Raw genomic sequence first — 70,519 nt, forward strand, 5'->3', positions numbered from 1 at the left:
TGCTACGGACTGATAGAAATTTCACAGATGACTTCCACATGCATGCAAACATCTTGACCAACCCACAATGAATCACACATTAGGCTTTTCACACTACTCCAGACTGGTGGAAGAAGTTTAAATGGGAAGGTGGAATATTCAGCGTGATCTGAGGCCAGAGCCAGGGTGTGCAGACAAAGAGAGAACACAGCGCTTTCTGTTTGCAATGCTGTTTATTTTAGAAAAGCCCCTTTGATCATCTGAATGAAAAATGTGGGCAGAAAAGTCACAAATGTTATAAAACAAAGTTTATTCTGCAATATTTTGTCATAATGAATTGCATCTCTTTGGTAAAAATAAAATTTATAAACATTTTAATTAACAGAGATTAGCATACAAAAAACTAAATTTTTGTAAATCGTCTTTAAAACGGGTAAAGGACTAAACCAGAGGAAAAAGGGTTAGAATTGGTCACCTACTGGCAAAATTATTCTAAACAAACCCAAGGACACTGCTTATGCTACATTAGAAACAAGCTAACGGGAATGGTTTAATAACAACTCTGGTTCATTTGATCAGAAAGCATTCTTACAATTCACTTTTAAATAAATAATAGTTACAATGAATTGGCAATTATAAAATGTTTTATATCACTATATGGCAGTAACATAATACTTTTAATTATGCACTTTTTAGTTTGAAGAAATGTACATTTATAAAACAGACTTGATAATGGCACTGGCAGTTAGGTGTGAAGAATGTGCTTTAAGATAAAATAGCAGGTGCAACATTTAAAATATTTTACCTTTTCTTTTCAATAAATATTTTGACCACACCATTATTAACGTGTATGAGTATACTTTGCTTTAATTAAAGCTTGTACTTTTCAGGCTGATGAAAAGTTGCAAACCACACAACTTCCATTTTACAGCTGGATTTTAAAATGTTTGATGTGACGACTGCAGATCAGTAATTTAGGACCGGAATCTGAAAAGCCAGTGTAGTAATCACATCAGATTTACCCTGAACAGAGCAACCTCCCACGAACACAGGTCTCATACACGTCTTCACTGCATTTAAAGAACTGAATGTGGCTCATTAATACTTCTCTTGCCAAAATGTATCCAAGTCAACCATTGGCGTCAACATTTTACATATGTCACTAAAAAAACCCAAAGCCCAGCAATCAAAATAACTTTTAATTATACTCCATTTATACTATATACACCGGGGTCTCTAACTGAGGTGGCAAACAAACCCGAACCTGACAGATATGTAAGAGAAAGGAAGGGCAGCTCTTCTCCCCCTGCCAAGAGAGGTGTTCCACAACTGAGCCGTCGGCCTTTGCTGCCAAACGTGCGGGCAGAGGTCTGGGACAACACCTGGGACGGGGCAGGGGCACAGCTCATCTGCCTTCCCCTTTGGCAGCAGAGAGGGAAGACAGCAAAGCAGGAGGAGCAGAGGAGCACGGCCCTGCTGCACTGCTCTGTGTCCCAGGGAGAGGCTGCGACTGCTCCCCCCTCCCACAACTCCAGTTCTCCCATCTGTAAGGGTGGATGGGATGCAGCTTTCGCTGCTAATTGCTGATCAGTAACTGGTTCTCACTGGTCACTGCATACGGTGATCAAACGCATTGTTAGCATCCCAATCCTTCAGATATGCTGAAGTCATTAACACCAGCTTCAGGGTTAACAGCAGCACAGCCACACTCCCAGTAAGTATCAACCTCCTCAGATTTTATCTGAGGCAAAAAATATTTCAGAACCAAATCAAATACGGAGCTGACTATGAACACAGCCTCCAGAATACCTGGACCTCGATCCAGCTTTCACTGGAAGCTAGAGAAAGCTGCAACCACGTCAGCAGGAGCCAGGCAGCACCCCTCTTCAACAGTGTGAAACTGAAATCATGGCACCGAGCAAAACCTCAGGCTGCTCACTGTATTTCTGCGCATCCTCCTTTCTGTGAATCCTCCTTTTCACACTGACACAAGCTCTGCCCTGCGCAGTTTCCCATGAGAGTTCAAAAGCAACCCATGAGCAAGAAGAAGCAGTTCCACCAAGCATTCACACCTTCAGCTCGTGAAATCCTAAGAACCACTGCGTTGGTACTTACTTTTCCTTTGAATGGCGAGTTTTACCCCTACTACTCATCGGTAACACATCCAGTATCAGATCTAATTGGCAAATGCAGCACTTGTGGCAGCCAGAAAACACACGCTCACACACGGCTGCACACACGTTGCCCTGTTACAGGTGTAGGCTAACAGGTGCTCACACAAAGCAGGAATGAAGCAAGGTATTTTCCTTCCCTTTCAAGAAACAAATCATTCTTAAAACTGAATTGGAAAAAGAGAAAAAAATACAACTCAAGAAAAACCAAAAAGCCATCTTTTTTTTTTCTCTCCGAGTGTTTGTGCTTTAAATTCAAAAACACAAAGAACCTCAAATACTTCAGGCTTGATCCACCAGCCATTGAGTCAGCAGGAGCACCACCGTTGTCTTCAAGAGGCACTGGAATGGGCCCTCAGAGCAACAGACCTTCAGCAGCATGGCTGTGTTTGCATTGTAAGCAGACAGTTTAGGACAGGATTCATGAAGAGACTGACAAATAAGAAAAAAAAAAAAGAAAGGAAAAAAGGGGCAAAAAAACCCACTCTAGTCTAAGAAAGGCATTCAAATAGCCAGGAAAATACTCCCTTAGGGAAAGGTTAAGGAATTCTTTTGGCTGAATCCACTGTTTTCAACAGTAGACATTGGTTTCCTAAGTGGCTCTGCTCCTTATTTTCACACAGCTTGCCCAACACCTGGTGGAAGCAGTAGCTTCACATTGGTGAGAACGTTTATGGCACATCATGCTACCTTTCAGCAAGAGGAAAGATGACCTTGGATAGCTGTATACAATTCTGCAACATACTTAAGGCATCCTTGTATGTACAGTAACTGTTAAAACCCACTCCAACAGAACTGCTTACCCATTTTTGAACAGAAAATTAAAAAAAAAAAGAAAAAACAAAACAAAACGCATCATCTACAGGAAGAATGTAAGTAACCACCACTGCATTTTAAAAAGAAAAATAGGGATAATGTTCAACATACCACAAAAAAAAAACCCATTTTTGGCTGAAGGATGTCTAGGAATTATAGAGGATCTCCTTATTGCAAAATGAATTTGAATCCTTTACATTGAAGTCAGAGCCCTTAGACACAACAAAATTCACCTCTGCAGATGGGGCCAGCAGAGATGTAAATATGATCCACAGTGTGCATCTGAGCAAACATATCTCTGAAAAAAAAAATAAAGTCAACTGTTGAAAAGAAAAAAAAAAAATTAAAAAGTGATCATTAAGAAGGATGCTTTTGGGTTTTCACAAGTCATTGCATATCTTCTAATTTGAGAAGATTAAATATTTTCTTTTTTAGGTGATGATTTAAAAATAAATGACTAAATTATAGTTTGAGCCAAAAATAATAATAAAAAAAAAGCAGTGAGTCCTTTTATGGCTTTGATCTCCCTTGTGAAGGGCAAAAGTAGAAGAGTATTGCCACAATTAAAAAAAATATATGTATATATTCAACACTGACAAACACATTATTTTTTCCTTTGCTTGTGACAGTGGGTCTTTGCAGTACTTATTAAGGAACTCAAGCACGTTTGGATGCCAGCAAGGTGGAAGCAGAGGACCCTGCTGCTTCCTTCAGCTCCTCATCGATCTCCTGACACAGCTCCTCGAGTACTTTCTTGCTGGGCTGACTTTCCTTAGAGGTATCTACACAAGGTTGGGACGCATAGCCACTGTCCCCGAGAGGATCGTCCTCATAGTCCCCGTCCGTGTCCACCTCGCTGTGGAAGCCCTCGCTGCCGTCGCTGCCCTCGTGGCTGCTCTTGGAAATGAACTCGTACACCTCGTCCAGGGAGGACAGCGAGGACACGCTGGACCTGGAGGCGCAGCGCTGGGAGCCCATGCTGCTGGCGCTGTAGTTGTGATCCTCGCTCGGATCGATGTTGGCGGCCGCGCAGTCGTTCGCCTGCAGGCTCACGGAGCCGGGAGGATTGAACGCGCTGCCGTAGCTCCTCTTCTTGGGCGTCTTCAGAGGCTGAGGTTTCTCACCTGTGGAGAACGAGACGTGTCAGTAGGCAAAGGGAGATGGCCCGCAGCATGAGCGCCCTGTGCCTGGCTGGCTGCCAGGGAAACTGAACTCCAGCACTTCAAGTCACGAAGCGCCCGTTTACTGTCACCCGCAGAGGACAACAGTCACCGCCTAACCTCAGCTAAGAGCTAGAGCAATAGAGAAGTAGCCAAGAAAACTCTTCTTACTATCTAGCACAGAGAGGGCAGGGATAGAACTTTGCAGAAAAAAGTCAGAATTAACTGGGAAAATAAAAAAAAAAATGCTGCTTCTAAAAAAACTCTCGCAATGCTAGATGAAAGAATAATTAAACCAGAAATACTTCTTGACTACTCTTACTGTTTGGAAACTAGACCATACTTGTTTCCTGAAATTTTATCAAGTATTTAGTTACTGAGTAGAGAAGAAAAACAAGAGTGAAATGGCTTATGCTTACAGTCCAGCATTCCTTGTTGAATGGAAGTATTTAACAGCATCATTGCAGTAGCAGCATCAATATCAGATTCTGTGAAGCAGAAGCAGCAAAATGTTAGAACTCAGGTAAGCCTGACAAGATGAGGTCTCTAAAACATACAAAGAATACACAGATATATATTTGCCTGTACTGGCTTACAACAAAGAGCAGGGCTGGGGGGGAATGTACAAACTCAGACAAAGCACGACCCTTGTACAGCTCAACACTGTTCCAGATCAGTCTCATACCTTAACTATGACATTCAAAGGCTGAGTTCTCACGTTGCACTCACTGAAGCCAAGAATCGGTGACACAATTAGACGTTCATGTGACAATGCTGTTGCTATACTTAACAAGTGCCTTTTGTTTGTACCAGTTGGGAGAGAAAGATTAGACACACGGCACAGCAAAGCACCTCAGCAGCTCCATACCCTGGCTGTGTGAATGTGCAAGGCTGAGAGCGGCCGTGCCCATTAACGCAGCACTAATTCCGCACACCTCCCTCCTCCAGCAGAATTTTCCACACTAGTAAGTCAAATGGAAGAAACTGAGACTACGAGGGGGGAGAGGGCACTGAACTGCTCAATCTAGAAAGCAGGGGGATCTAAATAATAAATAGGCACGTAGAAAAGGTTGAGGTGAATTGTGGCACTGTCAGCTGCAGTGAGAAGCACTGCAGCAAAATGCCATCGTTTGCAGAGGAGATTGCTTACATTTCTGAAAGGCACCTTGAGGATAACAGGGAAGAGAGTGACATTTCTAACCAGAACAAGGTGAAAGGGAAAAGAAACAAGCACGCCTTTCCCGCTCATTTCAGGACACGCTCGTGCCCTTTAAAGAGGAGGAAATCCAATCCATTCTTTGCAATCAACTCCACTTCTGGAATGGATGACGAATGCTCGTTATACCAGAGAGAAATACAGATGGTGGACTAACCAGGCAAAACAGGAGCAGAGAGACAGTGAGCTCTCACAACAGCCTGGGTGTCTGAGAGCAGATCACATCTGAGGAGTAGGTAGGTATGAGCATATGTAGTAGTGAGTGGAGAACAGGGCTGGAAGGGACCAGCAGCAAGCAGAACAGGCTTTCAGTGCTCCTGAACTGGAACTGCGGGGGGGAAATGTTATGAGCAAAACATCATGCCACGTTTTTGATAGCATTTGTTTTCTTCCCCACATTACAGGCATTAACTGTATTACTGAATTTAAGGGGAGGGTAATATTAGGAGAGGGACTGCAGAGTTGTCAGCGTGGCTTCCTCATCTTGATAAACCTCCCTAACTTCACCGTCAGTCAAGGAGAAATTTGAAGAACATGACACCTTGGGAATGTTGTACCAACATGGGAAGGAAGGGGACTGAGCTGCTGTTTCCAACACAGGTTACAAAACATAAACATTTCCCCCGCCTTGTTTTCCATGCCTTTCTTTTTAAATCCAGCATGCTTTAGGTTCTACGCCATTGCACTCATGGGACTATTATTTTCTTTCCTTCTGCTTTGACTTTCTTTGGCAGAAACAGAGCCCCTGAACTCATAGGTTATATGCACCCAACTGACAAAAATAAGTAGAAAAATAAAGCGTGAAGAATTACTTTGCTCCACCAGTGTAATCAAGAAGTGAAATATTCCCATTCCTTACTTGCTATCCCAGACATTTAATTTTATCATCTGATGTTGGTACATAAGCACCACCTTGTTAAAATGACAAGCAATCGGAGGCATTAATGCAATGCAGGATCACTACCTACAAAGAGTATTTCTGTACCTTAATACTCCCAAAGAATGAGGAGAGGCATTTCTGCAGTGGCTTCTTAGCAGTGCTCTGTGTCACTGTGTCACACTGCTCTGTGCTTTGGCTTATTTTGTGATTGCTCTTCTCAACAGTGCAGTTATTTCTCAAATTTATGCTTCTCCAACAGAATGGCTGAGGAAGCACCTTATCACAAGGAATTCTGTTCATCTGCACAAGAGCTTCCCTGTGGGATCCCAGGAACATGAATGTTTTGCCTCTAATGTCAGAGAAATGCTGAACAGGCTCCCCCACATGCAGAAATTTAAATGATACCAGATACCCGTCATTATTTTGGCACCTCTGGTGTAGCTAAATGGAAGAGGCAACATCAGACTGGCAACCTCCAAACCTGTCACAGGACACACCAGCAAAATCCTTGGGAGGAGAGGGATTTCTTGTGTTCTCCAACAAGCCCTGAGAATCCCACATCCAGCAGCAGCCAGCCAGCCAAGGGAGGTTTCCTCGCCACCCAGGTGCCACCACATCTGGGTGCATGGCGATCCTCACCTGTGGGCCAGGCAGCTGCTTGGTCTCCAAAAAGCCTCGGCTGTGCTGCTTAACCAAGGCTGCTGGCTTGTGGCCAAAAACTAAAAGCAACCTTCTCACCTCTAAGCCTACTGAGCCAACAAAATCAGGGAGCTGGGTGTCTGCTCAGCTCCCACTCGGGCAGTGCTTTCCCTATCCCGCTGAAAGAGCTGTAACAACGCTCCTCTGCAACACACTTTGTTAGAGTCAACCCTTTAAAAATTGAGTACTGTTCGCTTTTCGGCGCTTAAAAACCAAAATTATTATTACTTTTCTCTAGGACAAGCCGAATTAAGCTTTATTAGCGAGGTGCAAGAGCTGTGCTCAACTGGCTCCTTCAAAAGAAATGCTACAACCCCCAGCACACTTTCTATCTCCCCCTTGGTACCGTAAGTTTTATACACTAACATTTGCTACCTTTGGTTCTCAGTTCCTGGTCTCCAATAAAACCGATAAAGAGATCTGAATTCCAGATTCATTTTCCACTGAACTATTCTTTAAGTAGGTCATACTTGGTGACGCATGTGCTGAATGTTTTGTTGTCAGAACAAGACGGCCCCATTTACACCTCGAAATTCACCTCATGGATTTAAAATGAATACACGAGTAGCTGCTACAACACACGTACGCATTGTAGTACATCTGAGTTTTCGTCATCCGGCAGACCCTTCAGAGCAGGGACACAGACAACATCAGCGGAGCTGCAGTCCATGCTTGTGACCAAAACCAGGGGAGGAGAGTGAAGGGAGATTCAAAGTTTACCTTTGAGAGATCGGCCATGATTCTGCTGAAGGACTGAAGGCAGGTAGTGAGGGGATGACGACCTACTGAAAAAGAAATGCAACAGCTCACAGCCAAACCCTGATTAGGCAAAGGATTTGTACCAAGTACAGCAGACACAATATTATGATCATAGAAGGCTAAAAACAAAACAAACCCTATTTACCACAGGCAGGCAGGCAATTTCTGCTGCCCTCGGTAGATGGCTCAGCACTGGTTCATAGCTTGTGTAGCACTATTTGAGCCATCATTTAAGCGTTTGGAAAACACCTCCAAACGCACACACGAAGCAAAAATCTTGTCGGCAAGAGTCACTGACTTCTACAGATTTTCTACACCTGCCTAAAGGCTGGATTTTGAACAAGGATATGTATTTTTTAGTACATAAAACCTACACACGAACAAAACATTAACCCATATAGGGATGCTCAGAGGACAGGTAGGGACCAGATGTGATCATTTAATTTTCCAACCAGTGGTGGGAAATTAACAAAAAGTCATAGGCAAAGACCTGTGAAAGAGCAGGAAAACAAAAACAACAAATCAAGACAACTGCTGATTTTAAAGCTGATGCTGTCCAGGATGGTTTTTCATAATCAGACCAGCTTTGCACCAGACAAATAACCCTTAAATCCCCCACAAAATAAAGAGCAAATTAAAGCTTTCACGTGAGTTTTTTTCTGCAACACACCCAGCCCTAATTATTCAGTTTATTATAAACATATTAGTGAGCAGTTTGAAGCAACTACAACAAAAATAGCACACACTATTAAGATTGCATGAAATGTAGCAATGTGCATCTTTTATAGTGCCACTGGAACAATCTGAAGGGTGATGACAGAATTTTCAAGCCCAACCTGCACGAGAAACCTCACTGAATGGGAAAAATGTGCAAAACTAGGGTTCACTGTCTGGTATCTTTTCTTGTAGCAGCCACGGAGTGCAAAGGGAACAGATCCAAAAATAGGTGGGGAAAAAAAAAATTAAAGGAAAGCAATGGTCTAACCCAAAATGGCTGGCTTTACAGCCCTTAGATCCACTGTACAAAGAGATGCTAAACATCATCATCCTTTTGTCTAAGCTCAGATCCTTCAAAAATCATGTCCACATAGAGCTCCCCCAAAGTAAATTAATGCCTGGTATTAAGACAAGCCATGCATAAGGTATGAGCAAGATGAGGACTGTGGCTGTCCCCAGGGCTGCAACTCATGTAGCACTAGAACCAGAAAGCAGCCAGGGGCTTCACTGTGACTTGTTGAACAAGCTGTGCAGAAATAAAATGCATCAGGGATGCCAATCATCTATGATAATACAAATTTCAGTGTCACTAGACACAGATTACAGTTTTGGAAAGCTTCTGCTCAAAGCAACGGCCTAAATTTTATTTTAAAATCGTGCTGAATGATAGGCATACTCCCCACAAACACACTGTAAAATAATCATGAACACCAGTCTTCCCACAGGAAAATTCAGACTTGTCGCAGCTGAATTTTAGGATCACTCTGAAGATAAATTTGGACAGTATTTCAGCCTCTCTCCAGCTGAACCTCTGGGCTTCCTCTCTCTCTACAACAAGGCAGATCCTTGGGGGCCCTTCCCCAAAATTAGGCCAGAATTTAAATCAAATCAAAGCACGGAAAGGGAAAAAATGTAATTCTGTTTTTCTTTGTGTAATGGAAAGTCACATAAGTTGTTTTTTATTACTGAAGGAAAATAAACCAGCTTTCATTAGGGAGCAGTTTGATATCTTAATATGTTGTATCTTATTTTCTTGTACTCGTAACTACAAGCACTGCAATCCCCTTCCCGTGTTGAAGTCAGTGGGAATTTTGCCATGTGGCTTCACTAGATCCAGGATTTCCTTGTAATTCTTGGCAAGTATGACTAGTCCTTCAGTAAAAGAAAAAAAAAAAAAGTTACCAAAAACAACAGCTTCAAATTAATGTCCTGATCTTCCAAGTACTTAAGCATGCAGATGAAATGCCTCCTTCCTCACACCTAATTTTGGTATGCTGCATTTATCCAAGCTAAGTAAACCACACTTAACACAACTTCAGCTGCACTGATCTTGGAGACCCTGGAGACTGTAAAAGCTTAACTGGTCAAGGCTCTGAACACCGTGCCGTAGGCTGACTCTGTCAATCCTCTGCACCTCTGGCAGGACAGACAATGCCCAGAGGTCCCTTCCCACCTATTGTCCTCTACATTTTGAAGTCTGGCTATGCTAACACAGAGCATTAAAGCTTTCAAGGAGCAAATCGTCACTTGAGTTGTACCCAAAACCAGAAGTCCATACCCTCACACAGAGACATTAAAGCCTGTAAAACCATTATCTTCTAGAGCCCAATTACAGTCATTTCAATAATCTTTATTCTCATCAACCCCAAGCAACACCATCAGTCATCTCATAGCTTCTGACCTGACAATTCCCTAATACTTAAATGTTTCAGGGTTATTTTAGAAATGTTCCCAATTCCAACAGAAAACTGGAAAACAGGATACTTCTGCCTGGCTTGTTCCAGCCCAGGATGGCCCTGGGCTAGAGAGAGACCAGAGACAACTGGTTATATCTTGTGAGTTACGAACCCCGCTGGCCAAGCCCACGCCACACCACACAAAAATCTCGAGCCCCGAAGGGCTGGGCCACAGGGGTGCCAGCTCCCAGGGTCAGCGTCCTGTTGGACCCTGAGAAATGTCTGCTCAGTGTTATCGGTCTTACATCCTGCTCTAGGAATCCCAGTTCCTCTGGTTTGTTAAGGAAACTCCTTGCAGTAAGGTTAAGGCATAGGACAATGTACAGACACCTTAATTACCTCTTATCTCACCCAAATTCTTTCCTGAACTAGACAAACCAGCCGCATGCCTTCCTCAGAACTGAGCTCACCCAAAGTGCTCCTCTGCGTTCTGTCTTCCTGCCTCCACAGGCTGACCCAGCTGCTGCTCCTCTTCCTCTACTCAGGACACATGAGTTTGACTTCAGATTCTCCAAAATTTATCGCCTAATCTTAAAATGTGTTGGTAAGAAAGCCCTGGTGTCAGAAGCCTTGCATGCCCCACCTCAGACTACATTTATGGCTGTCTTTTCCATCTCTGCTGCAAAATGCTTTTAAACAGTCAGAGAAAAACAACCCTCTGAGAGCAGCACCTCAGCACTTCAGACTGTGGAAAATTCATTGTTTTCGACAAAAGAATAGAATGGATACATTTTATATCCAGACAAGTGACTTGCAGGAGAAGATACCCACCTCCTCCACAGAGCAGCACCAGGCACCACCTGGAACAGTTCTGACGGACTGTGCTTGAAAGAAGATTTTGCTCCAGTTCCCAGGACTGCCTGCCCTCTTGGAGAAATTGGGCTCTCCAGAAAGCAGCCAGCACACCCCTCACCTTCTCCTTTTAAACTCTCCCACACTTAATAAGAGCCTTGGACATACCCCAGCTTTGCTATCTGGGAAGCCTGAGCTCACTGCATCTCCCCACCTCATCCAGCTGGTCCCACCTAAGGCCCACTCCAATTCTGCTCTTGGGGGGCAGCAGGTAGCAGCACTTCAACACCCTCTGCTACCTGGAGCAACACCAATGTTCTGTTTGGATGAGAACCTTCACCTACCTGGGTGGCGACGCTGGCGGAGTGTAAAATGCAAGTGCTGAGGAAAAAGGCTGTTTTTTCAGTGCTTGGACAAGATTCGGTTTATATTTCGGGTCAACGCACCACAACGACCCTTTTCCATTCACCTGCAAGGAAGAAACACAGCAAATCAGAAAATGCAGGACCAGGCTGGTACAGTCCTTTTTATTTAAAATCCCCAAGCTGCAGCACAGGGCGATGACTGCGTGCAGGCACACACCACCGCACCGCTGAGGCACAACATCCACAGGCAGTTCCATCGTGGATGGTCCCAAAACTGAGAAAATGGTCCTGAGACCCTCATCATACACTGTGGAAGCACCCATCTCGCAGGCTGGGATAGCACCTCCAAAACCCCTTCTCTAAAGCCCCATTCCCATTTGTCACCTAAATGCTGTAAACCTTATTTTAACACTTAATAAACACAGCTGTGAGTTTAAGGATCTATCCAGGCACCAGCAAACTGATCAGCAATCTTTTCTTTGACAGGTTTCTAGGTAAGAAACCAAAGCATCTTCCCCTTGGTTGAGATACAGACACATACTCATTAAACTTTACATGACCCTGGAAAAGGATCTTGCTCAATGCCCAGCTACAAAATAGATTATTCCCACTTTATCAAAATCTGAAAACCTAATGAATGTATTTTTGATGCACCTAACAATGTAAGCACCCCTGTGCTAGTCATTCTTGATATCAAATTTGGTATACTGAAACTTAAGGCAGATAAAGCACCTTTTGTTTGTCTCAAAGCTTTCTTCACAAATTTACTAAATTAAAAACCTATTTTTTGAGCCTGCTAGTTCTTGCAACTTAAAGAAGAAAATTAAATAGGAAATTTAAAACAGTTCTGACAGATCAGCTAAAAGCTCTGCACATAGCAGCACCAGGTTTTTTGGGGGAAACAGATGCTCTAGAAATGGAAATGTACATGGTTGAAGGATGAGGCAGCTGTACACCTGAACAGTGAGATACTTCTAAAGGATTTTTGGGGGTTAAATACCAGAGCAGAAACTCAAGCTTCATGGAGAAGCTCCTGCGAGCCCACAGCAGCCAGCTGGCCCCTCCTGCCAGAATCATAGGGGGCAATAATACCAATTTATGGATGGATACGCCATCACTTACTCTAGACTAAAAAGGACTTAAAAAGCATGTAAGTCGGTGGCTCGATTTAAGTCACAGGGGTTTTCTGAGAAGAGGAAATACCTTGTTATCAATAGAGAAAAATCAAGCCAGGGAGAGCCCCAGCTGAGAAAGAGATGCAGCTGCAGTTGTAGGTAAAGCCACTGCCTTTAACAAAGATTTCTGAGCTGCTGCACCTCTCAAAGTTATTTTTTTAGCCTGAATCTTCCTTATACTTAGCTTTTCATGCTAAAACTGAGCACAGCCTGTAAGATACTTACTTTTAATTAAAAAACAGCCATGGTGGCTGGCAGGATGATTTAGCCACCTAAGTACTAACAGGGGGTATCCTCCCAACTGACTCTGTCATCTCAGTGACAGACTTACACCCTGATTCCTTTTAGTGCACCCTCTCCCAGACCCCTTTCCCCAGTGCCCCCACCATGCCCAACAGGCTTGGGGTTTTTCCCCCTGCTCCCTTCATAGTTTGGAGGCTGTTGCCCCAAGGGAGCAGCAGGAAGCCCCCCCTGATCACAAACTACTTCTCTACACGCTCTATCAGCTACTTTAGGTGAGCACTTTTGCTTCATGCCTCATTCCGTTGAGCTGCTCGAGGTTAGTTTCTTTGATCTTCCCAGCATGGTACTCCTCCAGTTTGCTGCCCTGACAACACAACACAAGGATTTTGGGTGGGTATTGCAACAGCAAGCAGAACCGGGGCACACCCTGAAGCCATCCAGACACTGACAGATCCAATGCAACAGGCAGTAAACAGGGTTACTTCTTCTTTGGGTCATGTGTAATGTGAAACCACACTTCCACCCACCTTTGGAGATACCAAAAGTAGACATTGAGCTGAGGGGATGATGGGGCTGCTCCTGTGCTCTGCTTGCACCCTCTGCTTAACAAAGACAGGGATAGGAGTCCAGCCCAGGTCTGAAATCAAGTGTCACAGCTGGAGCTGGACATGCCACAGAACCAATATCCAGTTTTAAAACAAGTCAGAACAGACTGTGCCATTTCTCCTAGTAAGGACTAATTCAGGCCACTCTAAAATGCTAAATTGCCTTTGGAGGTTAGTATTTCATTTCAACAGTGAGGCAAGTGTTGGAATGAAATGTAGGTGTAACTTTTATTTAAGATCTAGAGAGAAACCCATCCAGAGTCAGTGAAAAGAGCCCACCAGGCTCTTCCTACTCTGCAACTCAAAACAGGGGCAACCATATAGTTCTGAGATTAGTTTTTGGTCTATCACCTTCTCTGCATGTCTAATGTTTCTAATTTGATTTTGCAGGATTTTATCTAGGCAAAAATAAAGGAGGAAAATAACTCCTGCATTTTTGAAGCATTGGAGCTATTTTTGTAAAGACAGTAAGTTTCCGGCCCCAAGCATTACAGGGCTGGATTACAGAAATGTGCGTTGGAAACAAAATGCCCCCCGTGATCCAGCCTTATCCTTCACCACCATCCCAGCACAGTCCCCCACCAGTCCAGCGAGCAAAGCCCAAGGAGCAAGCAAAGCAGAGCAGCTCAGCCGGTGCTGGTGGCTCAGGCTCACTGCAGGCACGTGTCCCTGAGCTGCAAAGAGCTTCACGCCTGGGCAGCAGCCCTGGCTCCAGCAGGGATGGACAGTGCTCGCCAGCTGCACCCACCTGAGCAAGGTGAGCCACTGGAAAACACTCTCTGTGTGGAGGGAGGTATAAAATGCATTCACCAAAAGGTTTACCACAGAAAAGGCATCTCTCTCCTATCTCCACAGGCTTATGGATGAGACCTGCCCTGTTCTTTGCCCAAATGCTTGAGAAGCTACACAGATTGTTTATCACCATCTCTTGACCAAAAAAAAACCAAAACCAAAAAAATCCAAAAAACACAACCACAAACAAACACCTTAACCACGTTATTTACCAAAACAAGGACATTCGTTGAAGATATTCAAGTCCCTGTAACTCCCAGCGTCTAGAGGAAACAGTGGCAGGGCCACATCCTTGCAAGCAGGGGCATGCCAAATTAATGTTTGATGTGGATGCTGATCCTTCCTCCTCATACCTCTTCTCCCCAGCATCAATTAATGAATAATCCCCAATGCCATAATGATAAAAACAAGCCTAAACAAAGAGCATGGAGACTCTTCATGGCTTTCAGCCCCAAACCCCTTCTCACTTGAGGTCCTCCTGTGCTGTGGAGCAGATGCTGCTCCCTCAAAAAAAGCAACATCACAGTGTAGATGCCTCTCTCCCCAAACCCAAGGCAGCACGACAGTGCTTAAGATGCAAAGAGTGTTAGCTGTGACTTCTGAGGAGCACATCAATCCCACTCCACATCTTCAGGGGCTCCAGGGCCACAGCAGGAACACTGGAAGGCAAGCAGGTGTCCCTGGGACTGCTCCAGCATCACCCCTTGCTGTTCATCACCACCATTACCAGAGACCCACTGGAAATCTCATCTGCCTGGCTGACTGCAGACATGTTCTTGACTGCAGCTCTAAAAGAAAGCATATTGAGCTCATGGGTCTGTCACCTGGGGTCAACCATCTAAATGACACACCACTTAGATCCAGCAGCAATGTGCTCTGTGCACATAGAGTAGGCAACGGTATTTTAGCAGAGTGATAATGTCCACACATCCTGATCCCATGGCACAAGAAGTTCCTCCTCTTGACTGTAATGCTGCTTCATGAGGCATCTCAAGGCACCCTACTTCCTTTCAGCATCATTCATTTAAAAAAATCACAACATATAATCTTTTCCAGTGATCCAAGCAAGGACAGTCTCCCACCAATCTCTGCTGGATGCTGTCCTAGACCCCTGAACCCCTGCAGCCTGCAGGTATTTAGCTGGCTGATGCAAATATATACACAGAACAATCAGCCACAGCTATGACCATCCAGAGCTACGTCTGCAACATGATGGGGCACAGCCTGGTGGAAGGAGAGCTGCAGAATAAGAGAGCTGGTGCTGAGGGGTCACCTGTTTGTGCCTTGGATGTTCTGCTCGGATCTGCTCCAGCAGGGTTTTATGGACAATGCCCAGAGCTATCAGGGCACAGTAAGCATGCTCCTGCAGCAATTCTTCCACGTCAGCACCGGCCAAAATGAGTCCAGTGCAAGTGTCCTGAAACTGCCCTGCAGTGCCAGCTCAGGGGGGTGGGTGGGGAAAAATCAGCTTTCCTTCAACGTGCACTTCCGCTCCCAAACAAAATATCAGTGTTATGGCAAGGACAAGGACGGACTCTTCCTTCTTTTGCTGCCTGACCCCAAAGAGATGATTTCACAGCTGACAGCCAGCAGCAGTAGCCAGGGAGGGGTCAGGGAGCAGAGCCCACCCAGGGATGCAGGGGTACAGACCATCCCTCCCCTACTGTCAGATATTCAGACTGTCCCCACACAAGAGCTCAGATTCATTTGAAAGGCTTTAAAACCCTTCATACCCTGACCCTACCAAAAAACCCAGGCTCCTCTGATAAAACATGCCATGGACCTTTCTGTTTCCACAGGCACTTGGCATAGAAGAAAGCTGATTGTGTGCTCCCTTTGAAGTAGAAAATGCCATTAACATAGAAAAAAAAGGAAAAACATGCAAAATTATCTTGCCCTTTAAGGGAAGCACCCGGAGGCATGGCTAGCACATGGTTACATGCAAGGGGATCAGCAAAATGAGCTTGTGGAGCAACTGCTGCTTGCTCCAAGAAGTGACACATGAGAAGCTCATCCAAAGGGGTCTGCACAATTTCCATCACCTGCCAGATCAACCTCCATGGGGTCCAGGCATGCTGCTGTGCGTCACAGACTTACTTTACAGGAAGAATTTGGAGCAGTACCCTCATCTGGTCCTTTTCTAAGCAGGGCAGAGGGTAAAGACTGAACTGCTGTTTGTTGGAAATGAGGAAGCTTCGGCAAAGTTTCAGGAGGGACTTTTTTGGGGTGTTTTGTTTTTTGGTAAGCACGGTTTCCGTTCTTTAGAATTACAGAGCTGTGCAGTTTCTGGAGCCCTGGGAAACCACTGACAGAGCACATCAGCATCACCTTGCTGGTAGCAGTGGGAGATATTCTGCATTTTGGTCTTCCGACGAGATAAGTCACATGGAGCAGCAAGCCATCCTCTGAGCCCAGCAATACTCACGGAGAGGCCAGGGTAAGCAGGGGACCAGGCAGCGTCAAGCTCCTGCCACCCAAATGCCAAGACAACAGGGTTGACTGGGAACTCCTAACCCACAAGGCCAGAAAACATCAGAGCATCTAAGGGCAGAGCTACAGACAGAAGGAACCCATACCAATTTATATTTCCCCTTCCTGCCCTAATTTTTCTGAAACTCACATCATCCTCCTTGGACAGACTCACCCAGGTCTTTAACAGCACTTCTGTCAACTATAGCAGCGTGTGGCCCCTGCTCAGATCCAGTCCTCCACACAGGGACAGCTTGAGCACCTCAGTTACCCCATTACAGCACCCTGAGCCATGTTTAGAGCCCGTCCTAACACTCAGCAGAATTCAGCAATGGGGTGGTTAAATGGACTTGCCACATTGCAGCAAAAAGTCACGTTTCTTTCAGGGCAAAGCTGCTGCTTGTGAAAACAACACCCTAACAATTTAATGCAAAAGCAGGAATTTTGAGAAGCAGTGGTGTTCAGTCCTATTAGTACAACGCAGTCCTTCCCAGTGCCCACACAGCTCCAGGACCCCTCTCTGCAGTGAGAGGCTGTCAGCACTCCAAGCATTGCAGAAATTGCAGGCATTTCTGATAACAAGCCTGCTACCACAGAGTCTGACCTCCAAGCATAGGACTTGTTTGTTGACTTTCAGTATGTGGTTTGCTAGTTTATTTAAGTCAGAGCCAGCTATTTGAGAAACAAGATGGGGAATGAGTGAGGGAGGAAGAATGTCACTAGTAAAATCATATAAATCATAAGAAGAAAGAACTTGTAAAGAAAAAGAGCATCCTTGACTTTAAAAAGTGCCTGCACCACACAGAGACACATATCTTATGACAGATGTTAAAGCATTACAGTCCATTAAATGCAGGATTTAATATGGTTATTGGAAAGCTAGAGCTGTGCTAAGTGTAACAAGAGATCACAAGTGGAAGAGCCAATTTAATATTTGAGAAGGCTGTGGGACTGAGGAATACTCAGCCATGTACATCCAGTGCTCCCACAAGCAAGGGCACCTTGCAGGGGACCACATCTGCACCCAGAGGGATACCATCCCTGCTAGCCAAGCGGGGAAGCTGGTGGGCATCCCATAATCTCTTCTGCTTGCCACTGGGATTGTAGCCATGGCCATGCTGGGAAAGCAGGGAAGGAGGAACATACTCCAGAATTTCAGCACTGGAAAATAGAGAAAGCACTAGTTTAAGAGGCTTCATCAAGAAGAAATCTCAGGGGAGTTAACTGAAATTTCAGACCAGTTATTGCAGGCTAACAAAATTGTAAGTAAATGGAAACAAGAGTCCTTTGCAATTGCAGGTGTGCCAGATTTAAAAAGGATGCACCACAGCTGGGGGTACCCGGGTCAACAGTAAATAACAAAACGCAGTGACTTCTGTCATCCTGTGATTTCCCAGAAGCAGCATTTCCAAACCACCTCCATCTGCAAACAAAGTGTTAAGAGGACACCGTGGGGTGAAAACAACGCAAACAAAACATGCTTAAGAACAACAGAATCTTCTCCATTTCTCCCTGAATTTCAAAGTTGCTCCACCTCCCTCCTGCCGGGTCCCACCTTGCCATGGCTTTTCTCCACCTTTCGGAAACACTTGTTCAAGGAGAGGTTGTGTCTGACCGAGTTCTTCCAGCCGGTGGGGGCTGTGGCGAAGTAGGGGAAGCGGTCCAGGATCCAGCTGTAGATCTCTTTGACTGGCAAGCTCTTGTTGGGGGACTGCTCAATCGCCATGTAAATGAGAAGGCTGAAAGAGTAAGGGGGCTTGGAAGTGGAGGACTTTTTCTCAGGGTTCTGGTAGCAGGACGGCGAGAAGGATGGCACACTGTCTCCCTCGATGTCGTACAAGGGGCTAACAATGGGAAGGCCCTCGCTGCCGAGGCTGAAGTTTGTTAGCAGGTTAGTACTTTCGTGCAGCCAGTTCAAATTTGTGAGCTCATCGTCTGCTGAATCCCTGTCCACCACGGTGGCCTTTGGCTTGCCGGCGTCGCCTGCGTCGGGCAGGCTGCCCATCCCATGGCACTGCCGTAGTCCCGCGGCTTTTTCTGCTCCGGGAGTTTCAGCTTTCTTATCCGGAGTCATTCCAGTGACTGGACCCATTTAGCTTGATTGGTCTGCAACAAAGGAGATGGTCAGAAATCATTGCAAACTACCCCCGTCCCGTTCAGCAGGAGCTCACCAAACCCAAGTGCGGGGCTGCGCCGTCTCCACGCTGTGCACAAACACTGCAGCCACTGGTGAGAGCCAGGGTCCAGCAGGAGCCTCCCAGTAAACTCATCAGCACGTGGTAACTCCCCTTGGTTTATAAGCAGAGCTTATGGGAAGCACTTGGAAACTGCTGTATCTATTTAGAAACACCAATTCAGATACAGAAATCATCGCTATTTTCATGCCAACACCTGAAACCTGGGAAAAACCCTAGCAGGTAGGATCTAATCCATTCAGCTCTCACATTAACTCTTAAGTTACTCATTACACTGTAAACTGCCCCTGTTTAGAAGTGTTTGCCTTTGGTGCCCGAAGAGTGAAAAAGTAATTGCAAAACTTAAATCAGCATAAAGTCTATTTGTGGTCTCAGTGCTAATGAAATCTTTATAAACCCCTAAAAGTCACAATCATTCTCAAGTGCTGCTGCCTGTTTCTACCAGGGGAAGATCTGGCCAGCCTGTCTGTTCATCACCTGGGTCCCACAGAGCTGCCTAGGTCAAAAGGTCTTCCCCCCTCCCCTGGCAAAGCTTGTGCCCTAACCTGGGCTTCCCTGCAGAGCAGAGAGTGCCAGGACAGTTCTCAACAGGAAGGGACCAACCACTAGGGTGGCAGCTCAGACCTGCAGGAACAATGGCAGCACCACTTAGATTAAAAAAAGCCCCAAATCACAAAACACTTAAAACCCTAATCAGAACATTATTATTTATAAAAACACTGCCACTCAATGCATCGTCTATCAGGCCACCCATTCTTTAGAGGCATTACACCAACAGAACCACCTTGCTTGTAGAGTTTGAAAAGGAGTCTTCTAGCCAGCTATGTTATGGGAACAGCTGGGGTTTTTTCTTACTGATTTGAGCACTGTACAGATGTAGGGGGTGTGCACATACACACATGTGTACACTATAGACATGAGACACTCCAACTTATGGATGCAGCTCTTAGTTGTAAACAGCACAGAGCAAAGCTGAGGTTTGTATTAACTGTAAAAGGATCCAACAAAACAACCCAAAGAAAAACCCAAACCCCAATCCAGTTCTGTTGTCCCTGAAAGCACTATCATTCTGGTGTCACGCTCCAGCTCCCAGTGCCAGAGCTCAAGATGAGGACAGTCTCCATATCACATCTCACCAGACAGCTCTGCAGTTACTGGATGTTTTCTCACACCAGTTTGCAGTAAACATTTGTCTCCTTGCACTGCATCTTCTCCTACCAAGTGTCCTGTGCCACCCCCCAGACCCAGCCAGCTTGTAACCTGGCAGCCTTATTTTGGAGAAGGGGGCAATACGTGCCAACGGAGGTGTGACGTGGTGACACAGAGAAAGCAACAGCATAATCCATTTTGTGCTACCAGCCCCTGCCTGGTGCCAGGCAATGATGAGGTGCAGAATTTGTGCCTTCCCCAGGAAACACATCGTGTTTCCCACCAGCAATTTTTGCTCCTCTCTTCATCTGCTCATACACTCCTGCATCAGCTATTGCAAAGCTGTGTTGACAATAGCACCTGCACTTATGCTTACCAGTAGCAGTGCTGGAAAACATCCATCAATTCTTTATTTTCTGTTTCTTATTTCTATTAAGTGCAGGGACAAGTACGATTAACTACCAGCTCAGTCAGTATTAAAAAAGAAAAAAAAACTGAAGCAAAGTGAGCTGCTCAATAGCTGGTCAAAAATAGCTTTGCTCTCCCTACAATTTACTTCTCCCCCCAAGGCACCAGAGCAGATTTATATTGGCAGACAGCGATGGCTGGCTTTTTAAACACAGCCATATACACATATGCTCATGTCACTTCTTCAATCCTTTCTTAAATTAAAAAAAAAAAAGCAACAACAAAGAGCCAGTGATAAAATTCATACAGTGAGACAAACCCCCAACTCTGCTGCAATGCGAGCTGCTCTGTTCTCTTTGTAATAATTACTTTGCCCCCTTGTTCAGCACCTCTTTAGGCAGCTACACAGGAGCTTACACCTCACAGCCGTGTTTTGGTAATTTTAGCTCCCGGTTCATGTTGCATGAAATCTCCCTTTACAAATCTTCTGTCAGCATGGCAGATCAAGAACACGCACATGTTGACACACACATGCAAGTCTGAGGTCACTGTATTCATTTCTTAGGGGAAAGGGGGCAATAAAGTCTGTTTTCAACAAAAAATGGCCTGGGAACACTCGGTCTTCTCAAAAATATAAGGGAAAAAATATAACAACTTATTAAGCTGGCCCTTATAATCAGGCAGACTTTGTGTCAGTGCACTATTTGTTTGCATGCTACCATGTTTTAGCAGAGAATCATTAGCATATTCAGTGCCCTACATGAAAATAAAAACTATTTGCGGGTAACATAGTCACAGTAAATAATATAGGTTAGTGTCACGTTTCTCTTAGTAGATGCATTACAAAAATCAACAACTCATTACCTTCTTATCCTAATTCACCACCTCTCGCACCTTTTACATGAACACATCAGAAACTAATTTCTTTCTAGAAAGGTATAAAGGCCAATATGAGACTATTATCAACTAACAAATAAGAAAAAATAGAATCAGAGGAGTGACACCAATGCCACTGCAGCATATCTGAAGGCATTCAAGTGGTCAGCTTGTGTGCTCTCCAGAACCCCTCTTCATTCACACAGACTCTTAGTGACATCCAAAATCCACTTTTTTTTTTCCCTCCATGTGTGCTTTGATTGCCTATAAGAAGACACGACTGTGAGAACAGCTTCCAAGCTGTCATTTTCAAGATTTCCACTTCCAATATTTGGGGTTTGATGTTTTACATAAGGGTCATGGGATTCACCAAAGCCATCTTTGCTGTAAGCTGGCAGAGCGTTTTGTGCTCAGGGGTGACCCATCAGAAAAACCACAGTAAGAGCAAGGAGAGCAAAGTGTCAGAAGGAAAGAGCACAGAAGCAGTTCTCCAGTGCAGATGTTTTGATAATTCCCATGGGGACTGCCCCAGCCCTGTAGGCAGAGCCAGAAGGTAACCTCCAGCTAGGCAAATGCAAAAATAATATGCTTTAAGCACACCTCTGAAAAATACGTAAGTTTGTGTTCTGCCCACGTGCTTTACCCTGCCAAAGAGCACAGACACAGCACGCTGCTGTTCACTGGTATTAACACATCCAACCGGAAGCAGAGCCTCATGCCATCCAGATCCGAAGGAACTCGAGGACCCCGTCTCCTGTTAGTACCTTCAAAGAAAGGCCAACCAAAGCATTTACCCCTCAAAGTATCACAATGGAAGTACAACATCATCTTGCACAGTAATTACGGACAGAGGACTATGATTCCAGGGTAAGAAGATTAAAAAGCTGCCAAGTCAACTGAGGCTGCCTCCAATAAAAGTTAGAATGCATCAGAAAAGAGGTGAGAGAGACAACCTTCTTCCAGTCATCTGATTTTTTGGCATCACATAAAAGCCAGGAGCACACCTCCCTGCTAATCCATGCCACGTCCCAGCACCCAAAGCTCAGGGAAGACCTGCTCTTCAAGAGCACTCCGCGCCCCCAGCAGCAGAGCCCAGGTCCGAGGGCTGACGAAGGCTGCAGGTGTGTCTCAAGGCAGCAGTCAGCTCCAGAGAAGCACACAAACTGATCAGAGGCGCCCTCGATTTGTCTCAGACAAGGTAATATTTTTGCAGCCTTCTCTCAACTACTCCCTGGAGAACTAAGTTTGTGGAAAGGTTACGAGCACTGAAAGGTCCTCAGCCTAGCAGAGCACATCTGGGTTAAACTGGGTTGCTTGCCCCCACAAACACCCCCAGCGATGACTGAATTTTGATGGAAGACCTGGGCACGGCTATGTTCTGCCACAGGAGCAAATGGCTTTGATTGTGTGAGCACTTTAATAAGCCAAAGTTGCTTTAATAAAGGCTAACCATTTAATGAAACTGGAAGTCCACTTTAAGCATATCCTCAAGCAAGCAGGGAAGCACATTCACTTTGCAGCAGCCCTCTTGCAAGAATCCAGGCCCAAAGGACAAAGGTGCCACCATCCCGCCAAAGGTGACCAAAACTCAGCAGCATAGAAGGTTTAAGTGTCCAGGTATCATTTCAGTGGCCACCACACTTGGACCCACTGAACTGGCAAGAAAGAATTCAGCCTTTTAGTCAGAAGATGCCACAGCCCTGGCCATGCCAAGTTAGCATGAGAACAGAGCCGCTCTTGCTGCTTGATCTTTCTTTACATGGCATCAGATGAAAGGTGCCCTTTTGGCACCTGCACAGCATCAGAGCCCCAGGTTAGGACAACCTTCTCCACAACAAAATGCACCTTTTTCTTTCTGCAGGACCAGCCAAGCAACCAGGTCACCTCTGCTAATAGTGGGAAGGCCTGGAGTCTGCCAACAGCGCAGTGATTTCCCTCCAAGTTAAAAAAAAACCAAAAAACAAAAAACCACAAATCTTTTCATGGATTGCCCAAGTCTGAGGAGTCAAACATAATTTTAATCCAGGAAAAAATATTTTCAGCCATATCACACTTTAATGACAGCAGCTCTGCACCCACTCTTTCCACAACAAGCTCAGGGTGTGCAGCCTTAGTTACAGAGCCAAGCAGTTGTGCTTCACACACAACTTCTGTTTAAGACAATTGGTACATGCTTTTCATGTAAACATCTACACCAATAGCAAACTCCTCTACTGATTTCTCATATTCCTTTGCATCTAAGAGAAGCATAAGGGCTTGTCCTGACTTAAATATATCAATACGTGTTGTCAAAACAGCCTAGGAATTCGACAAATAAATGACTGCCACTGCTTAAACTATCCAAACTGTGGATAAACTTCCAAGTCATTGTGCACATAGCACAGGATCAGCTACAAGTCTTTGAATGTTGGAGGGAAGAGAAAAAAAAAAAATAAAAATCCTGGCACAACTAATGCAAGCCCATCAATAAAAAGCACCCATCTGCCTGACCAGGAGCCTTAAAAGGATGACACCAAACCATTTTGCCCCCTACTAATTCAACCTTTCCCCCTACTCACCTCTTCTGTCTCAGGCTGCCCATGCCTCACACCCCACACCCCTGCTGGAGGTCAGCTGAGATCCTCCCCCCCCAGCCCTGAGAAAAGCCTACATTTGATTATTAACACTATATGATGTCACGTATCCAAGACAACTAAAGGCATTGCAGCCTTCCGAGGATAAAACCACCTCTCAGCCACAGATTTCAGCAAGCTGGGACCCAGTGTCTGCAGAAGAGATGAGCCCCTGGGTGACAAAGGACACCCAGAGATGCTCCCAGGGGAGCACCTACAGCAGGCAGGGCCCTTCCCGCTCCTCCTGGCTTGCAAGGCAGAGGAGAATTAAAAATAATGTGGAGTGGTTTTTTTTAAACCCATAAAAAACCCACTTATCACCTTCTCAGACCCAGCCTGAACAACCAAAGGACTGGACAAGCCTTATTAAGCTCAGGGGCTTCATCTGAACTTTGGCATTGGTGGGCTCAAGGGGGAAGAGAGGTTTTCCAAGGATTGGCAGAAATAGTTCCAGGCTTCTCTCATGTTCTCCCACACCCTGTGATATAATTAAAGGCAGGGTGAGGGGGGAAAAAAAAAAAAAAAAGTAATGAAAACCAAATCGAAGGTCCAATATTAAAAAAAGATAAGAAATTGTGCAATAGGGAAGGGATTAAACAAACCCTTATCATAGCCCAGGAAAGGGCAGGAGCAAGAGAAGATTTCATCTAACATTCTTCATAAAAGTTTGCATTATTCTAATCAAGTAACACACACATATACACACGTAAGCGGGTTTGTGTTTGAAACAAATGTCTGAAAGGAAAATGATATGTGAGCTTAGACATGCCCTGACCCCAGTCCAGACCCCGTGCACAGCCCAGAGCCTCTGGGACATTTATTGCACTGCTGCCTTCAGAGACTTTGCAAATGTGAAGCTTTTCCAAAGGCTGCAGTCACTGTTGGACCTGGTTCCCTGTGCCTCAGATTTAAAACATGCACATAAAAACAGTATAACAGAGAAACTGGGATATGAAAATAATAATAATAAAAAAAAACCAAACAAGCAGTGAAATCTAAACTACTAAGAAAAACCTTTGGTGAGACACAAAAAGAGGAGGGGAGGGAAATAAGTGCTTTCAAGAAAAATGCTTTACAGCCAATATCTTTTCAAGAGATGCTTATGGGTCATTTTCCTTAAATTCAATACTGTGCTTGCTAAGTGGACTAAAATGCAAAAAAAAAAAAAAAAAAAAAAAAAAAAAAAAAAAAAGTAAACCACTGATATGTTCACAACTAAGCCATTTGAGCAAATGACTTGCAAAATAATTCTGATGCTAATTCCCTTTCCAGGGTAACCCTTCCATGTGTTTCTCTACTATCCTCTTGAAACAGAAGTGAACACTTCACCTGGTGTCAGCACCAATTTACCAATGCTAGAAAACACAAAGCTATCTTTTCCATATATAGCTTTTCTGCCTCCTTCAGCCTTAGAACTACCAAAACTCCCGATTTCCACTGGAAAACCAACAACTTGAAGCTTCACAGAAGTGACGCTTCTGCAAGATTTAACTGGAAAGCACCTTTGGAGCTGTATCACAAAACCACAGCATCAGCAGAACTCTGCAAAGCTGTCCCCGCTTGCTGCTTCCCAGCTCCCGCTCCCAAAGCGCAAGTTTTCCTCCAGAGCCCAGGGAAGGCAAAGCAATGCTCTTCACCGCGCTGACCTCCCCGGCCAACTTGCTTTTAATTTCATTCATCCAGTGTTGAACTCGGCTTCCTGTTTAAACAAACAAACCAACCCTCCCACATCTGACTACTTGACATCTCTAAACGAAACCAAACTGGCTGGTAGCTGGTCTGGGGATGATCCTCAGAGACGAGAGGATGAGGGACGAGTGGCTGCTGCTTAGCAGCAAGCTTCTCAGCTCCCACTCCTTCAGCTCTACTTCGGGAAACTTTTCCAGGTGCTGAGCTCTCCTCATACCCAGTACTCAGCTTTTAGGCAACCATGTACTTGCCCCAAATCTAAGCACAACAAAACCCAGCAACGCTACTGAAAAGAAAGCAAGCACAGGACCACACTTAAACTGGGAAACTAAAAGTAGCAACAAACTGCAATTCAGGAACGCACTGAAAATAACCTGAGAGAAAACAAAGACTGAGTGTACAGAAGAGTAGGGCTGGGTGATCATGCCTGCAGTAGTCAGTTTAATGGAGTCCCTAACATTCTCTAGCCCTTGAGGAAAAACTAGGGAGTGCTAAGTCTAGCCTGATCATAATGAGAAAAAATTTTGAATGCACTCAGCAAAAAAGAAGTCGAAATCCACATCACTGACTTTATCAGTATTCCTATCCGCACAAATTCCAGGCTTCTCCTAAAACGGTCCTGCCGCCCCTGAACAACCCCTCAATAAAATGGGTATTCCTGCACCAAACCCAGCTGCCATGTTTCCCAGCTGCTGAGCATACAGGCCAGCAGTGAGCACTCAGCAGCACCCTCCCAACCTGGAGTGACCCGACCCTTTTGCTTCCACAGCCACAATGTCTCAAAGGGAGCAGGCAGAGTACCAGGGGTCATAAAGATGCTGGCTGGCATCAGGCAGTACTTCTTCCATTGCATATAATTTATTACCCAAGCACGGTGAGCTGTCTCTTCTTGCTGACCTAAATTGTATTTTGGAAGCACCACGGAACATCGCTGCGTGCTTTTACCCAGCACGGCAAGGATGAGACGGAGAGCTCCCCATCGCCCAGCAGGATCGCCAGATCAGCCGCCGTAACGTGACAGGGAACAAACGCGCACCTATCACACATAAAGGTCGAGCCGGGAGAAAAGCGAAGCAGCATCTCAGGGCTTTCCTGTGTCCCCTCTGCGAGACAAGGCAGCCACCGGTTCTGGAAAGAGACACCTCACCCGCAGCCACAGGGAGCCTCCCGGTGTGGACAGGGTTTGCAAGCGAGCACTCGTCCAGAGCAGAGCCGGGCGCTGCCCTGAGTCACCCGAGGCGCCGCAGCAGCAGCGAGGCGCAGGAAGTTGCCCAACACCATTTCAGTTGTGGAGCGGCAACGCACACAAAGCGGGATGAGGCACTCGCTGCCTCCATCTACTTCCCTCAGGAAAAGTTACCATCAGCGCAGTGACATCCTACCCATGAGCTTACACAAAATGCACTCGTTTATCGCGAGGGCGGGAACCGCAAATGCTCAGGGAGCCGAAGGGAATAACCCAGAAGTTGCACCTCTTGCTAAGAAGTGGCGAGCATTCATCCAGACTGCTGACAGCCATTTACTTACGGGGACTAGAGGCTGCTTTTCACCCATTTGCAGGCAGGCAAGGAAAGCTTGTGTTTCACACAGCCTGTTTTGCACCACGCTAGTGCAGTAAGACTATGCCAAGGCAAGGAACAGCATCAGGAGATGCACGGCAGCGGTGGGCACATTATCACTCCTCCCAATGCCCATCCCTTCTGCCGCCTCACTGGCTATAATCCCTCTGTGCAGCTCTTTCCGATAAGGTATCACAAACCTGCACGTGGAAAAAGTCTTCTGTGTGCCTGGGGTACTTCCTCTTGTAAATACCAGCTCCTTTTAACACCAACAATGAATAGGCAAGGCAGGGCAGGAAGGTGGAATTACAAGCCCAGTGAAACCAACATGAAACTTCGGCTGCTGTTACAGGAGCCAACAGTTGTGCATGAGAACTGCATGGCTTTCTCAGCAGTTTAAACTATATCCATGTACAGCAACTTCAGATGCCAAACTATCTCATTCACCGGGAGAGTTTGCTTTTGCTCAACGTGTCAGTCTATTGCACTGAGTGGAACAGAGCCTGTAGTTCATAAAGATGGCAAAAATCAGCCTGACATGTCCCTAAGCCTCTGTCTTCTTCCCAAGGCACTTCACTCACTTGCCAGGCAGTACTTCTCATTCAGCAGGACCATTACAAACACCTCTATCTGCTCCATTACTTACTGGACTGGCACGTCCTGGCACAGAGAGTTGCTGGCAATGCTGGTGTCTTAAATCCCGAGCTCTCTAGCTAGAGGACACTAAAAGGCTCCTCAAGCAGAAATTCTGTGGGGGCTGGAACGGTTGAGGCAGCACACTCCTTGGTTGGTGCCCCTTTTAGACAAAAAATATCTCATTTCTAGGTTGAAAAATCCCTGAGGAGGTCCTTCAGCACAGCCCCGGCAGTAGTACCCAAAGCAGGTCACAACTTCATCCTCTGGTCTAGACACTGCCAACAAAAACATCAACCAAATTTTATTCCAGCAAGGTCCCTGAGAGTGCTCAGGGCCACGTGCCTGGATTGAGACAGGGCCAGTGCCTCCAGCCCTCTCCAGGACCTGCAGGACAGCCAACACAGCATCTCCACCACAGTCTGCAAGTGCAAACTGCGTACAGCAGTACTGCTCAGTGTATGGGCACATTACAAAAAAAAAAAAAAAAAAAAAAAAAAAAAAAAAAAAAGGCACAGAAAAGTCCTATACGTATTTCAGGCAACTCAAACACACAAAATAACACATCCTGGCACCAGGCTAAGTTCATCAGCTCAAGCCCTGTGCTGCACTAATTGCTCCTGTAGAGCTTTCAGTTCAAGGTTGTGTCCAACTACCTTTTGCAGAGCTTGGGAAATGTGAGTTGGCACCTGCCAAGGAAAAAAAAAAAAAATAAAAAAAAGGCAACCTTCAAACTAGTTCAAGTTTCCTGATATAAGATAATGCCAATTCAATTTTTTTTGCATAGGTGGAGAACCACATGAGACTTAAGGAGGGGAAAAAAGACCCCAATCCAAGAAACACAACAGAAGTTAAACGTCAATCTATCACAACTCAACTATTACTAAATCTGTCTAAATGTAAGCCCACCAATAACAAGATGTGGAAAGTGCGTGTGTGCACATATGCACGATAAATTATATATAAAGTTATCTTGATTTCATAGATTAGGCACAAAGCTAATCAAATTGCTTTCTCAGCATTTAAGTCCACCATAATTCAGCATGTTCAACTCCACATTCAGCACACAGCATCCATACACAGGCACGCACCACGGCGGGAACATGAGCTTATTTGGTCCTCTTCAAGGTTTATTTTCTCTCTTTGTTCCTTTTACTCTTTGTTTGGGCCTTGTCATAATCCTTGTCAAACGCTTACCAACAAAAGCCGGTTTCGGCTCCCACAGAACCCGAGCACCCAGCACGCCGGCGTGTCCAAGCAGGAGCAAGGCAGGAAGGCAGTGGGATGCTGCTCCGCTGCCGCCACCAACTCATCGCCCAATTCCACCAAAAAAATCACGAAAAAGATGGAAGGCCCCGAAGGGCCACGTGCAGATCCCAACCTGACCTCGAGCACTTCGCCAGCCGTTTCCCGGATTTTACCCCAAAACGCGGGAACCCCGGAGCGCCTCTCCCACACTGCCCCCGCCTCTGCAAGCCACAGACGCCCTGCACATCCCCGGGGGCTTCCCGCCGGTTCGGGGACAACGGGACGCGGCGGAACCACGCAGAAAGCGTCTTTATTTCACCAGACGGAGCGCCTGAGTTTGATGGGGGTGACCAGGAGGCGAGCGGCACGTCGGGGCCGCGCTCCCAGGTCCCGGCGCCGGGCCGGCCGCGTCTTCCATCATCCCGGCTTGGAAGCGCGCAAGAAGCGCGGGCTTGCCCTGCCGGGGGAGCGGGTGAAGGGGGGTCACGGCGCAAACCCCGCGGGCGGAAGCTCCGCGCCGGGAGGAGGAGCTGCGGGTGCACGGCCCTGCGGGGAGGGGACGCGTGGGGATCCCCCTTCCCACGCACCGCCACCGAGAGCGGCCGGAGAGGAAGCGCCGCCTCCGCGCGTCGTCCCCAGGCGGGGAACGAGGGGACACCGGCCACGCCGCCCCCCCGTCCGGCACCAGCGGGACCCGCCGCCACGCTCCCCGCGCTTTCCCCCTTCCCCCACGGAACCCTCGCGGAGCGTCGGAAACAAAAAAAACTCACCCCCCAAACCCAGGAAAAAGCCGAAAGCTAAACCAAAACAAGGCGCGGGAGCAGCCCACGCCGGCGTGGGGGCGCGGGGGCGGCGGGCGCGGGCGGCACTCACCGCGGTCATGAAGCCGCGCGGCCGGCGGCGGACACAATATGGCAGCGGGGGATGTGTCAGGGAGCAGCTGCTCCCTGCGCAGCGGCGGCGGCACCGCCCTCCGCTCCCCATGGCAACCGCGAGCAAGCACGGCCCCCCGCCGCCGCCTCCTTCCCGGCCGCCTTCCCTCGCTCCCGCCCCGGCTCCGCCCCTGGCACCGCCGCCGCCGTGCGGGCTGGGAGCGGCGCCGGGCTCCGCGTCCCGCCCCGGGCGCCGCGCCGCCTCGGAAAAGTTCCCCTTTTCCCCTAAGAAATACCACGCTTCTAAATTTTAAAAATGTTAAGATAGAAATGCATAAACCTTCCTTTTAGTTTCACTTCCCTTTCCTCATATTCTTCATATATACGGTTTGGTATTTTTGTTTTGGTTGTTTTTGTTGTTTTTTGTTTTTTGGTTTTTTTTTTGTTTGTTTTTTTGGTTTTTTTTTTTTTTTTTTTTTTTTTTTTTTTTTGTTTAATCCCGTTGACAAAAATGAAGCCGCCGCCGTGTTTGCCCTGCCTTGTAGCTCACTGTTGTCCGCTCGTGCTTTCGGCTTTCAGCTTTCCAGGGCGAGAACTCTGCTGTTTGCTCACCGGGGTTGCACAGCCCTGCTTAAAGAGCACCTCGGGAAGTCGCTTGCGGGAAGAAGTCCTGCTTCGGAGATGTTCTTCCATTAAAAAAAAAAAAAATTTAATCACTTTTCCAATGTTTCCTCACCTTCTGAAGGATACCGCTGAAGCCTGCCTTGTGATGACTTGTGGTAGTTTTATTTCTAAGGAACGATGGGAATGCGTTTCAAGGAAATTCCCCTGTTCCACGTTAGGAGGAACCGGTGGTTGGTTTGGTTTTTGTTTGTCTGTTTGTTTTAATTTTTTTCTATTTGAAACTGTTTCAGAGAACAACTTCTTGGGTTTTTTTAATGGGTAAGGATATATCAGGCTCAGGGTTATAGCAGGCAGAATATTCTCCCAAGGGAGAAAAGGATAGAATCCAGTGACAGGAAGGCTCTTTCCACTGCACCATGAAGCATGACCAGCTTCAGAAACAGAGCTCAACCACAGAATTCTGATCAGAATAAATTATTCTCAGCAACTTTAGCTCCTACCTATTTTCTACTGGTTGAATGTGTTATGAGCCATTCAACCTTTTCTTTTTCCTTTTACAGCCTCAGAAGTTAGCCAGGTCCTCTCAGCAGACAACAAAAATGCACTTGTATTAATTATGTATTGCTGAAAGCAACCTCCATTCCCAAATCATTAGAAATAGACCTAGCATTGGTGGTACCAGCAACGCTTTGCCCGTAAGAGGCTCTTTTGCCTTAATTCCCATCCCTCTGAAAGCGCGCATCAGCGTGCCGTGTGCGCCTTGCACACCTTCGCTGCCTTGGCCGAGGGAGGAGCAGGGCTCAGAGGAGCACTGTGTGCCCGTTGGGATCAGGGTGTGTGACTCTGACTTTTGCCCTGCTGGGCGGCAACCTGAAAGAGAGACGTTTGAATCCAAGATCCCTCCACCTTCAATTTATTGTGTGGAAGGTTCAGTTTGGGCTACCAAAGGTGGTGGCTATTCTCAACCTTTGATTGCGTTTACACTCTCGCCTTTAAAGTGTGTCTGCTCACAGGTTCTTTCCATTTACCCCTTAAAAATGCAATCTGAGTTCAGTACACACGCTCTCTCCCCCTTTAGAGTTTACTGGAAAAAATACCACAAAACCAAACAAGGATTAAAAAGATAAAAGCTGTAAGTGTCCTGAAGTTGACGCCCCCTCAAAGAAACAAAAATAAAACTTGGCCTTTGAACTGGCATTTCATTTAAACTAACTTGTAGCACAATACTTTAAAAAAAAAAAAAAAAAAAAAAAAAAAAAAAAAAAAAAAAAGTGTTTCTAAACCACCTGAAAAACATTGTCACCATTATCTTCCTCAGCCCTCTCTACTTCTCAACATACTCATGCTACATCTTTTTTGCTTTAAACCGTACTAAATGTTTCCAAATCTACTAATGTTTCATCAATAAGAAGAGTAACCAGGACTGACGGTTTTCTGGAGCACCTTCTGCATCTCCCCCTTATCTCCAGGTCCAACCGTAGTCACCTTAACTCTTTGGCAGCCTGTGAACTCGCTGGTGGCTGCAGCAGTGCAGGCAGGGGACAAAAGGAAGTCCTGCCTCTTAGAGAGGCTTCTGCCTCATGCCCTACTCATCCCCACGAGGCTCAGTAGGCAGTGCCAAGCCTCCCTGCCATGCACATACAGTTGCACTGCTGCAACACCTTGTCTGTGCAGGGTTAGAGGAACTGTAGCTGGCCTGGCCTAGTGGGCTGCAGAGAATTTTGGGGTCGTCAGGGCTACACCCACACCTCTCCTGATGTTTGTCCCTGCCTGTACTGGTTCCTGACTGGCAACCTCAGTCAACATCAGGGTGCCTCACTTAGTGCCCAGGCAGCAACCAGATGACCAAGGGAACTCCGTTTGCCTCTGCTCAGTGTCCGCACCACGTTTGATCCCTGCTTCCTCACCATGATCCATTTTCCCTGCTGAATTCTGCATGTGATTAGTGAGAGCAAGAGGGAGCCTGTGGTGGAGGGCATCAGACAGAGTCAAGGCCGCCAGTGTCATCCTGCTGTGCATTGGCTCACCTCCAAGAAGCTGGAGAGCCGCAGCGTGGAGGATGCCCCGCCAAGGTGTTTTTTGCAGAATCCCTGAGAGCTGCTTGCTCCCACATTTCAGCCTGAAGGCATTAACTCATTTTTTCCTGCAATGTCCCCCGTCCCACGATGGAGGCCTGTGGCTGCTGTCAGTCTGAGCCCTCTGACCACCTTGGTTTCCCTCTTGCGCCATCTTTGTTTTCTACTCAGCACTACAGAGGGACACCTACACCAAAACAGCAGCCACACAAAGCAGAACTCATCCAATAAATATGACAAGGACGTGGTGCTATTTTCCAACACAGACCATTAAAATAGATGGGACAGACATTAGTCATGGTACTCTGGTACCCAGGATGTTCATGCAGCACCTCCTGCAGCCCCCCTGAAGCAGGAGGTGTGGGGAAGATGGACTGCAGAGGCAGAGGCAGGTGCTGAGGAGGTGGCAGGAGGTGCTGTCCACCCTACCCTTGTCACCTCCTGTTTTGAGCCAAGACAGACTCAGCCAAGAGGCTGCTGGTGCCTCCTGGCCCAGCTCCAGGCTGTCCTTGAATGTCCTGCCCACTGAAGGACAGCCTTGCCTGCTTTGCCAAGGCAGCTGTCATCACTGCAGCCCTCCTTCCTGCCTCCTGCGTGGTTTCTACCAGAGGCTGGCTGTCCTCTTCCCTTCAGGGCACAGCCATGGCTCTGGGTGGCTTGCCATCACCACAGGTGGTTGAACGCAAGAAAAAACTCAGAAAAGCGTTTTTGTTTTTTGGGTTGTTTTCTGCTATGGGCAGAAAATCAGGGCCTTCCACCTCTCCCATGTCAGGGTCAATATCCTCAGATCTCCACTCTTATTTCAATGCAAGATATGGACGGAAAAGGCTATCTTGGGAGAAAACTCTCTGAGCCTTCACAGAGCACAGTAATCCAAATCTGTTACGTGTAGGACAAGCCCACTGGGAAAACAACACCTGCCTCCTGGTACCTGAAATTTCCTTCTCCTGAGAGGACAGGGCATAGTGGGGATCCTCCAATGGATACATCAGCTGACCTGTGCCACCCAGCACCATGAAAGCACCTCCTCACCCGAGCTGTCATCTAAAGCTCCTAGGCTGAACCCGGGAGTGTGGAGCGCAGGGAAGGGCAAGAAGGGAACTGCTGCAAAGGAGAAGGGTGGGTGCTGGAGGTACAGTGCCATGGGCGTGTGCTACGAGAGCCAGCGAGCCCCAGTTACTGTGCTGGGATTTCTGCCACACATGTGAACAGTCAGCCAGGCTTCACAGAGTCTCAGCACCTCTCATGAAACCACAAGCCTTTGATCCTGGTGACCTACACCTGGTGTATCACCCTGTAAAAAGTTGGCATAAGAGTTACCAGGTTAATCCATTCAGGAATAGCAGTGTCTCTTCCACAGGAGCAAACCAGGCTGCTGTTCACAGCTCTGGCTAACTTTTCTTTCTGCCCAGCAATGCTGTGAGAGAAATGCTGGCCCAGCTCTGGTTGGAAACCTGCTTCTTCTAGGAATTCTTCTTACAAGTGGCATCTCTGATTTACACTGACAGCCCCATTTGAAGTAATAACTTCAAAGGGACTTCCTATTACTCCAGGTTGGTGCGCCTGCCTATTCAGCTCCCACACCGTGACTTTCTGCTTGCGGTTTCTATCTGGCAATGTCTCCTGCTTTGCTGTCTCCTACCACCAGCCTAGTTTATTTGATCTCTTCCCTCGCCCTAGGCAAAGCCACGAGGGACATTGTGCAGTTTGTGGTTCACAGCATTTCTTCTACCGCTACCCTGATGCCTGCCATGTTTGCTCTCTCAGCTATGTCCTGAATGGGAGTCAGTGCTGAAGTTCTTGTTCTTGTTGTAGCTATATACAGACGGGTCCACAGTCACTCATTTTAGGGGCTGAATATGCCCCCATTTTTTCTTTTACCCTTAGCAGCTCCTCCGAGGACTGAGGTTCTGTTAACATCTGCTGAGACGCACCTTTCTATAAACATCTCATCAGTGTAGATCCAGACCTCAGACAAGCAGGTAAACTATCAAGGAAGTCAGAGGGGTAATGCTACCTGTAAAAGCTAATTGGATGATTTCTCAACCATACAACCACTGATTGGAAAAATGTGCAGTGTTGGTGGCAGTATTCCTCCCATGTCACCTGTCCAAGAACTGAATTAAATGTATTGAATTACCATCAAAACAGTAGGACTTTTTAATATCGGATCTCCAAAAATGTTTGCAGAACTAAGAAGTTACCTTTATCAGAAAGAATCTGAGAATATTGTTACTCTGGGAAACACTTCGAGTGGGAATATCAATCCTAATTGCACCTGTTTGTGGGATATAGCTTACAGTAGCTCAGTAAATGATGTAAGCCTAAATCTGCATGAGATGGTTCTGCAAAAAACAGAATAGTGAATATATTTTCCAGTTTAGCTGTGTAACTTGACCTTGTTTTGTTTTGTTTTGTTTTTGTTTTGTTTTGTTTTGTTTTGTTTTTTATCTTCTAAATAATACAGCTGGAAAATACACACAAGGAGACCAGACAAGATGCAGTCTCATTTGAAGGCTTGTGCAGAAGAACTTATTCAAGAATGGACAAATCAATCATGGAGCAAAGCAAATGAAGTCTACCTTTACAAGATGTCATATATTTAGCACTGTAATCGATTTACTCTTAAGCAGGAGAAGTTTGTCTGTAGACTTGCTATCCTCAACAAAACATGAGGAATAAAATCAGCATCTTCACTATTGGAAAGAATCATGCATTGTTGAGAGGTAACTTACCTCCCTCTCCTACAGAAAATAGTAGCAATTATCCTAAATAAGACCAAGTCAATTGTTTTTGTTGTGCACAAACAAAAAGATTCATGCCTTTTAGTATCTAGCCCACTATGTAATGTGCCAGGGTGAATTACCCAGAGATACTTTGTTTTGAAAAGAGTGCAGAAATCCTGCAGGTTTAATTGCCAATAAATCAGCATGACCTACACTCCCTGACACTTTTTTTTCACAATGATCTTTTCAAGCAGAAAATGAAGAGACTGATTTTTACAGTGTGTGCATACTGCCTTTGGAGAGATAAGAGCAGTGACACACAGACAGGTTCCTCCATTAAAAGCTATCCTAGATAATGAAGGACTCAATCAATGGTGTGTTCTGTTTGCTTTCTGCTTATTTTCACCTTGTGTTATGGCACTCTCTTTTTGTTGTGATTAGGAGAGTAGTTGCTTGTTTAACAATTGGTTTTCGACTTGTATTCGGTGGTATTTGAAATTAATTTACTTGTAGTTCATTTTTAGGCTGATATGTAAAATTTTAAGGCAAATGGCAGTAGTTCAAATTCTGATTTGAGGTTAAATATCTGACTAAGGACTTGGTAGCTTGAAGAGAGTTTGAGTACTTTTAAAAGAAACTATTTTGATTTCAATGCAAAATACTTTATTATGATGCCTCTCAGTTGACAAAGTTTTATGGTTTTACGTTATTATTCAAAAGAAAAGGTATGATTTAAAGCCCAATGAAAAGCCTGAAAGTTACCCACCAATCTTTCTGCACGTTATGAGCTTTACTTCTCATACCAGCTTTTGCTTAGCCTATCTTTAATGCAAATATCTTCAACCGTTTACAAGTGCTTAGCTTCAAAACACCAATGGAGGCAGCTGGTTATTATAATCTCCTCTAATACAGATGAGCTCATAAAGGGGGGGACTGGGAGGGGAACAGCATCTCATCATTCTACAGTGGGTGGGCTGGGGTTCAGCATCTCTGAAATAATCCCCAGAGAGATTTGCTTTCATCCTGCCATCAGGATGTGTTTTGGCCAAATTAAGAACAGCACAGCAGGCCTGTGCTGTCAGATGTTTTTGGACTCACTTACAGGTGATGCCATCCTCATGTTCAGCAAGAAGAATGCACAAGCTTTCCAGGCCGGGGAGGACAGGTTTGGGACATGCTCTCTGAACATCCCCTTTGCACAAAGCACTTTACAAAACAAGGAGCACCTGGCACAGGACAAAGCAAGGAAATGATCTGCCTACCAACTCCTTGTGTCTTCCTGGGTACTTTGTGCAATGGTTTCAGCTAGGACAGAGTTAATTTCTTCTCAGTAGCTGTTGCAGTACTGTGTTTTGGATTTGGAATAAGAATGGTGTTGAAAGCACACTGAATCTTGCTAAGTCATGTTTATCCTAAGTCAAGAACTTTTTCCTTGTCTCACATTCTGCCAGTAAAGAGGTACACAAAAAACCTGAGAGGAAGCATAGCTGGACCCAAACTGACCAAAGGTATGTTCCGCACTATAGAACATTATGCCCAGTATATAAACTGGGGGGAGTTTCCCGGAAGAGGGGACAATCTGGGTTCAGGAAGGGGGAATCTGGCATCTGTCAGCAGGTGGGGAGCAATTGTGTTGCACATCACTTGTTTTTTTCACTTTTAATTACCATTATTATTTGACATAATTAGTGATTTTTATGTTATTTTCCATTATTAAACTGTTCCTATCTATTAAACTGTTCTCTCTCTCTAACCCACAAGGTTTATTTGGATTCTCCCCTCCATTCCATTGGAGCAGGGAAGAGGAAGAGAAGGAAGTTGAGAGAGCAGCTGTGTAAGAGTGGCTTAATGTCCAGCTGGGCTTAATCCACAACCAAAGCTTTTATGTCAAGAGATTGCTATAGATCTATGCCATCACTGGTATCAAAGTGTTGACTCAGGCAGTACAAACTACCAGTTCCAGTGACTTCATGATATGACACGAGCTCAAAAGAAGAGTAGTGCCCAATTCTGATCCTTCCTGTCTACAGCCAACATGGTTTCAGACCCCAGGTACATTGAAAATTGTGGGTTTGTAGCCTGGTTCAGCAGGGAATTTACCCTTTGTCCTGAATCTCCCCCCATTCCTGAAGTTGCTTGATAATCTCTTCATAAAAGACAAACTCAGGAAATGTGGTCCTTGTGTGAGGCAAATAGCAATGGCTGGTTTGGTACAAACCAATTCCCAGTGAATTTCTAAAGCAAGCTAAAAATTTCACTCTCACATAGATGATATTCCATCATGAAGTGAAAAGTCACAGCCTGTTCCAGTCAATGATTTCAGACAGGCTCCCTGCCTGGAAATGTTAAAAAGATAATGGTCGAGGACCTTGTGTCTGGTTGCTGCACAGTCTCTGACAGTCAAAACTACATTTTTGTTAAACATTCTTTTTCAGGAGATGAACACTGAAACTCTTGTCCCCACATGCTGGGGGGCTAATATGGCTCTGCTGGCTGTTTCTGAGGGGCTGACTTGGAGAAACGGAATGAAGGCATACCAAGTAGATAAAGACCTGTGACATTGCCATCACTCAGAGTATAAAAGGCATGGGAGAGAAGGGTGATGGAAATGGCTTCTTTATTCTGTAGACAAAAAGTACTATTTCATTCTTTCATTGCCTGGACAGGATGTGCTGGGCAGAAGGATCAACTGTGTTGAAACCCCTGGCTATGGCATAAAATTTGTCCTCTTCAGTGCACTGATGCTGGGTGTAATCTCATGAGTCAGACCAGGAGATGGATGAGGTGTTGAAAAACAGTCTGGACTCAGATGTCCTGTTGGTTATGGTCTTATTTGGAGGGAAGAAAGCCTATTCAACAGCAGCTGGTGCATTTCTCTCTGGCATTCAGGAAGGTGCCTTCCAGTTGATTAAGGACAGCATAATGATCATGCAGCATTTTGTTTGGTTGATATATTCATGTACTTACTGCAGCCAGCAAAATGTACGCCACTAATGGTCCTGGTTGAGTGTAGGAAGCCTTTTCTCTGCAAGCCAGTCCTTTTAGGCACATTCACAATACCCATCACTCATGGATTATCAAGGTTTTAATCCACTTCACTATTGAATTGCCAACAGCTGGCTTGCCAACATTAGGCCTGTGGATCATGGATCTGCCAGGTATTTGAGGTAGTTGTGCCAGTAATGACTGGGGGTGTAGATCTCTGCACAGGCTGACACATCCTGCTGGGGAATGGCCCTTGAGATGCTTGAGAGGCACCTCCAGCCCTTCAGCTGGGTGGCTTTGGCAGCTGCCACAGCCCAAGCAGGGCTGGCAGGGCCCTCCCAGCGCAGGAACGTGCAGCACAGCCCCTCTCACACTCATATCACCATGGCATCCAGCTGCAAGCGGACGATGGAAGCTCCCCAGGGATGTTTCTGTTTGTGAATGGGAATTTACAAACTTATAAAAAGCAGATAAAAGAGAGGATGGGCTGAACATTGGAAGGACAAAGACAATTCTGTGCAAAATCATGTGTCTGCACATGTACGTCTAGAAAATGTCCCGATCCCCATCTGAGGCTGGTTTTAGTCAGGACCCAAAGAATAGTCATCCTGCCTCTCCTTCTCCAGGTTATTATTGTTGGCTCTCTTTTGGGACAAACAAAATTTTGGTGTCCAGTTAAAGATAGTCCTTAAACCCTTTGTTTTGTTCACCAAGCACAAATCTGTGTTGAATATGCAATGGAGAAAATCCACAAAAATGCTGTCTGAGATTCATCTTTGAGCCTGTCATTGCCCTAAGGGGGCTGCTTTGACCAGAGGTGCTCAGTGCTGGAATGAGACCACGGAGTTCATTAAAATGTCAGGAATTAGCAGTGTATATTCTCCACATTCTGTCACTTACTTTCCATCTGTACTTTCAAAAAATAAAGTGTTTTGCCCTCATATGAATCTGTCAGGGGGAAAAGAATAGGATTGAATCAGAGATCAAAGGCAAACAAAAAAAATTAGAACTGAGATGCAAACTCATCTGATAACTTGGATATGCCTTATGACGGGCTCCCAATCCCAAACCCAAGGTAAGAGAACAGGGTGGCAAGAGACATAGTCCTCCAGTAAGCGGAGCCAGTTTTAAGGGGCCACTTCCCACTGAGTTGGTGCTGGGGAAGAAGATCCAACACCATGGCCCAGTAAGTTTGATCTCTGAGCTATGGAGCCCCTCACCAGAAGGCATTTCTCCACATCTTATTTCCAATGTCCTCCAAAAAAAAAAAAAAAATAGTTTCATTACAAATATTGCTCCTACATCCTTGGGAAAATGTTATGGGTTTATGACTAGGATTTCCTTTTCTTTTTCCAGGGCAAGGTTAGGTTTTAGCCAGTGAAGCTACCTGATGAGTTTCGGAGAGCTGGTGTGTCTTCTGTACCTGCGGCTGCCGTTGGGGTGGTTCTACACTCCGATTTTCACAGGCTATAACAGCCTTGATGACCTGATCTTTCTTTCACCTGTAAAAACCCAAATAATTCAAAGCTGTCTGAAACTTAAAGCTATCCAGGAGAGAAAAGTTTTCTCTGTCTTCTGCCACTCCCAAGGCTTGAGATCATCCAAGATGGAATTAACATTCCTTCAATCTCGCTGCTGCCATATATCACATTTCCCTAAAACGACTGTAATCAAAACACTTATCACTGAACATTACACTTAACAAGCAATTTCCACATTTGCATGTAGCATTGGTTACCACTCAGCAGCAGTTTACAGCTCTGTAATCATTGCAAGGAATTTTCCCCATATGCTCCTGAGAATATCCAAGCTGGTGTTCCTGAACTGGACTGTTTAACTTATTCAGGTTTACCCTCATAAAAGGCTTTCAGAAACACTAGGAGTTACTGGTTGTATTCTACTTCTACATTTTCTTTGTCTTTTGAAGCTGATATTATTGTATATATGTGTGTGTATATATGTATCTTTTTATATGTGTGAATGTATGTGTATTTTGTATACATATAATTTAACTGTATATACATCTATATAATTGAACTGTAAGATTATGCTAAATATTCAGTATAAATCCACTTTGTTATTGGTGTGCATGGAGTTCAGCAAAAGAATGGGCTATGTTCAACTTAGAATATCTAGGATTTCAACAAGGTGAAGAAGAGTAGCGACAAATGGCTGGGCTCAAGCACAGTATCCTCATTTGAGTAAATTTTATGGGATTTTCCTGGGCATATTGCTTGGTTTAGGATGACAGAATCTGCCTCAGAGCAATTTCTTTCCTTTCTGGAGTCTGTGAGAACATCTCCCGTTGAGTGCACAAAGTCAAAAGCACCTTCTGCACACCTATTTCCCATATTTGATAGGGATTGCCTGTGCCAATGCAACAGGAGAGGCTTTCCCTGACCCTTCCAAGGAAGCAGAGGGGACCAGAGTTCAGGCTCCAGTGCTTTTTCTCCCAGTCAGCCTAAGCTTGTGGTCCTGGAGATGGTTCCTGGAGAATCTTCTAGAGGACTTTCTCCCCTGGGACTGGAGCAGTTGCTATAAAACCCATTGTAACTCATCTGCAGAGAAGCAGCCACCACTGAGACCCCACTCTGCTGAGCACTTGCACTTCCTGGCAATCCTGTTGGCAAACCTGCAAGCTCTGCATGTCTAGAGCATTGTTTCCTGCCTCATTTCTCTGTTGTATCTCTGTTCTGAAAGCCACTCCTGATTTACAGCAACGTAACTTGGACAGGGTAACAGATCAAAATCAGGCTCTAAGGTGTGCATCAGCTATATTCACTTCCGTAGACAATTACACTTTATCTCCAGAAATCTTTAGATTCACATGATTTGGAGAGTTATTTAGAAATTAACAGACCTTGGTACTACAGCCCACTGAAGGGGTTGTGCCATGGGCAAAGAGAGGAAGACTTTCTTAGATGGTGCCTGTTAACCTACCCAAAGTATAAATGCTTCTGGCGTGCACGTCTGTGCAACAGCTGGCAGAGGTTACTGCCTGGATCTGATTACAGCTGTCCAGTGGACTCATTCATTCTGGCATCTGCGTGGGGATAGCCTCTGCCATAGCTGAGCATCCATCTATTTCTGTTTAATCTACACATAAACGATGTTGCATCAACAAAATTGTTTCCCTTTCTCAAGAGGGCCCAAGGCCTCCAGACATTGCAGGTGCCTTGGCCAAAACCTGAGGTGGAGGAAACTCCAACCCACGTGGAAAGCACACACTCATCCTGAGAGAGTCAGTGGGGAGATGAGAACCTGATGAGAAACATGATGAGAAACAAAATAAAATGCAAATCATCGCTAACGTTTCATGTTATGTTGTTTGACATCCGTTCTGGCACTGACCCCTTTGTCTGAGAGAAAAACATCAGACAAACTCAGGAGACTGAGAGAAAAACAAGCTTTTTAAATTATCACAATGAACAAAAACTGCATTTAATTCCCTCTGAACTGATGTCTTGCTCAAATCAGTTTTGACTTGGAAACATGGAAGAAGATTATCAAGAGGACCAAATTATTTATTCGACTGGCATGTCTGAGGTGATATGAAACAACGCTGTTGTTTTTCCTCTTTACTGCAAGTTGGATTTTGTAGCTTCAGTGGATCAGAATGAATCATAGAAACTGCTAGTCCTTATTTGAGGGTTCATTTGATTATTCTAGGAGCTTATGAAAGGTAAGTTAACCTTTAACTAAAACCTAAACTAAAACTTAAACTAAAATTGGTTTAACTAACCTATAAACCAAATTTATATTGCATAACTTCTAATATAGAGAAACATTATACATGTGTAAAATTACAATGTATTAGGGATAAGCTTTCATGTAGAACTTTGGTCACAGCTCTATAACTACATCCATCAGCAATAAGCAATATTGCTCTGTTAACTTTGAAAGATCACATCTACTTAATTAAGATGATGAATTTATTTAATGTTCAAGAAAAAAGTCAGTTGAATAATGTTAAAACTTATTTTTGGTGTTATTCCCTGTTTCTATATGCACAGGTTTGAGACACCACTAAGGCAATCCATCCAAATCAATCACCAAAAATGCACTTCATGTTGCCAAGGATTCACACAAGAAGGCAGCAGTGTTGCCCCAAACACTCCTGTTCTTAAGACTAAATCATTAATTGTGGAAATGCAATAATTTGTCCTCTGCAGAGGCAGAACTTCAGCAAGGGGTGATCTCTGTGAACCATCATTCAGAGGCTGCGTTCTGTTCTTGAAAGCCACCAATGAGGTGACAAGTTGGTCACAGTTACTCCAGACAAGGACCCGTCTGGCCCAACATTCTGTGTCCAGCCATGGCCAGGGGCAGACAGCGAGGGGAGGGCAGGAGCAGCACAAGTGTAACATGATCTTTCTGTCCCTAATATTCTCCCAGCCTCTCCTTATGTTCATCTTAGGGGCTTGCAGAGCCTGCTGCACTTTGTCAATCAGTAATCAAAGGGCCTCTCCTCCAGGCACTTTGCCATCTTCCCTTTGGACTCATGAAACACCATCCGAACACCACCCTTTGGAAAAGACTTCCTGAGGTCCTAAGCTCCACCTCTCCTTCCATGGAGCGCCAACCACCTCCTTTTGTCCTGACCCCGGTTTACTTGTTTGCCTCCCTGTAATTCGGTAGCAGTCAAGGAGAGGTCACCCTGTTCCTTGTACAAAATTCCAACATCTCTCTTTGTAAAGACCATCTCTGTGTGACAAAAGCTGGCCAGCTCCACAAGCATACTGACAATAAAGTACTCTGGCCCAGAACAAACTTTTGCCCTTAAACAGAGGGGAGCTAGGATGGATGGATGGAGGCAGGTGGCCATGCCAGGGAGCAGCTTGGTGGCGGGTGAGGTGACCTAGCACTGGGTCCATGACCAGATGGAGGCATCCAGCAGGCACATGAGGAGCAGCCAGGGGTGCGGAATGGGGTGTGTGGGGATCCCAGGAGTCAGGCAACTAGTGCACTCAGGGCCCTGGCAGCCAACAGCAAAGGTCAGACACATTGCTTTAGAGGGTTTGGCTTGTTTCCCGCCTTCAAGAGGAAGGAGGCTGTGACAGGAAAGTAGGAATTAATCTCCTGGCTCAATCTCAAAGTCCAGTCTGTTCAGCAGTTCTGGAGGCTAGTGCTGGATGCCTCCCAGGGTATAGAAAAACCTGTGTTTTTCATCCCAACACCAGGAGTTAAACACTGGCTTCCAGGAGGCCATTCAAGAGCTTTCTCAACTTCATTCTCATTTGGTTTAGCAACAACAATAGTAATGCTGGGAATTCCTGATCGCACCCGCTCCTCTTTGAGAACGGGAGGCAATAGGGAAGCGGAACTGGAAACTATTCCTGTGGCTAAAATCTGCAGAACAGAGGTGAACTGTTGGCTGAGCCAACACGGGCTCATACGGATATCTGAGAGTGTTCTGGGCAGGAAAATTCTTCATCTGGGAAACAGGAAGACCCCCCCAAAAGGCATTAGCAAACCTTTTTTAACTTCCAGATCACATAGCTGTGTTTACGCCACCCATGTTATTTATTGGCCATGTGCTTGACAAGCACTTACCATGAGGAATACTAATTCAAGGTGGCAGTAAATTTCAGGAAGACAAGCAATTTTCAATTAATACTATTTCCAGCCTTACCTAAATATAGGGACCTTCTTGTATGGATATTTGTATGGTAAATACTTTACTTTCTCCATATATTTGTTTCAAATAGATGAAAGAAATACTTCTGATTAATTTTCTACTAAATCCAAATGATATTTTCATAAGCTAATGAATCATACCTTTATATCATACCTTTATATTCTTGCTGGGTTTCTGATTTCTGTGTCAGAATCTCTTTATATGAGGTCTGAAGGGAAAAATATCACTTGTTTTGACCCTGCAGGCAGTTACCAAAGGAATGTATAGTGAGAATTAAGCCAATTAAGTATTAAGATGGCCTCTCCTGTTCTCTCAGGAACACTTTTATATCCACACCAATTGTTTCGCACTCTCAAGTCAGTTGTAGCTGCACTCGTTGCTTTTCATAGCTTCCCAAAAGTGAACAACACAGCAGCTGGGGCTGGCTCCAGTCTGGGGGAGCAGGAGATTAATTTGCCAGAGTTACAGAGATTTTGGAAGTACGGATCAAATCTCTGTCCATGGCGCATCATCACCTCAAACTGAGATCATCACATGGAGTAGATTGATGAGGGCACAGCAAAATCAATGCCCTGTATGTCATAAAAACCTATCAGCACGTGCAAAGACACGTGCGATGTGATATTTACAAAACTGCATTTACGCATGACAGTAGATTCCTCTGTTTATGTAATCATTGTATTGGCATTCAATACAACCTGCTTGGAGGAGCATATTTTGAATTTTCAAAGCATGGCTAAGCTGGCAGGTGTTGTGTGAGTCAACACCGAACTGCAAAATTGCACGAGTGATGTCCTATCACATGTGAATATCAGTGCTATGCAAGGACATGAAAGAAACCTTCAAAAGGTTTAAGTTAAGTATACTTTAATTAAAATTAATTATGGCAATGATCGCAAACTGGATGTAATCACAGCTGATGACTGTTTAAAAAATGTGGTGAAAGTTCAAAGCACAACCCTGAGGTTTAACTGCTGGAGATGGCTTTTTGCTTGTTTTTGCAATCAGATTTTCATATTCTCAGGAAGCCCCTAAAGCTTTGTTGTTGCTGATTATGTAAAAATATAAATTTATTTATTTATTACCCCCTATAATAAAAAACAAAGTGTCTGCTAAGGAGAGGGTGAGCGAGCTGTAAAGGATTACACATATCCAGGCTTTTGCTGGCTGATACAATGCATTCTTGCCATACAGGAGGTCAGTGATTCCCACGCTGCCAAACTGAGCCACCCAAGAAGAAACCCAGCAGTCACCAAGGTGGTTAATCAACAGCACTGTCTTCGGTGCTCCAGCTCCGTGCCCTCAGCTCCTACCTTGGGCCTTCACCATCCCTGTCTGAAAACACAGGAAACATGTACCTGGGAGCAAGTGATAACACTCAGGCTGGGTATGGGTGAGCCAAGCTGCAGGTCACAATTTTTGACCTGGGAAAAAAGGGAAATTTCTTCTGCTGATAGAACTGGTTCAGCCACACTGAGCTCATTAGGAGGATTTGTGTTTGCATCAGCTGCACACCTGTCTCCCAGTTTCCTTTGCTTACCCCTTCCATGGATGAAGGGATCTGAAGAAGAGCCCTGGAATGTCACTCTAAGAGACTGTTTTGATGCAGGGCAGAGTCACTCGCGCGTGACAAACCACGCATGACATCAACACTATCGACGCGCGTCGGGCCAGCTTTCAGCAGCCCTGAGCCGCCACAGCCTTGCCGGCAGCAGCACCACTGAGTGCGCTGGGAACAGGCTGGCAGCCCACAGAGAGCAACAAGGCTGACCTTGCTGTGCCTTATCCAAGTCTCTCTCTTCTGGGGATGTCACTTGTACAAATCCAAGATGCTGAACTTGATGGCAAGTGGGAACTTCGCAGTTGGACTCTGCAGAAATGCGATGAAGTCATCAGTGTAAATTAGCTGCATTTTATTTATTCATGAAACATCAGGCTAATGCAAGTCCCATCATTTTCTCACTTAGAGTTGCTTTTATTACTTAGAGTTGCTTTCTGGTTACCTCGGTGGGTACATCCTCCGGTATGTTTCTTCTGAGTTTTCCCTGCTCTCTTTTCCCTTTCCCCATGTCTTGCACAATGTTGTGCTGGCTGTCAGCATTTAGTGAGCTACAAAGAAACAAAAGGGTAAACTTTTCCTGTGAGAATTAAACCAAAACACAGAAGAAGGCTGTTTAGCAACGTTATGAAGAGCAAGGGAAGCGTGCAGGGCTCCTGAAACACCTCTGTAGCAGTGTTTCATTAAGTTGTGTAACTAAAACAAGGCTTAATGCTTTGTTGCATCTGAAATAATGTTGCAGACCCGGGGCAGGGGTATTTTCCTCCCAGTTGTGCGACCATACAGGCACTCCACACAGCCACCTCCCGGCTGCTCAGGTGAAAGCTTCCTTCCAGGGTCACTTTGAAACCAAATGTGGAGCCACAAGGACAAGAAAAATGCTCTCCCACTGATGAAGCAACGGTGGCAAAATAAACCATCAGGCAAAACTGACAGCGGCAGTAGGCTCTTTTTCTGTATTAATCCCACTGATGGGGGGATTTTTATCTCTCTAGGAAGAAAAGTTTTACCATTACAGGTGCTGTGTCTACTGTAATCTTTGCTGACAAAGTTTTACCAATTAAAACATCTATACAGTAGCTTTCAGTCACTCCTGGGTCTGTATCTTAAGATGTGAATGCAAATATTCTGTTTGAATTAACTGAAAAAACATAGTCTTTCTACTCCCAGCAGTATTAAACAGCTCCCCACGCATCTTGTTATTTATATTAATTTATTCCCAGCTTTAAATACGTTTTCCCAGCCGCTAAGGCAAACCTTATTCATGCTTACGACAATACAGATTTAAATTTTGTATCAATCTGATAATATTCAGATATTCAGATATTCATCTTGAAAGCACAATTTGAGCCATGACCACAGAAGCAAGTACACTTGTTTACTCTTGTTTACACTGTGGTTATTTGTAACACTGTGGTTGCTTGAAAAAGACAAGATTCTTTTAAATAAAGTCTTTTGGCACTCACTGAGATGTATATAGATGTAGATAGCACATTTTCAACAACTACAGCCATGTATTCTCAATAATGACTGTAACAGTGAAACTGTTTTTCATGTTATTATTGATGTGATAATTGGTTTGGATATTGCAAAGTATGGGACATGAGAAAGTGTGGTTGTTACATTTTGAAAAAGCTCTCCATGCTGTTTCCATAACACAGGGGAAGTCATAATTAAAGTAATTTGTAAAGAGGGTATTACATTAGTGGTGCCACACAAATCAAACAAGGCAAACAACTAGTTGAAAGTGTTCTCAATATCCATCACACATTTTGTGCAATTAAAGTGATACTTCTGTAGCTGACGCTTAAAAAACCCGTAACTACCTCCTGTAGTGGAGCTCAGTAATATAACCAGAGGAAAGAGCTGGATTTGATTCCATGTGAGAATGGTGAGCAAGGAGAATTATAACAAATTTCTTTTTTTTTTTCAAAAACAGCCATTAGAGGAGACAGAAGTAAGAGCAGCGTGACAATTTAGCACTGAGATTTATAACAATCTTAATGGAAAGGCAAAGACTTTAAACAAAAGAGCCAACTTCACCCATGCCGTACCTCCAGAGGTACCACAAAGACATGGAGCTACTTCACGGAAGGAACAAAACTTGCTGCCTTTACTTTTCAAGAGTCACATCTAGGAGACTTTGAGCTGGAGGGATCTGTATTTACATTTTTAGGAGACAAGGCAAGACCTTCAGCTGGCACAAAAAAGGCAGCACTGCCAGCTTCCATCTGTTCACCTTGGATGTTTCATGTCCAGCCCACTCAGGCTCAGGATGTGCTTCCAGGTGACACCCTGCTTCCTGTTTTGGTTTTGAGGTTGCTCTGATATAGGATTTTTCCTCCCAATATTAGTAATATTGTAATATATGTAATTTGCTCCCCTTAATACTGAAGTTGGAGCTCACAAGATTTCCCAGCAGATGCTGGCTGCAGATTGTATTGCAGATCCCAGCCGGTGAGGGGTGGCAAGTGCTCAGCACAGATGGCACTACCAGGCTGTCTTGCTGCTGGGTTTTTTTTATTTTTTCCCAAAACCCTCAAATGAGAAGGTGAGGACTAACCAAAACCCAGCTCTGTTGCAGTGGTGGGTTGGAAGAGTGAGTCACTTCAACATGACTGCAGTGGGGGAGCAAGGCTGGGGCACATCCTTGTTTGCATCCAGATGAGTCTTTGGAGAGTTGTCCCACCCCATGTGCGAACACAACTTCCTCATGGGGGCAGAGGAGAGGCAGGCACTGATCTCTTCTCTGTAGTGACCCAAGGGAATGGCCTGAAGCTGTGCCAGGGGAGGTTTAGGCTGGATATCAGGAAAAGTTTATTCACCCAGAGGGTGGTTGGGCACTGGAACAGGCTCCCCAGGGCAGTGGTCACAGCACCAAACCTGACAGAGTTCATGAAGCTTTTAGACAACACTCTCAGGCACATGGTGTGACTCCTGGGGCCATCTTCTGCAGGGCCAGAGTTAGACTCAATGGTTCTTGTGGGTTCCCTCCAACTCATCCATTCCATAATTCTATGATGATGCTGTCTACACAACCTGAATTTCCAGTGGCTGCAGGGATGGAGTTGTCATGGGAACTCCATCTGACCACCCCTCTCCTACTGCAACCAGCATGGGTAAAATTCGCAGCAGCCAAGGGGGGGAAAACATTTAAGGGTTAGTAGTATGTGAGGCAGTAAATGCACTAGGAAAAGAAAAGGAGAATGCCTTAATTGTTGAAAAAAGTGATGGCAGAGGGTGCTTCAGGGCCTTTTTTTTTCACCACCCATTTCCTAGAGAGGTAAGGCACAAACAGAGGACTGGGATGCAGATGGACAATTCCTGCACTTTACAACTCACACAACACCAAAATTACTGTTGCATTTTTCCCACTAAATGAGACAAAGTTTGTAAGAAGAGATTACAGCTTTCACTAAAGCAACTGCCCGCACAAGAAGAAAATTATCCACCCCTTCGGGTGTACAAGTCTCTTTCCTAGGCATGAAGTGGCCTTTAGAATAAGACACTTGAAGCACCACACAGCTGCAGGTCATGCCCAGCCTGAGGTTTCTGCACAAGGGACTTGCCTGTCTGCCCATTACCATCGTTCCAGCTCACAAAACCAGTACTCAAGTGCCTGATTTTTAATAACTCACCACTCCCAGAGGCAATCTGACTACATGTTCTCAATTACTGCTGCAAAGGAAAAGAGACCTCCGTGGTTTTGGGGATTCAGGAAAAGACAGCTCTGCTGTAGCTTCTCAATCAGCTGCCCTAAAAGAAGAAACAGGGTGTGCTAATAATATAACCAAAGTGGAATGCCAGACCTGGGAAATTTCCGTGGGGATACCCAGTGGCCACTGGCCCACTGAGCACAGGCAGTACGTGTTGGGAGAGGACGCCAGAGGCATCGCCAGTGCTCTGTGTTTTATTCACACAGAGAAATATTATTATGGATTGGTTTCTAAATGTCTAAAAATGCACCATGCCTCAGTACTGAGACACTAAACCCAAACTTTAAATGATATTCTGCTTGTACCAATATTTCAGAACCTGAGCACCTCATGATACTGTGCATAAACTATTCACAACAATCTGACTAAAACCGCATTGCTGATAGAAACCCTTTATCCATTTCTTTGAACCTGTAATGCTGCAGAAATTTTTATCAGCGCAAAAGGAACATGGCTGGACAGGCAGAGGATGATGATCACAGAGGCCTCTGTGATCTTTCTTTGGTCATTCTTTATCTGTGTGGTGGTGGATGTTGATATACTGGTCAAAGATATCATCTGGGAGACTTTAATGGAAAATATTTGAACATCTGGATATTTTACCTGCCTCTCTAGCATCTATATTATTACAAAACAATTTGTGCACTGAGTCAATCCTCTGCTTTTAGCCAAGCACCCAGCACCAACAGGGTTCATCGGTGAGAGTTTAGGGTCACGCACTCAAAACCTGAAAGTGGGCAAGGAGGGAATGTCCAGTCCAACAGAAACTTTCTTCTAAATCCTGCCTAATGGCAGTTGTCTAACGTCTACTTTGCAGCTCATCTGATGTAACTGGGGGTATTCTCCTTGCTCCCAAAAGCACTCTAAGAACGGCTCATCTCCTGCATGTGGCAAGTCCTGTCACAGAGAGTGCTGTGGCCCTTGGTGCAGAAGTCCCTCCCTCCCTGCCTTCAGTGCTTCTCCACAAAGGGAGACAGAGACTGTGGTCCAGGTTCTCTGACCACACAGGTATTTTGTGTTGCAGTCCCTGCAGCTCTCAGGATCTTCCATCAGGATGCAGCAGGAGCGGACACTACAGGGTCACGCTGAGGGACATGAAGGAGCGAAGGAACTGCCTCTTACATCTGCAATGCAAATGCTCCTTGCTTGATGTGTAATGGAAAGTGGAGCCTGTTTCTTTTGCTGTTGCTGTGACCAGCATGAGTAAAATATTAGATAGAGCACAGAGTGAAATATGAGGAAGGCGATAGGGGATACAGATAATCACACCTCACATGTGATGAAAGCAGACTGCGCCAGTCCATACCGCCTGCAAGGACAGACTGCCCAGACATCTAGGAAAACATTGTCTACTCCATGGCAATAAGCAGCGTTTTGTTCCACTTTATTTTTAGCTCGGTTCCTCCTCTTCCTCCACACATATGAGCCCTTCAGCTCGAGGCAAAGGTCCAAGAACAATAGCGTTTCAAGCCAAGGACTAACCTCACAATCAGAAAACCAGAGCCTAAATATGACAGGCTGCCTTATTTACTAACACAGAGCACACAAACCCAAACCAAACCAAAATAACCTACTTCAATATTTTTGCTTCATACAGCAAGGAAAGCGAGTCTCCCTTGCACTCAGCTCTGATGTGCTGCCATGAGGAATACCCTGAGAAGTCAGATGAGATTTATTTAGAACACTGAAACCCTTGTGTGTATGTTCTTGCCATAAATTCGAACCTCAAATGGAGATGTGATTTGAATTTAAATACTTAAAGCTGTGGCCTTAACAGTAGGCACTTTTGTACATTCATGCTCCTGCCACTGTCCTCAGTCTCCCGTGGTCTTGAATGGTGTGTTGTTTTTAGACAATTGGCTTCTTGTCTGCAGAAGAGCAGTTTGGCCCTATCCCTTCCATTGTCTTTTATGTCTTGCAAGGAAAAAGGGGGAGGAGAGAGAAAGAGAGAGACAGATTTCAATCAAAAGCACTACAATGATAAGGAATTAATAAAAGCCTACCTTGTGATCAGATGAAACCTAACAGTCAGCTTGGATGCCTCATGTTTAACAAAAATGATCGCGGCAGCGCATCACTCATAGAGTCAAGTACCTACGTCACCTGGAGCAGCAGCAGCTCCCAGCAGTGCCTGCTGCCGGTGGTTTTCTGCTCTGGGAGACCCTGCTATGGCCAACTTGTCTTAAGGAGAAGAATTTGTCAAGATAATTGAGTAATGTAAGGATGGTGTTTAACAGCCACAGTTAACGCTGAAGACACAAACAGCTGGTTCCTAAAGGCCCACAGCGGAACCGGAGATGAAGAGCAAAACAGGCAAAAGCAGGTAGTCTGCTGAACAAGGTGCTCCAGTGCTGTATTTTAACTCTTGCAGCAAGTTTTTAGGGCTCAGTGTTTTAAGGGCCAGACATCCCATGACCATGGAGGAGCCAAGTGGCACCAGACAAAGAAGAGAGAAGCAAATATGGGGCAGAGGGACACTGCAAAGAAAACACGGCAATTTGGGTGCAGGCTTGGGGATGTGTGAACTTGGGCACAGGCAAAGTCCTTGACACATGTTGCTGTTTCTTGGAGACCCCAAACCAGACCCCACTAAAGAAGGCAGCAGAAGCACCATCAATGTGTGAGAAAGGTGCTTTCTCTATGAGCGCGATGCTTGGAGATTCCAAAGGGAACAAACTGTCATGGATGCTCACTCTATCTGTTGGGGGATCCACCCAGGTCTCTGGGGATGTGCAATTCACTCAGTGAACTAACTCCATTGCAACCCCATTCCCACTGCTGCAGACTGGTACTGCACCCTGACCAGCCAGTCATCCTTTATCCTGCTCTTCACAGAGACAATTCAAGGTTTGAGCTACTATCACCATCTTTCTCTTCATTCATATTTTTACAGCCACATGTATATTTGACTTGGGCCAGTCCCAGGGAGCCAGTGGAGGGAAGGAGTATCTCTTAGGGAACTGGTACCTGTTTGCCAGCTTGATTTCCCTTTATGCCCAGGGGAAGAGGAAAAGTGGAATGTCCCCGTGTCACTATTCTGTTGCCACAATGAAACACACAGAGGTGCTGTGTAGATATCATAGGTAAACATGGGGTTGTTACACTGAGAAATAAACCAGCTAACAGGAGTAACAACTACCTCATGCTTCTTGTTGGCTCCTCCTCAGCCTCTCACATGGCTTGCTGGGAGGAATACCTGCCCTTGCCAACACTCTCCCTGTCAGGACACTTGCTGGTGACAAGCCTGTCTGTCACCACTCCCCTCAGAGATAGTTCAGGCCCAAAGTATTCTTTGAAGTTGAAATCAGGTCTCTTCCAGGCACCCACCTATGGCATAATTCTTAAAAACTGCAACAAAAAAGCAGCACCCACTGCATGTACACAGGAAGCCTCCTACATCTGTAAGGCATTGCCCATCTCATGTGTACCCCCAGCATGCCAGGTTCACCACACACCAAATGAAGAGGCACTCTTGTTTTGGAAACCAAGATTTTCAGGAGTCTGTCAGGTTACCAGGAAATATCAGAGGATGTAAGATTATTAGAAGTGATAACCCAAAGCATCTGAGCTGCCTGAAAGAGGCTTGACACATCATGAACTGTATATCAGGTGCAAACAAAACACAAACCAGATCACCCAACTGGGAAATCAGTGCATGCTCAGAAAGCACTAGCAGAAGCACAAACACCCTAAATTTAAGTCCATGTTGGCCCTGGTAATTCACAGTGTCTAGAGATGTTGGGCACAGAGATTGTTTTCTCTCACCTGACTTAGTTATCCCAGCAACATGAGACACTCTGCACTGATGAAAACTTCCCATTGGCTTCAGCCTTTCCCCATAACCCTTCTAAACATTCCCCCAGTCACTCTTGTTGCTCAAAGTTTCATAGTCATAGAATGGTTTGGATTGGAAGGAGCCTTAAGGAGCATCTTGTTTCAACCCCCCTGTGATGTGCAGGAACATCTTTCTCTAGCCCAAGTTGCTCAGAGCTCCATCCAACCTGGCCTTGAACACTTCCAGAGACAGAGCATCATCAGCTTCTCTGATGATGGGCAATCTGGGCAATCTGTTTCCACTATCTCTCCCATCCCCTTCCCTTTGGAGCAGAGAAAGGTTCCATTATCTGCCTAAATCAGCCCTTGCCATCCCCTGCTTTTGTGAGCCTTGATACAGTCAGGACCCATCTCAGATGAGCACAGAAATGTCCTTGCACAGGTATGGGAGACACAGGGGTTAACACAGCAGTTTTCACAGCGATGGCTCATAGCCCATCAGCTGTGATTCCCTGAGTCCCCAGCCCATGACAGAGTGGTGCCCATTTTCTCTTTAGACACCACTGTGAGATGAAGTGGAAGAACCAACACAGATTCTTCAGTCAGGCTGATTATGCTAAATATCAAGTTAACAATGCAATGGATTTAAAGGGCTCCTGAGAATGGCTGCAGTCCTGACAAGTGTGGGTTTGTCAGAAGTCCATTTGCAGCTGTCCCATGGTCAGTGAGCAATCCACGCTTGCAGCCTCTTGCCTGAGTGTGTCCAACAGACTTCCCGTGACCACTGTGCTTTGAATATTTTTTGCTGGATAATTTGGCCAGGTCCAACACTATGGAAGATGATAGTCTACATTTCACCTAGCTCAGGACATCACAAAGGAGCACTGGCAATTTCTTGCGTGGAAGCACAGTCACATATTCCATACCGTGTCAGGTGCACGCTGCCCTTAGCGGCATCTCACCTCTGGAACAGGGAGAAACAGCAATCCTGGTTCCACAGCCCCAGCCCTTGAACAGCCTGACAGGACTCTTTAAAGATGACACTACAGATGTTTTACCAAGCTCCTGTTCACCATCTGCTCAAAGTGACACCACCAGTTTTCCTCACGAAAGGTCAGACCCGGCGTCAGTGGGAAGATGAATGCGGCTCTCACGTCTTAGCTACAGCTGTGCTGTGCCTGGTTACGGGGAGCGCACAGTGGCCACAACAGCCCGGCCCCTCGTTATGGAAATCAGCCATCTGCCCAGGGCAGCCCAGCAGAGCCAGGGAACCCTGGGAACAGCGGGAAATAAAGGCAAGAGCCTTGTCCAGCAGGAGGGGGCACAGCTTCACGCCACGCTCTCCGTGTCCGCCTTGGCTCTTCGAAGGTCCGTTGTCTGCTGGGCTGGTGCAGATGTACCTGTCAGGGTGGTTGTTCCTTCACAGAGATGCGGTTTTCCAAGTTTGCGTTAATCGCAGTCTGAGTTCTGGGAGACGGTGAACCCCTTGAGTTATATATAGTCAAGCACTGCCAAACAAGGAGTATAGTCACACCTTCAAACCAAATGACAGGGTTTACTCTGACAGGCACTTGCCTACACACATGAGGTGCTTTAACTGTGTCTGTACAAATAAACTCATAGTAGGATAATGTACAGTGTCAGCGTACCCTATCATTTAGGCTACATTCCAACCTCATCTAAAACCATCCACTTCACTGGTTCCTAGGCATTGACAGAAATGTTCCTCAGAGAACAATTTCTTATATTTGACTTCTATTTAGAATCATAAGGGGTTTTTTAAACTTAAAAGGGGCTGGAGAAACATTTCTTTCTACAGAGAGAATTCGTGATCTCCGAGCATTAGGTTTCGTATTGCATCTCACTGCGGGGTGTGCAATATGACTAAGTCATGATATCACAATTTATAATACTTTAATACAGCTCATACATTTAAAACAAGAGGAACAGAAATATAAAAGCAGCCTGGAGTTACTTTTGAGGCATGAACTCCGTAAGACTCAGTGCAAGGGAATTTTGACTAACAGAGATCCCAGGGTTAGGGCATGCAGGGAGTGTCAGATAAGCAGTGCCTGCAGGAGCCACCGACACCCAGTCCTTGCTAACCCACTAACTACAGGGAGCTCAACAGCTTTCACTTTGCCTTTCATTTACAGCTTCCAAGAAAGTTTTCAAGAATCTTTGCAGTTCAGCTGAGGAGTGAACAGGGGAATGCTTAGAGGCAGTTCCGGCATCTGGGCAGATTTATTGATCTGTCACTGCGAACACAACTCATTCAAAGCTTCTTTCAAAACCAAGCCAGCCAGCAACTCCCTGCACAACACTTTTTTTTCTGCTCTTCAAAAGCACTTTGCTTGACAATGAATTCCAAAGCAATTTGTATATCTCAAAGGAGACATACAAGTGGGCTTCAGGAGGAATGACTGAGGACGATTGGAAGAAATCTAAAGAATCTCTAAATATGCCAGAGTGAGGATCCCCACTTAATTTAAAAAAAAAAAAAAAAAAAATTAAAGCATTCCAAACTTATCTTCCTAAGACTCTTTGTACATAACTATGTCTTTATTGGGAACTTTGGATGAAGGGCAGCATAGGATCCTGTCTCCATTATTCTTATAACATTTGTTGTTGTACAGTGCCCAGGTTATTTCTCAAAGACTGAGACTAGTCTGGAGCTTTTCATGCCAAGAGAAGCAGGATCTCAAGACCAAGGATACCTACCCAGATGTTTCAAGGCATTCTTTACTTCTGTGTTTGAGAGGGTTAGCGTGTATATATATATATATATATATATATATATATATACACACCTGGCTTATAGATATATATAAACCTGCCACTGTCAGGTTTTCTGAGATCCCAGTAATCTTTCAGGTATTGCAATTGTGTAGCTTTATATTATCATTTTATATTTCAGTATCTAAGGAGCAGAGAGATCAGATCCACAGGGTGATTTTTGGCATCCAGCTCCCTTCACGGTAAAGTGGAGGATGGAGGCTACTAAAGCTAAGAGTCAACAGGGAAGATCTGTCTGGATAAAATTCGAGAAACAGAGCAAGCCCAACAGAAAACAATGCCCAATAATGTCATCAATGATGTTTTAATCTGTACATTTTCCAAGCTCTGGAACTGGTTGAGGATTTACTACCTCACTTTGGGAGATGGACCACACAGCTCAAATGAAGCAGTAATGGAGCATTAACAGAATTAGTGCCCTGAAAGTGCTTTGTAGGCTGGAGTTGGACATTTTCATCCGGGATGATGGGATCACTTTCCTGCAGTAATTAGTGGAGCAGTTGACATTAACTCCATAAGTGACCTGTTTGTTGCCACCACTGTGAATCAAAATTAGATTAGCAGCCCCCCTACAGGTGTGGCTGCAGTATGGAGGTTAAAAGCACACTAAATGTTCTGCTGATTCAGAGGGAACCAAACTGCATCAAAAGGATTACATACCATTTGGATCAGCTGCACACAGAGAGGATTTGGGAAAGATCCTGTAGCCCCAGGGAAGGGAGGTGAAGTGTCCATGCAAGAAACAGTTCTTGCAATGTACAGAAATATTTAGTCCCAATCCATCACAAAATTTACCCAGTGCTGTGTTCAAAAGCAACAGATGAAAACAAATAAAAAACAGTGGCTTGAATAAATAAAACCCCAGGAATCTCCATTGTAGCAAAGGGGTCACTGTGAAAAAATATTTTGGAAGAAGATCAGAAGAACTGGCATCTCTCAAATTATGTGTCTTGCAGTATTTGTTTGTTTGAAGTGATGCCTCCTATAATTCAGATTTTATTATAAAATATAAAGTTTTAGCCTTCACGACTGCAGAACCAAGCTTGAAAATGTGACCCAAATATAGCCAAAGGACTTCTTAAAGACCCAGACAAAATAAAAAGAGCTCTAATCTCTTAAAAACAGTCTCATGATTCCTGAGCTACTCTCAAAATGCTGTGAGGGCTTAGTAAAATTTATAACACTTCACTTGTTTCAATTCTGTGGTCAGGCGTAAAATCCAAAGCACAGGGAAAAATAATTTAAAACTCACAAGAATTAAGAAATCAAGAAATATCTTCTGGAGCTGCATCTTTTAACTTCGTTCAATTCTCCATCACAACTGAGTGAACCAAAAAAAAAAAAAAAAAAAAAAAATAAGAAAAATGGAAATAAAATGAAAAAAAAAAAAAATGGCAGTTCATTTCTCGAGGCCAGCTAAGGGCATGAGCACAGGAACAGGTCAGGAAAGGGAGAGCTCCTGGAGCAGAGACATTGGTGTCAGCACATGGTAGAAACCAGTGTAAGACCCTCAGGACAGAGACTCTTGTAACTATGGAAGGAATAAGATGGGAAGCAAGGAGACACGGAGTGGAACAGCAGAGGGAAACAGGAGTCCAGTTGGGAGAAAATAAACAGAAAACTAATTAGCAGCAAAGTTAAAAAAAAAAAAAAAAAATTTAGAAAAGCATCTCTGACTGAACCAGATGGGGAACTTTCACTTTGCACAGGCTCCTGATCATATAATTAGAAGAATATGTATTGACCCTCATGGATTTTTCATAAATGCTAAGTGTCTCTGCAGAAGCTCTGTAGTTTCAAGAACACAGATATGAAAATATGTTTCTCTGAGTTCAGATTTCTGAGATGATTTCTGGATAATTAAGGACATGCACTGCCACAGAGAGGAAAAGAATTTCCTCATATTTTCTAGTATAAGGAAAAACTGAACAACAGGCCAGCTGTAGACAGACTTCAGCCATGTTAAACTATGCCAAGCATAGCAAGCTGTTCAGAATGCACAGATAAACTGACATGGTTATTGGAAAAAAAGTTTTACACACACACACCTTGGACCAGAGGATGTAGTAAACAACCATTTAAAAATATTCATGTGACCCTATCCCACTTTACAAGATCAGATTGCTGCCAAAGGACAGACTGTGACCAAAGCTACCCCTCCTCACCCAGACCTGACCTATAAATGGTGCTGTTTAAAGTAACCACAGGCACTACTGCTCCAAATCTACCTTTAAGAGGAAAAAAAGTGCAGCAAACACCTTCAGTCTGAAAGAAAACTTCCTGTTAAAAGTTTTGCTGCTGACCTGCAGCTGAAAAACAGCTGAAGCACAGCCAGGATTGCTCACAGCCATAGGTACCATGGCTCAACCCGCAGCACTGAGGCAGAGGAATGTGTGTACTGGAAGAGAACAGGCTTTATTCTGCTCATGAAGAGTTAACACTGCTGACAGCAACAAAAAGGCAACTAGCATTTGGTGTCGTTGGCTGTCAGCCACCGTGCAGATTTTGTCTCAGAAGCAAGTCCATGACAGTATTCTGCCACTGCTTCAGATCAGGAAAGGAGACATTAAGGTCTCCTGTTTCAGTACGTGTTTCATTGGAAGAGGACAAGCAGGACACACTGGGAAGTGCTGATTCAAATACCATCAGCTATCAGCGCCTTGCAGTGCCCACATTCGCTCGCGGTGAGACTTTGGGGCCCCTTGTAGGCTGCAGACCAGCTGACCGCATTATCAGTGGTCTAGAAATGCTAACCAAGATGGATCCCTTCCTTTCTCTCTCTCTTCTTCTTTTAGTTTTTTTTAAACACACGCAAAACTTTCACACTTGAGCCTTCATTCCGTGAGCAGTGGAAGGAAGAGACAGACTTAGTTTCTAGGTAACAGTGCTATTGAAATCCACCCCAGTGCAGGGGTTGACCCATTTGGGAGCTGGCCAGAGGAGCAGAAATGAACAGAGGCAAGAAGCTGCTGACACATGGGGCCGTCACCCGCTGCTCTCACCCCCCATACCACTGCTCTTCACACCCTCCTTTGGGTCCAATGGGTCCAAATCCTGCTGCTGGTTCACCCAACAGGCAAGGTCTGGCTTAGGAAGCCTGAGAAGAGGGGTTATTCAGCAGAGACCAAATGCTAAGCTTGGTATTAGTTACAGTTATTCTGGCTATTCATTTCTCCTGGGTTCTGCCTTGTTTTGAGTCTCCCTTGTTCTGCAGGGGGAAAGACTCCCCCTCAAAGAAAGGAAGGGAATAAGGGAAGCCATAGCTCACTATGCACAGCTTTTGACATTCACTATCTTAATGCAAATAACTTCAAAGTAGAAAATCTTTAAAGATGAAAAAAGACTTTCATACAGTCTCCAGGCAAAAGCATTACAAAGTACCATAGATCCGAAATTGTTAAATTCTGCGGTTGCTCATAACCCTCGAGGAGCTGATCATCATCTGGTAATGGTTCTCCCCATATTTACAGTGTCAGAAATTACACACTTCCCCAGCATACTTTCTACAGAACAAGTCGTGGCTGTAATTGCCACATACACAAGATGTGACTGCAAATAAGAGAAACCGGAGGCTATGACACTCTAAAGAGAGCGTAAAAGTCATCATCTGGTAAGAGGTTCTCCCCCCTCACACACACACAGAACAAGATATTGAAGTGTGGGAAAGCAGGAGACTTGGGCTGCTTCTAATCACTGAAGAAAAAAATGTCCACTTATTTTCTGGGGAAGCAAAATCAGGCTCGTTGATATGGCAGCTGCATTATCAGTTGCTGATCAGCAACATCTTCCTCTAACACAAGGTGCACACAAAATTAGGGCTATGTTAAGACTATGTGCTCTAAGTGCTGAACTAATCAACTTCAACCAGAGCGCTTCTGTCTGAAAAATAGCTATTGAACCCCGTCAGTTCTGTATCTCAGAACACAAAAAGTCATGAGGAGCATTAATACTTCTAAAGCTAGCAAGAGTATCATTTATATCCTGATATTAGCCTGTAGTATTGGCACTTTCAGATGAAACCACTGGCATCTATATATATAAAATCACACAGTTTCATAGTTTTGAGCTCAGGTGTTTCTGTATATGAAAAGTTGACTGGAAACTGGTTTTCCTTCTGCATTTTATTGACAACACAACTACTCAAAGGTGATTTTAAATTGTATTAATAGCACAGGTTGTTGAAGGCTACCTATCTCCAAAGCCCTTAATGAACGATTTGCTGCAGTGTTTAGACTTACACTTGATGGATTTTTTTATTGTAATATGCTTTAAGAAAACCACACAAGAAGTCAGCCCCCAAGCTACCACCGTACATAGGTGCACTAGAGGAAATGAGGAAAAGGCAAAATATCGCAGCTGTAAATCTCTTTCTGTGATCTTACAGTACAAAATTGCTTCACTTTAATTTGAAATAGCAATACATAAAATCACAGAATCATAGTCCAACTCCTGGCCTTGCACAGGGCATCCCAAGAATCACATCATGTGTCACACAGTGGAAACTGAAGCAGAGAATCATTATGAGGGAGATGAACTAGAATAACCCAGGGAGAAGGGGGAAAAAAAAAAATCTTTCATCTATAAAGTAGTTTTTAGAATGAGGCTCTGTAAGTCCGACATCCTTGTGCTAAGTGTCATGCAACAGAATGCATTGGTTTTTTGCTTTGCCTTTCATGATTTCTACCTACTATTTACTGAAACAGATGGAGAAGATTGCAAGCTGATCTACAAAGACTCTCCACCCCATGCCTTCCTCTTTCAGAGGTACAACCAGAGAAAAGAGGAAAAACTTCCCAGGCATCCAAGACACATTAAGTGGGACGTGTCTTAATTCAAATCAACAACATTCTCGGCGATGGCAGGAAGGTACTGGCAGACTTTGGAGGCTGTGATCCTACACATGCATGGGCTGATTTGAGATTTTGGTATCTTCAGTACATGCAGAAGGAAACACAACTGTTCTCATTACAAAGCCCTCTTTGCCATTGCTTTTTGCACCCAGCCATGACAAGGCTCCAGCAGAAGCTGCACGGACATTAGCTAAGCACATCTTCTTTCTCTGTGGCTGCTCAGTACTCACTTTAGAAGTAACCAGATCTCCTCACTCTCACTTTTTTGAGTAGGGAAAACAATCAAAAGGAAACATGGAAATGGCTTGTCACCTTTCTGTAGCTCCAGCCCCAGAAATCCAGAGGCCCCCACGCACAGCAAGTTACAAAAGAGGGTCAGTCAGCTGACATAAATCTGCTCAGCTGCACTGGAGGGGAGAGGTTTTAAGCCATTGTACAGCAGGTGGTGCTCCGGCAGGGCAGGATGGGTGGTGGCAGTTGAGAGGAGCTGGCATTCATTTGTCTTCTGCGAGATTTGGGGGTTGGTTTCATGTGTGATGCCACTTTGGATCATTAATATTTTCATCGTAAGGCCAAACAGAAGAGGGAAAAGTAGGGTACAGATTAACTCATCGTTTCCCAAAGGCTCATTGTTTGAGAGGCTGGAAATCTGCTTCACATCAGTTCCTGCAATTTTCAGAAAGACTTAAGCAGATTTGCAAAATTCCCGCAGCCGTCACACGTGCTAATTTTTCCACAATTCAGAGTAGGGATCTAAATTAATTGGTAATAAATTTGTCTCATGTAAAATAAAATTTTGTGTTGTGCCTTGAAATTGCAAGAAGTCTAGGAATTTTAGTTTTGTGGACTTAAAGCTGCTGATACTTCTGAAATCTCCATTCAGAAAACCTCTCAGCTATGCCTATAGCTAGTCCTATCCAGATGGGGGGAAGGGGGGAAGGCATTTTAGAACAGTCCAGCTTCTTTGTCAAGATCCAAATCTGCTGGTGTGGAAACAAAAAGAGAGAAACCTTAACCTTGCAGTGGAGCTGATGGGCACTGCAGGAATGGAAGGTGAGAGTCTAGGATTCCATACCGAAAAAAAGCACAAATTCCCAATGCGTGCCTGCGTCTTCCTCGCGGCTCGAAAGCCATTGGACGAGGCGCACAGACACGCTTTTGAATTGCAAAATCCATGTAATCATTCAGGCTGTTTTCCCGCTGTGAAAGGACGGGCAGGAGCGTCTGGACAGCCAGAGGCCGAGCCCCTCGATGGCGGCGGGATCCATCCCCACGGAGCCGCGGGCTGTGGGGGCCCTGCAGCCGCGGGCCCCGGCTCTCCAGCTGCGCTGCGCCGCCCCGGGCAGACACCGCTCCCGCCCCGAACAAAGCGCAGCCTTCAGACCGTGGGGCGAACCCAGCTGCTGGGCGGAATCGCCTCTTCTGGTCCCCAGCACAACGCAGCGGATCTTCTTCAAAAGCCTCTTGGGGAGCGTGTTCCGAAACGTGTGGTAAACAAAAAATTAGCTTTTAATCCTGTCCCGCTTTGAGCGTGTAGGGGCATATGAGGCAGGGGAGATTCTGCTTCTGAGCACCGTGGGGGAAAGAAACAACGTGGTCCCCAAACATCACTTTGCTGAGAAGAGCAAAGTGGGGTTGAGGTACCTCACTTTCCTGTCTCCCAGTCTGAATTAATGCAGTGGGGCAGGACCAGGAGTAGGTGTGCTTGGCATCCTCCTGGCTGAACCTTACTAAGGGAGGCTGAAGAACAAGAAGGGGCTGACAAGAAGCAGCAAAAGTGGAATACACAGTAGTGACGTTTTTGATAATTGAGCAGGTGTCAGCCTGCAGTGGTTTTTCATTGAAGGATGAAATTAAGAATCAAAAGGAGGAGGGCTTAGCTTAGCTAAGCTATACAGAACTATTTAATTTGGCTTCCTCAGGTGATTCTGATCAGGTAATGTTTCTTTGGTTAACTCATTACATGATGCACAATACCAAAGAAAATTTGCATTTGATTTACAGCTGAGAGAGAAGTGGAACCATTCAAGAAGGCCAGTGAAGAAAAAAATACAGGGAAAGCAATAAGACTCCTGCACTTGAGCAAATACTTGAAGATCACAGAATATTTATTAGCAGAATTCAGTTAGTGTTTCACAGATTTCAGGCCCCAAGAGCAAGCACTTGGTATTTTTCAAGGGGGCTTATACTTGTGACTTGGAAAGTCCTCCAATACAGACCTCCAGCTCCAGCTGTGACTTGGAAAGTCCTCCAATACAGACCTCCAGCTCCAGCTGTTAGTTTATTGACCTCAAGTGAGTAGAGATAAAGGTTTGAATGAAGTGTGGCTGGTTTCTGTTAAAGGCTGCCATCATAAACTATACAGAGTTTATTCAGTTCTACCATAACCATCGTTGAGTCTCTCCCTTCAGAAAAAGGAGGAAATCTTTTCCACTGTGAATATACATTAATCAAGAAGCCAAAATTCTGCTCACCATTGATGAATGCCTGCTCTCAGTTGCATTCTTGCACCGTGACCTGCATAAACCCCTTTGACACATCAGCTGAGAAATTACTGTCCCTATTGGAACCCTGCACGTGTAGGAACCGTGCACCAGTTTAGCATAAAGGTGCTGGACTGCAGGTGACATCCTTCAGCAGCTGCTGGCCAAATGTCCCACACTTGCAACGAGAAGACATGACTCAGACTTGAGGAATCAATGTTTTAAAGATTTATACCTGTAATCTTCACTGATGGAGTGCAGGAATCTCATCCGCCACCAAATGAAGTTGGTGCTGCTGCCTACAGCAGGAGAGGGGCTGCGCCAGCTCTTGCTGGTATAGCAATAAGCTGTGATACATCAGTATTACAAAGAAAACAAAGATTAGCTGTTTCAACTTATTCCTACTGCTTTACATATACAGTAAGATATTATTTGCTATGTTGAGGGTAATTCCCCTGAAGGACACCACATTTAAGTGGCAAATTAATTTGCTGCTTACATTCACTGGCTCTTCCAGCTGGCTTAATTCTCATCAGCCACCATAATTTATTAACAGTGAGGTGAGAAAAGACATGAATCAGCTTAATGTGCTATAAGTAGGGCATTGTCATGGCAACAAGATGCGGACTGTTTCCTACTATTTATGTATGGTTTGTTTTGTGCTCAACCTTGAGACACCGCTTGGAACTACCAGAATTAGAAACATCTTTTTTTTCAACTTTTTTTTTTTTTCCTGTTCGGTGTATTTTTCATAAATGATTAAAATAAGCATGTGAAAGACTCTGGAGCATCTCTCCAGGAAAAGAGCTATATGCACTTCAATGAGCCTTCCTAGAAACAGAAGCCTTAACTCTGATCTCCCATCCATTTTCTCACATTGCCACACAACCGTGTCCATGGATTAGCTCCCAGTTCATACCAGTCTGAGACTATGAGCAGATCTTCCCTGCTCCATGCTCTACATTTAATTATATACCTGGGGATAGAGGGAGAATTAGACAATATCACTAAAAAAAAGAGAAAACCTTTGTATTTTTTTAAATGCAATCCGTTGTATCTAGAGCATGAAAAAAATTAGGATGTTGCATTTTTACAGACTCATGATGAGGAAATATAACATTAAAAATTAACAGTAAAGGATTTTCATTGCCTTCCCAGCTAAGACTAAATCTCATTGCCTTTTGCAAGCAATTAATTCTTTTAAATAAAGCCAGTTCTTCATTCATTCATTTTATTTACTACCCTGCTCCATAAAGGGAACAGTTGGAATGCTAACAGAGCCCTTTGAAAAGCAATTACCAATATTACTCTTTTATTTTCTTCTTCCTTTTTTTTTTTCTCCATTACCTTAGCAATCTGTTATCAAATAGTTAATGAAAATCAAAACATGTCTAAGATGTGTCAGGAAAAACACAATGAAAAATTAAATCACTTTCACAACAAATTTTGCAGACTTTAAACATTGCTTTGTTCTGAGTAAGGACAACAAAAATTTGAAAATTCAAAGAATTATTCCCCTTTTCTCCATCCAGTACTCATTAATATTTTTTAAATACGTCTGGGTTTATATTACCCTAGGTATTTCTTTGCATAATATGTAGGGCAACAGACAACCGGGCAGTACCATAACATACAAGAAAACACGTTTTTTTAGAAACTCAAGAAAAAGTAGTAGACAATATAATTTTGAACAGAAAAAATTCTGTCAAATGTTCAATTGAGCAGTACTAACTAACTGAGCCCTTGGATAACACACCTCCCGGTGCCATTGGTGGCAGATTTTGCCGCCTGCATGTTTATCCAGTGGGAAGAAGTTTGTAACCAGCACTCTTCACAAAAGCTCTGGAATTACTGGAAACTTCTGTGGCTTGCCCCAGCCGCTGCTCCAGGCAGCAGAGCCCCTGTGAGGCTCCCTGTCCCTCACAAGTGACACCTCTCAGCAATAATGAATGAGCTGTCAGGTATCCAGCTGCTTGCACGACGTGGTCCAGTCCTTCCTGGGTACCTTTTCACCGTTCGAGCTGTGCTCTCCAAGGCTGCAGTTTCTCATGGACAGATTACGTTTCAGCTGCCTTCTCCTCTCACAGAAGGTGACTACAGTTAACTTTGAAAAGGAGGGTTGTTTTGAAAATTGGCTTGTGATCTGCTTTCCTTCCTCATATGTGAGAAGACAGTCTGAAAGGTTTCTCCCCCTCTGACATTCCTGACTGCTCAGAGCCACAGGGCATGTCCCTCCTGTTGGTGAGAGCCTGACTGAGAGGGTGGGAATGCTCACCCCTTGCACTAAACACTCACAGGGAATGCTTTTTTTGATGTCAGAGAAGAGTTAACAGCATCCCAATAAATTTTTTTCCCCAGTGTAAGTGTGTGGGTGTTGTGTCCCAGTTTACAGCAGGTCCTGGGCTACTGCAGGTAGTTGGTGCGACTCTTTTGTGTCCATCCTGACAGGCAAGAGCACTGAATGAGACCTTAATAAAGTAAAACAAACCAAATCTCTGCCCTTATGTAACTACCTGATGTTTTCTCTACTCAGAAAACAAAGGATATATAGCTTCACCCTTCCCAAAGCTGGCTCTTCTCTGTTAAAATGAAAATCCATTTTAATACCAAAACTTTCTTTATGGTTTTCAGCCTATGCCTGTAGGAAGTAATAACTAACAATGTATTATTAATTTGTTATTTGACCCTAAATTGATCTTTTCACCTGCCTGTGGTTCTTGTTACTGAAACATACAGATGCAAGAAACCATCAGGAAAGCCAGACTTTGAAAATGCTTCATTATGTGCCTTTGCTCTGTGTCACCTAAAACTGAATTTCTATGTTAATAAATATCACTGCTAACACATATCTCTGCCCAGACTTGACAAGATGTCAGAAGAAGAAACAAAAAAACTCAGGAAGAAGCTTATGGTTCCCAAGATGGGAGGAAGGAGAAGGAGAATGAGAAGGAGGTACCCAGGCTCAGGTTGACGCTGTAATTGGTGATCTGGAAAAAATTAGTTTGGGCAGCCATTTGCACAAAAAAAGATAAGGAACCACATATCTCAAACCCACAGAAAGCAAATAGGAGGCAGGGGCCACATTCTGAACACCAGTCCATGCCTCAGGGGAAGGGATTCACCAAGAGACCTGGAGGCAGAAGTCCTTTATCCAGCCCAAGGGTATTTTGAACTCCTCACCTAGTTGCACCATCTAAATTCTAGACAGAAAAAAACCCTTGTGTTTTTTTCCAGGACTTTACTTCTAAAATTAGGTGATTTAACCCTGTTGTGTGGAGTCAGGGGAGATCCTTATCCATTTTGGGAATTTTGGGCTTCAAAATAGAGACTCAGAACCATGGGGAGGAGACAGCTCTCAGTCAGTTGGAAGGAATGGCTCTGATTTTGCTTTCAGCTAATGACACCGGATGTAGGGCTAGATAACTGAAAAAGAATTAAAATATAGATGATGAAGAATACAACTCACGTGGCACTCATGCCATGCAATTTAAAAGAGTCAGTAAAAGTGAGCCCTATTTTTCATAACACATTGCAAAGTTCTGCAAGAGTTGCAGCGTGTAGTGAACAATGGATGGGTATTGAACAACTTAGTAAGATTTTAAAAGATGTAAAAGGACTGCCACAACTGCCAGATGCAAGGAAGACCATGTGGAATCCTACAGAGCCCTCAGGATCACAGAAATTGCTGTGTTAACGACTGTGCTTTGCTACAAAAACACTATCTGCTGTGGTGAAGAAATGCTTTTCCTGGGAGTGTGACACATAATAGTGAACTATATTTGTGGTGGAAATGTGAGGGAACTTGGTGTCTCTCTGTTAGAAGCATTGCTGTTCATAAGGTCAGCTCTTGGTCTAAAACCTGTGGTATGGGAAACATGATTAGTTTATTTATATACAGGGGAGCCCCTATCTCACACTTGGGTTGGAGTTTCTCAGCATCTTCACACTGAGATAAATTAACTGATTAAAGTAAGGTGGTTAAGGTGAATGTTTTCATTAAGTTCATAAGAAAATTAAGATTGATTTGGAGAATTTTTAGGCTTTCCTAAAATATATCTAAGACTTTATGTGCTTTGTGTACGGATCCCAATACAGCAACACCTGAGGTGCAATTCTGGCACCACTCTAATTTTCAGTTTATGCCCATTTCCTTGGGGATCGATAAAGATCTGGAGACCAGGTTCAGTAGAGTTGCTTTCTTAGCTTACTTCACAATGCTTTCTGAGATAACCATCAGGGAGGGAAGTGCAGAAAAAGCTTTTTCCCATCCTATACAAAGCCCTGAGCCTTGAAAAACACCTCTGTTCTCCAGAACACCCAATGCCACCCCGGGGCCAAGAGAGGGAGCAAAGCCAGAGCTGGAGGAGAAGGGGCAGTGGGTCTTTGGAGGGTGGGCAGCTGCTGGTGAGACCTGTCCTGCAGAGCCCCGAGCCCGACTGAGTGACCCCGACTGAGTCCCCGCCTGGACCTCTGACCCCTCTGGCCTCGCTCAGAGCATCACCAGCAGGCTCCACACCGCGGAAAACCGCAGGAGAGCCCTGGTTCCCTGCTCTGGAGGGAGAGACACCTGGCAAAGCATCTCCTGGCTCTTTACTGTGCACAAACTCCCAGGGAAAGCTTAGAGCCGGGTGCCGAGAAGCAGTGGGGCTGTCGGAAAGCCGGCGGCCCCCTGGGTGTGTTCAGGGCTGGGACTCGGCTCCCATCCCGTCCCCATCCCCATCCCCATCCCCATCCCCATCCCCATCCCCATCCCCATCCCCATCCCCATCCCCATCCCCATCCCCATCCCTGGCCGCACACGACCCTAGGCATGAGCCCCGGAAGCTCCAGGATTTGAAAATTTAAGTTTGCCATCTAGCGGCAAGCCTCGGGCTTTTGGGAATAGCCGCGCGCCTCCCTCCAGGTTTTCGAATGATCAGTTTATGGTTTCTGACACAGATATGATTTCTACCGCCGTCTGAGCCTGCCCGCCATCCCGGTATGCCTGCAGAAGTGATGGAAGGAGCTCGGCACGTTGTCACTGCGGGCTGTGACAGTGTCACTCCCTTGGTCATCGCACGGCGCAGTGGGGATGGTTCCAGGTGCCGTTAAACCCTGAGCAGTTCAAAAAAAATCCCACAACCAAACACCCCCCAAAATTTCCCTGGGATTAAAAAACGATGCAGTGAAATGCAATCAATTCCCTCCATGCTCTTCTCTTGCCTTGGACAATGGTAATTCTCAGGAGACGGTCTCCTTTCTTTTGCTTTGTTTCCCGTTTGAATGGATACGCACCTGGAAGTGACAGCCTTGCCCTGAATTGAGTGATGCCCCCACAGAGCTGCCAGGAGCCAGCACCTCTGCAAGAGCAGCACATGCCCTCCTTGCCAGAGTCCCTGCAAGCTTCCTCTGAGCAGCACAGGTTGCCCGTGTGGGATCCATATAGGATTCATATGGAGACCACCCCTGGTGTCACCTGTGATCATTTTCATAAGAAGAAGCAACGTGAGGCAGCAGGAGTATGGGTAATTTTCCAAAGAGAAGAAGAGATCAAGGATCCTTCACAGAGCAAGGCAGCAAAGAATGGCTGTGGCTGAGGACAGGGTCTGGAGAGGGAGCAGAGGGAAGGTCTGAGAGGTGATGAGCAGTGTAGTCTACTCAGGTGACCAGACTGTAATTAAGGAGCTGCAAGATGCCTGCACAATCTCTCCTCTTCCACATACAACACTTCTATTAACAGAACTCCAGGTGCGATTAGCAATTTTTGCAGCATAATCACATTGTTAAGTCATATTTAATTTATGAACCACTACACACACAGTATCATTTTCTCATATTGACATCGAGCTGATTATTTCCCAATTCATATTTATGCATTTGGTATCTCCCTCTGCAGTGTAGCACTTCATACTTGTCATTAGTGAACTTCATCTTGTTGATCTGAGACCATCTCTCCAATTTAGCATTTGGCATTCTGATCCTGCCTGCCAGACTGAGCAAATATTAGAAGCGTGTTCTATATTTATCCTGAAAATCACTAATAAAAATATGGACTAAAATCAGTTCTGAAGATCTCTGCACATCTGCTTGGAATGCTCTCTTGAAATTTCCTCCCAGTTCGACATTGAGTCATTGACAATAATACTTCAAGAGTTTTTTCATCTATTTGTATACACACTGATAATCATGATTTTGCATAAACTGCATTTTGCTAGCTTATATTTATGAATTCAGGTTATTAGTGCCAAAAGTCTTATTAAATATATTGCCTACTGTTTCATCAGTACTTAGAATACAGATATTTCAGGTCCTGCTACAAAATTGTGCAGCTCTGTCAGAAAGAAATATTTTTTATCCCTTCCTTCAAATTTATTAATTTCATAAAATGATAATTAAGTCTCATTCTTTAATGAAGGAACTTATGAGGCATAAGCTATTCAAATTATGTTGAGAGTCCAGAGGAGAAAAAAATTAAGCTTTGTACCTTCACATTTCACTTTGTGTGCAGTGTCAGCACAATAAAAATATTTGCTGATGATGTAGATGCTCCTTAATACAGCACATAGGACTGAAATGATGCAAGTGCCTATTAATCCTAAGATAGGATTCCTGTTAAAAGGAGGGAAAAAAGGAAACGTGCTTAATAATCATAACTGTGTCAGTTTTACTGCTAGCACATAATTAGATCAGAAGAAGCTGATTTCAAAATGTCCAGAGCATTACTGCCTCTTGCTACTTAGATGATCTGTTTCTGAATAAAAAGCTTCAGTTCATCTTATATTTTTAAGTGTAAGAATCTTTTGGGGGCCTATGTCCCCAGAATGGTGGCAGGAGGCTGCCTCTTCCCAGCCTCTGCATTTTATAGTTTGCAGAGGAAAAGTATCTAAAACAATCTAAAACAAACAAATGGAAAAAAAAAAAAAATGACCATGTTTATAAAGGGGTTTGTTTTTACCCTGCAAGAAATCTCTCACATGTAATGTCTCTGTTTCTGGCACAAGCTGGAGGATTTTAGGGATGCCACTGGTCTGGAACGCAGCATCCGCATGCCAGGCCTCTCAGACAGGTGCTGGGGAAGAGGCCAGGAAAAAAGTTGTCCCCACAGTGGAAACAAAGAAATTACTCAGCAACCTCTTCTCATAAACACGTGTGTTAAGGGAATGCAGTCAAGGATTCAATCTGGCAGACAGCCTGAGGGACATGGCCAGCAAAGCCCGACCTGTGTTTCGAGCAGTGAGGAGGCAGGAGAGATTTGGGCCCGGCCTGACTCTGAACAGCCCTGCTGCTTTGGGGGAGGCAGATGGTCACACGACCTTCCTCTTCCTTTGAAGCTTCCTGCTGCTTTTCCCTGCCGAAGCTGTCCCACTGAGAGCAGCAGTAAATGTCATTTTGTAGGTGTCTGCGAGAGAATAGAGATGGCCCAAAGCGACGCCCCGTGAAATGCGTAACTGCAGACAGAGATGAATCATGCCAGCACCGAGTCAGCTCTCACACAGGGCC

At 44.9% G+C, this 70,519-nt stretch overlaps 1 protein-coding gene across 3 annotated transcripts; it reads right to left on the reverse strand.

The window, feature by feature from the left end:
• Positions 1-273: 273 nt before the first annotated feature.
• Positions 274-29,944, reverse strand: FOXN2 (forkhead box N2). 3 transcript variants are annotated; one of them, XM_040058522.2, is made up of 6 exons: positions 29,817-29,944; positions 18,130-18,680; positions 11,270-11,394; positions 7,642-7,706; positions 4,546-4,614; positions 274-4,090 (listed from the first exon to the last, which is right to left on the reverse strand). In XM_040058522.2, exons 2-6 carry the CDS (start codon positions 18,664-18,666, stop codon positions 3,624-3,626), a joined length of 1,263 nt encoding a protein of 420 aa, XP_039914456.1. In that variant the 5' UTR covers positions 18,667-18,680; positions 29,817-29,944; the 3' UTR covers positions 274-3,623. The 3 variants fall into 3 exon arrangements, with proteins under 3 accessions (XP_039914456.1, XP_058275783.1, XP_039914455.1); XM_058419800.1 differs by having other exon boundaries at positions 7,642-7,703; positions 29,817-29,927; XM_040058521.1 differs by having other exon boundaries at positions 29,714-29,834.
• Between the last annotated feature and the right edge of the window lie 40,575 nt (positions 29,945-70,519).

The sequence above is a fragment of the Hirundo rustica genome, chromosome 3 (assembly GCF_015227805.2).
Source record: "Hirundo rustica isolate bHirRus1 chromosome 3, bHirRus1.pri.v3, whole genome shotgun sequence".
NCBI classification, from domain to species: Eukaryota; Metazoa; Chordata; class Aves; order Passeriformes; family Hirundinidae; genus Hirundo; species Hirundo rustica.

Bases quoted from the DNA above. Each gene is read 5' to 3' on its own strand.
- FOXN2 (XM_040058522.2), bottom strand. From the start codon at position 18,666: ATGGGTCCAGTCACTGGAATGACTCCGGATAAGAAAGCTGAAACTCCC. The intron at 11,395-18,129 runs GTGGGACCCGGC...TCTTCCTTGCAG, and splicing joins TGGAGAAAAGCCATGGCAAG to GTGAATGGAAAAGGGTCGTT. The intron at 4,615-7,641 runs GTAAACTTTGAA...TCTGCTTCACAG, and splicing joins TCATGGCCGATCTCTCAAAG to AATCTGATATTGATGCTGCT.